Raw genomic sequence first — 72,089 nt, forward strand, 5'->3', positions numbered from 1 at the left:
TAAGCTTTTCTAGGATCTTAATAGCATCATTGTTTCTCATTAGGATCTCTTTTGGTTTCTTACACTTTTCATATGTCTTGAATTATCTATTCTTGTTGCATACATGAATAATAGTACTAGAATCCAAACACCACAGGAAAAATTTAATTTCAGTAATCATTGCAATGAGTTCCTCCATAACTTGTTCAACAAGATTGGTAGTATTTTTTCTTACAAAACCATAATTAATATTCTTTCCATAATTTTTGAATCTACAATCCCTAATCCTTTCTTTCTAAAATGAAACACGTTTTATTAGTCCTTTTTTTATTGGTTTAATTGAATTCTTTCTTCTGAATTCGATGTTTTTTTTTCTTTTTCATAACTCTTTTTATGGACAAAATCAATGCTTGAACCAAGAATAATTGCATCACGATTAGAGGTATTCATGAATCGGGTCGACCCAAACTTGGCCCAGCTCAAAATATGGTCTAAAATTTTTTTAAGCTCGCCTATATTTGTTAATGGTTAACCCAAACTTATTTTAGGTCTGCTCATATTATTTTTAATTTTTAAAAATATAAATTTATATTATTTTAATTAAATATTAAATTATTTTTATTTTTATTTTTAGTTTTGTTAAAATTTTTATATGGTCATATTAACATTTTTAATGTTTACATTTATGAATATTATAGATTTAGTATAGATTTATTTTTATGTGTTATAAACTACATAATATATATATATATATATATATATTATATTATAAAGCATTAAAAACATTAAAAACTTTTAAAACAAGTCAGGAGAGGCTCGAGCCTTAAATATTCAAACCTAAGCTCGACCCATATTTTAAACGAGTCTAATTTTTTTAACCAAACTCATTTTTGAGCCTAATATTTTTACACATATTCTCCCAAATTTTGTATGACCTAAACTAGTAACCTAACTCATAAATAAATCTAATCAGGAGTGCGATTTTCATCCTCAATTGGTAAATGAGTTAAAAAGTTCTTAATAATATATGATTTCAAAGAATGCAATTTAATAAGGGGACAATTTGAATAAAATTGAATCAAAAATTTTAATTCACTTTAATTTGAAACTAAAATTTGCAACTCATGCACCTGATCTAAAATTTCAAACTAGAATTTTATTCAATTCAATATTTTTATATGCAATATGTGATAAAAATATTTGTTATAATTATTTTTTAAAAATAAAATTGTAAAAACGCACCACCAAATTTAAACTCAAGTCTCCAAGTGCCCATCTTTGATTACGTGTGTGTTTGTATTGACTCAATAGGCAAGTCCATCAACATGGTAGATCTAACACTTGACTTAATTAACTAAGTTATAAAATAAAAGGGTAAATTATACAGATACTAACACAATTATGAAAAAAATTATTTTAAGTATCCAAAATAAAAAATTTAAAATTTAAGCACTCATGTTATATAGTTTGAAATTTAAAACAAATGGCAAGCTAACGTGATTTAATAAAAAATCGGTATAATAATAAATTTAGTCATTAATTTTTACATATTATATTGATTTAGTTAATTTTAAAAATTAATCATCAAAATTTACAAATATTCTCAATTTGATCCTAATTTTAAAATTCAAAACATATATATAATACATAAATATTTTTAAATATATATTTATAATTAGGATTAGAATCAAATTGTGAATATTTGTAAATTTTGAAGGTTAATTTTTAAAAAAATTATGAACTAAATTAATATAATATATAAAAGTTGAGAGCTAAATTTGTTATTATATCGATTCTTTAACTACCACATTAACTTGTTTTTATTTTAATGAGAGTGACCAAAATATCTGAACAATATAATGTAAGTACTTAAATTGTATATTTTTATTTTGAATGTCTAAAATAAAAAAATATTATAATTTAGTCACTATCTGTATATTTTACTCAAAACAAAATTATTCTTTAATTTCTCTGTACTATATATTTCTTAGCAGGATGAGGTTACGCAAACAGATTGATTTGCTCTTATTAGTTGTGCACATATACTATTCTAGTTTCAAATAGGCATAGAAAAATATTAATTATGTTAATATTATATTTAAGCTTCATAAAATCTAAGTTATGAATGCGTCTAATGTTACTCGATATGATAACTTTGATGATGTTTATATAATAATTGAGTTTATATAATTATAATTAGTGATAGGATTAAAAGTTCCGTCTAAAGAGTGGGAGGATTTGGATAAAAATATAGGTTCGAAAAATAAGTTTAGGCAAAAAAACATAATTAAGGTCTATTTAAAAAATGAGCTAAGCCTCGAGTTAGGCTTTTTTGGCTTGGCCCGAATTATTAAAAAGACAAAAAAAAACTGTTATTTTTTTGTTGTTGTTTTGCTGTTATTTTTTTATTATTTTATTATCATTTCACTATTATGTTATTACTATTTTGTTATTATTGTTTAGAAATTATATAATTCTTATTTTATTATTAATTTTGTTACTATTTTAGAGGCATTTGTTTGTTAAGTTACACTTATCTTAGTGTTCTTTATGTATAAATATTTTTTAATTTATTTTCAATTTATTGGGAAACATTTATTTTAATATTTTAGTATTTTTATATAATATATATTTTTAAAAATTATATAAAAATTAATTCAGACTGGCAGATCAAACTCGAATTTTAGCATTTTTATCTAGGTCGAACTTGAATAAAATTTTAAGTCTATTATTTAGGTCGAGTCAAACTCGAACCTAACAAACAGGCCTAAAATTTTGACAAGACCCAATCTGACCATAGACAAATATAATTATAATTAACCTACTGATATTTTATTAAATTTTCTTAATTTATCAATTATTAATTCAGTCACTTAACAAATTAAGCAACTATCCCCACTTGCTATATTGGCCTCTCCAATAACAAAGAAAGTATCTACCATTCTAATAAAGTGAGAGAAGATTCAACTCTAGATTTTTTTAACTAATTAATTAGAATTAGACATTATATATAGTTAAGATCTAATCTCACCACTAACTTGAAAAGAAAAAAAGTTTTTGCTAAAAGCTAATCCATGAGTTTCTTAGTGGTAATCCCATTTAGTACACCCTAATTTGCTTCTTAATTATCCACCATTTTAAGTTCTCCAAAAAGTGCAAGAAAGCTTTAACCATTTCCCAAATCTAATAATTAAAGCCATTAATCATTCAATAATTCAATGTGATTCTCCTTCTTCTTTCTTCTTCATTATTTGTAATAGTTTTTGTTTGTGTATTTTGTATTGTTATAGTAATGTTTAAGAATACAATTATTTCATGTTGTTTTATGTTTTATTTAATTATTTTTTGTCAGTGTAAATATGTCACATTCCATATTACTAGCTTTGGGTATGCATCAACATTCCTACCTTTTAATTCCATTTTTTTCCGTATAATTCACACACACCACTAATAAAAATAAATTATTATCAACACACAACATAGCAGACAATATTCTTGTGATTCAAACTCAAATAATTATTGAGAAAGGTAAACACTTAACCAATAACAATAATTTAATATTAGACTTATTCATAGGTCAGGTTATCTGATCTTACCTGAAGGCCCACTTAGAAAATGAGAGGATTTGAAAAAAATATAGGCTTAAAAAATAGTCTTGGACAAAAAAAAAAGGCCCATTTACAAAATCGAGTAAGGATTTTTTGGCCAGACCCAAATTTGCAAAAAAAAAAAAAAGTTAGTTTTCTCAATGTCTTGTTGTTATTTTCTCATTGTTTTGCTGTCATTTTACTATTATACTGCTACTATTTTGTTGTTATTATTTGGATATTGTATTATTTTATTATTAATTTTATTACTATTTTAGAGGCATTTGCTTGTTAAGTTATACTGTCTTAGTGTTATTTAGGTATAAAGGTTTTTTAATTTATTTTCAATTTGTTGAGAAACATTTATTTTAAAATTTTTAGTATTTTTGATATATTATATTTTTAAAAAAATTTATAAAAATTTTAATACAAGCGAAATAGGTTATACCTGAGTTTTAGCATTTTATTCGAGTTGAAGTTGAGTAAAATTTTAAATCCATTTTTCAGCCTAAGCTTGAGCCTATCAAATGAACCTAAAATTTCGTCAAGACTCAACCTGGCCCGACCTGACCTAACTTGACCAAAGTAGGTTTATTAAATCCTAATTATTAGTAGCAACATTTTTTCCTTTCCTTATATTAGAGGGGAAGAAAATTATTATTTAAATTTAAACCTATTGAAAATTAGTTCTAAAGATAATTAGATGAACTAAATGAGTTAAATTCGAGGTTAAGTCTCTATTTTTTATGCATATTTTATGTCAATGGTACTTTTAAGGAATATCTGTCTTGAGATTAACGTCTAGACAAGCACTAATTACACTTTTTCAGGTTAACTATTACATCATTGTATTTCAACGTTCTCTATAAATCCAAAATATTAAAAAGGGATTTCCAACGTTTCCACCGGAGCGTACTTCTGCTAATAACATCACCTACCTTTCTGCAAAGTGCACATCTTTTTCTCTCTTGCAACTTTCCTCTTCCCTTCCTCTTTCTCACTTAAGGAAAATAAGAAAAAAAAGAAAGAATTGTTTTCAAAGCTCGATCAAATTGGTCGATCAAATCGATTGAATTCAAAATCAGTTGAGGCACCGATTTGGAATAAGAAGTTGGATTGATGACCTATAAACCAATTGAATTGACTGATCAGATCGACTTGATTAGGAATTGGTCGCCTCGAGTACTAGTTCATAATAAAGAGTTGAGTTAATTGACTTGCGAACCAATTGAACCGACCAATTAAACTGATTGAACCGAATTAAAAAATTGATAAACTGATTAAATTAGACAAATTAATTGAATTAATTAGATCGAGAATTGAGAATCTAACTAATTTTCTTATTGATCTGATTTTGAAAACCATAGAAAAAAAGCTGTTTTGACAAATTCAAAATTGACCCAAGTTTATATATAATATTAGATAGAGAGAAAGTGCAAAAACGAGGGATCTATTCGATGTGGAATGCAAAATCTAAGTTTATATATAATATTAGATAGAGAGAAAGTGCAAAAACGAGGGAACTATTCGATGTGGAATGCAAAATCTAAGAGTAGCGGCAAAAGTAATTTTTGCTTTATGTGTGCACTTTGTGCGAGATTTTCACTTGGATAGATAATTCTCCTGCCTACCAGCTTGTCACCAAAATAGAATAGATGGTAAATATTGAAACTCGAATCTTAAATTTATTTAAAAAAAAATTAGAATAGTTATACGAAATCAACTGAATCAAATGATGAGTAGAAAGTGAAACAGTTAATACTTTTTCCCTTGGAAAAAGGCAGAGCACTAAAGAAGAAATTATCAAATTAAGTAATACTTAAAAAAAAAAAAAAGGAAATGAAAGCATAAGGTTGAAGAGTGGGCAGCTTGTTTGGACCACCTAAATTTGCTTAAATGAAAAAGGGAAATATTAAGAGTCCCCCACTAATAACAGCTATTTACTTCATTTTTTAACACTCTTTTGTTTTTAAAGAATTTTCGTGGTTTTCGGAAAGTTCTCATTCAGACAAACAGTCTTGAAGCGGTCAATCTCATTCATGAAGGACTTTGTGAAGGTTCCAATTCTACTTTAGTTACGAGAATTCTTTTGCGGTTGAAGCTTCTGAGTCATTAGAAACTTCACCATATCCCAAGAGAATGGAATGGAATGGCAGATAAGATAGTCAAGCTTAGGAGAGATAGGGTACCAGGGTTGCGATTAGTTAATAAGGATTATGTATTGAGTTTTCTTAATGTTTGATTTTTGAGTTGTAATTTTCTTTTTTTATAAAAAAAAAAAGAATTTTTACACTTTTAAATGAAGAAGAGAAGGGGGACCAAAAGTGTAATGGACATTAGTAGTTTATTGACTTTATATATATATATATATATATATATATATATATATATATATTTTCTTCGTTTTCTTGCTACCTAATCTATACATCTATACATTATATATAAAAGGAAGGCTTTAGGGCAATTCTAATTGCATGTTATTTTTATTTTTGTTGATACAATGATATAATAAGGAAAGTATACAAAGAAGGTAGTTTTGGTTGCTACAGAGGCAAGTTCACTCAGTCAGGACTGAAAGCTAGAAGTTGTGTAAAGGGAGGAGAGAGTGTTAAGGTTGAAAGCCGAAGAAGTGTTGATAGAGTGTAGGCTTAGTATTCTTGAAGATTCAATCCCCTCTTCATTGTTCCTAGAGGTATTTATAAGTAGGAGTCTCACGTATTAGACTTACTATCTAGCCATCATTATAGAGCACGTGGGGGATGTCTTCGATAGGATAAGGATGTCTGTGACAAGACAAATCATGTCATTCATTTTGAATTGATGAAATAAAGTAGTTGAGTTCACATGATTTTTTCTAACCAACAACTTCACGTTCTCGATGTTTATCCCGAAAGGGTAAGTTCGCAAGTGACCCCCAACTCGCCGATGGCAGGCTGTTTTTTCGGGCCTTTTTTTGGCTTCCCACATGTCTTGACGCAGATAAAGGTATAATAATATTCCTCTGATAAACCATAAAAGTAATACATTTTAATCCCATACTTAACATATTTTTGGATAATTTATTATATAATTTAATGAATTAGATGCTCCTAATCCTTTAATTTTATGTTTTATACTTAGGAGAACATAGGAGAACAAAAGGAGCAGAAAACGAGCCAAAAATTGACAAAATGGGCTGATTTAAAGATCCACACGGCCAAGGCTAATTCTACACGGGCTGAGCACAAGCCCGTGTGAGCCACACGGGCTGGCTACACGCCCATGTGGCAGCCCGTGTCGATATCACTCCAAGTTTCCCAAATACTTGAAAAAAGCCAATTTTTAGGGTTTCTAAGCATTCTAAAGTCTATATACACACATTAGAAGTAGATCTAAGGGGACACGCAGAGCAGAAAGCAGAAATTACTCGAAGGAAGCCGTTGGAATCATCTCAGAAGCAGATCCACTTCAAGATTGAAGATCTCCATTTAAATTTCTCTTGAAGTTTATTTGGGTTTTTATGTCTTGTTGTTTTTCTAAATTTGATATGTCTTCCTTTTATATTATGAACTAAATTCCCCAGATACCTAGGGAAGATGAAACCTAAGGCGGATATTATTATTTAATATTCTAAATTTAATGATAAATACTTGTTCTTATTCTTAATTATGTGTTCTTAATTCTTGTTTAATATTTTCAAGATATTAATCTAAGTTTGATATGCTTATTCAGTGGAGCAAAAGCCCCTGTTTAAGATTAGATCTAGCATAATTAAGCGGAGTTGATTGCAATCCTAGAAATAGGACGACATAAATCTGCCGGATTAGATTCAAATCTAATAAAGGAATCCATAAATCGAGTTAATGCGACAATAGGGGTTTTATTTAGAAAGAGATTTCAATTAATCAACCTAGAGTCAGTTGTTCTTAGTCTCGAAAGAGATATTAACATAATTTAGAGATTTCTAAGGATCAAAGCAAGTGAATAAATCATTCGATTTAGAGTCAATATAATAAGTGAAGTCCAGGTAGATTCTTCCTTAGGTATTATCTTTATCATTGGTTTATTTGATTATTTTCTTCACTCTTTGTCGCATTCATTAGTTAATTAGTTGGTTAAATTTAGATTAAAACAAATCACTTTTATTTTAGGCTAAATAATAGAAAGATAGTTAATACTAGTACTTTTAGTCCTTCTAGATACGATATTCTAGATTTACAATAGCTATACTACCTTTCGATAGGTGTGCTTTCCTTTGTCGTGATCGTAGTCTAGTTAGTGAATTATAAAACGATCATCATCCTCCCTTCACGTCGAAAGGAGGGTTATAAAATGGTCTTACTAATTCATTAACTTTTTCCTTTACAGATTACTTCGGATGGTGAATTTGTTTTATGGTGAAACAATATATTAAAACCTTTGAGATTCTACCATAAGTGTATTCTAAGGACTGCATTTCAGGGAGTCAAGATAATGATAAATAGTGGCTTTTTGGAACAGGTGGTGAGATGCCATTAGATGCTGCTTGTTTTTCGAAATGATGCATTTTATATTCCGGGTTTTCTTCTTCAAAGTTTTTTTTATTTTTGAAATTTCTGCAACTATCGTAGGTAATTTTCTAGTCTTTTTTAGTTTTCTGGGATGATTTTTTCATTTTTAGAGTTTTCTAGGATGACTTATTTGTTGTTATTAGAGTTATTTTTAACATTTTTGTTAAAAATGGCCAAGAGAGACGAACGATTTGGTAAAACTCAAGGCAGAGGTGGCTGTCGTACTGGTCATGTTTTGCCGAGAGAGGCGACGAGAAGCCAAAAAACAATGTCGAAAAAGTCTGGATGAACTATTGCAACAAAGTCTAAGAGATGAGTTGTGAGCTTACTGTCAACCTTAGTTACCAATGTTTTATGACCAATCGGGCGATGAAAAACCTACTATTATGTCACGGTTTACTAGCAAAACATCACAAGTATGAATTTATTATATCGAAAAGGTCACATCATGTTAGTGAAATGCTTAGCTTAGAATCTACTAGCAGGGGGCTAGGATTTTTCCTTTCATTATTTCTTCTGGAGGTGGGTTTTACTCTTCCCCTCCCAAATTTCATCTGTGATGTCTTATATGAATTTAACGTAGCATCAAGGCAACTGACAAGTCTTTCTTGATGGCTACTTGTTGGATTTGAATAGGGGTATATACCTTTCTGATCATAATAACCTCTAAAAACCCCATCATCACCTATTTGGTTAAAGGATGGTTTTCAGTTTTTAAAGGGTTTCACTTTTGTTTAGTTTTTGTTGAAGTCTCCACTTCTCACTATTATGATGGCGATGTTGCTTTGAGTCTTCGTTGGATTCCTTTATTGATAGGTTATGTTTGCCTCTATACTAGATCTCATGGTGGATGTCGTTATCAATTCCAACTGTGGCTTCCTCCTCCATATCGAGGTCTTAGTTGAAGATTTGACAAATTTGACGTCATTTTATCTGAGGTTTCAAGACAACATGGTTTCTATTGATAATGTTTTCTTATGCCGTGCAACTTCTACCTCCTCTTATCGGAGTCCTCACCCTCCATTCGCCATGCATGGCAGTAGCAACAAACAACTAGGTTTCTTGGATGTAAAGTGCGGTTCGGGATTACCCTTCGGCTTCATTTTTTATTTTATCTAGGCTTATTTCTGTTGCTTGTATTTGACTATACTGGTCAGTGAACTTGGGAAAACCTTGAGGTTGACATGATCATACACATTTTGTAATGACCCAAATTTTTAGGTCATCGGAAAAGTGAGTTTTTGGGTCTTCGATTTTGAAAATTAGATTTGTAAATATTTATTAGAAATATTTAAGAAGTTAAGTGAGAGGTTAATTAGATTTTAATTAAGTAAATTTAGCTTAAGCAAGGCTAATTTAGTGAAAGGACTAGATTGAATATAGTGTAAAAGTTTAATTATAAACTATAAAAATTCAATTGACTAAAGTAGCAAATAAGCCTTAGGAGTCAAGTTTGTGGTATGTATGAATACATTTGCATTATTTTAATTGGTACAAATGTATATATAAATATGTAATTACTTGTTAAATAAAAATAATATTTATGATATAAAAACATAATAATAATGATATAATATAATAAAGTAATTAAATAAAACAAATAAAAGAAATAGAAAGAGGATAGAAGGCATGAAATAGCAGGGAAAGAAAAGGAAAGAAAAAGAAAAAGGAGAAATTAGGGTTCTAAGGTTTAAAGCTTGATTGGTAAGTCAATTTGATCCATTTTCTTATAATTTTGGTGTCTATGGAATTCTAGGAAGAAACACTTTTTGGGTTATGTTGAAATTTAGAAAGTTATTGAATTTTTAGATGTTGATTAAGTTGAATAAATGGAAGCATTAAGTGTTAATTTAATGGAAATTCAAGTTAGAAGTGGGAGAAGGATTAAATTGTAAAAGAAAATATAGGTCTTGCAATAATAGGGATTGAATTGAGAAGATGTTATAATTAATGTTTTATGCTGTAAATTTAAGAGTTGGAATAGTTTAAAATGATAATTGAATGAAAATATAGGATTTATTTTGAAGAAAAAAAATGGTTATGGTGGAAGGACTAAATTAGAATTTAAGTAAAAGATACATGGAAATACAAGAGTGTGTTATTAAATAATATATATTGATAATTTTAAATGTTAAATTTTATGTAGCTAACGTAGCACCAGAAACATCATCGAAAAAGGGAAAGGAGAAAGTGAACGAGGATATCGAGTAAACTCGAGAATTTCGGTTTGTATTTCTATAAACTATGCTTAATAATTTAATAAAAGTAATTGCTATTTTTAATTGTTAGCATGTATGATAAATAAAATGATGAAAATTGTTACTGTTTCTGTATCAAAATGAAATGATTTGAATACCCTATTAACAGTGTCGGGCTAGATGGATATAGTTGGCATGCCATAGGATTGGAAGTGTTCAGGGATATTCCGACTATGTGTCAATGAGACACTTTATGTGTCGACTCTTGTGGATCGCTCCAGATTTGTTCGAAGAGGTACTTCGTGCTGACTATGATTCTTTATTCTTATCATATCATTACCCTACGGTGTATTCTGATTTCGGCCGATGAAACACTGTACATTATTCTAGGTGTGTGGGTTGGATCCGTGTATCCGTCCAGGTCCGAGTTATGTTAATAGGAGTAATTGAAAGTACTAAAGACAAAGACTGGCTGCTATTGATTATGTGACTGTGACTGTTATACAAGTATTGGAAGATATTGAATGATATGAAATGTATATAAAGAATTGTTTAATTACATTTAAGAGCTATAAGTTAAAGGTAAGTGATGTAGCTATAAAGATTATGAAAGTAAAAAGTTTAAGTTACAATGTATATACATAGCTTATTAATGTTTTAAATATTAGTTTATAGAAATACCACTGAGTGTATACTCAGCGTATGGCTTGTTTTCCATGCGCAGGATTAGGTACGAAAGAAAGTTAATGACTCAACATCCAACCCAATCCCGGACTCAAAGTGGTGAATACTTTTCTTTTGATAAAATGGCATGTACCTAGGTTGTTTAATGTTATTTTGGTTATAAGTTATGTTAATGGGGAATGATAATAGATAGTTAATAGTTGTAAGGAGAATACTATAATGTATAATCTTTTAAATTAAATACAATGGCACATGAGTGCAACTTTGAATGGTTAGCTTAAGGCATTATTGAACATATGTGTTAGATTATGAAATGATAGTCTAATAAATATTATGTGTGTTTAATTATACTTGGATTGGTTGTATGAAGAAATTTTTGTAGTACTTGTTGTCTACAAATTGCAGGGTTAGTAAATTTTAAAATACAAAGTTCATTTCGAGTCTACATGGTTTGTCACATGGGCGTGTGACCAAGCCGTGTGAAACACATGGCTTGCACATAGGCGTTTTGTTAGGCCGTGTGTCCCCTGAACCTAATAGTTACAACCAAGTTAGTCCACGGGCGTGTGCCTTGGTTGCCACGGTCGTGTCTTAAAGTCAGTGTTGCACACGAGCTGAGGACACGGGCGTGTCCCAAGCCACACGGGCATGTTAAGCTGGCCACACGGGTGTGTGGAACTGTTTAAAGGACGAAAAATTTGAAATTAAACAAGAAATTTTCTAAGCCTACAATCGAGCCCCAGTTTATTTTAACTATGTTTTATAGGTATTGTGGGCCCATTAAAGCTATGTTTGAATGTATTAAATTTCATTTATTCATGTCTTAGTGTAAATGTGCTGAAATGACTGATAATACTCTGTGATCCTGTTCCGGCAACGAGACGGGGTTAGGGGTGTTACACATTTACTTGCCGAAATCTAATAAATGGTTGAAACCTTAATGTATAGTGATGCTCCCTCTCCTAATTTCACTGGTAAAAGGACCAGTTGTGAATTTACTTTTGTTTATAGGGATGATATGTGTGCCACTATAATGGCTTGTTGTCTTTGTTCTCCCGATTTGGGTGTTTATGTACTTTATTCTTATGATGAAATGGAATCCTTCTATGACAAAATAAAAAAAGAAAAGAAAAGACATGATTTGTCATTTCTTTTAGGTGTGTGTTGCTTTTTTATTTGCATTATAATACGATGGTTAAATTTCAAATTTAGCCTCTATACTATGTTGAAACTTTAGAATTAAACCATGTACTTTAATTTTTTATATAGATTGGTCCCTTTACTTTTAGGGTAAACTACAAAAATAATCACTTTTATTTGCCTCAGATTACATTTTAGTCACTCACATTTGAAATATTACGATTTAGTCACTTACGTTATCGTTTTGTTACAAAATGGTCACTCTACCGTTAAGCTTAATTACCTCCCTAACAACGGACCTATATGGTAGTCCAAATGGGTTTTAAATGTCAACTTGGATGTCTAGTTGTTAGGATGAAATAGATTTTTAATTAAATAAATTTCATTTGTTGGGATGAAAATAGGTTTTTAATTAAATAAATTTAATTTAGATTACCACGTAGGATATCCAAGTTGGCATCCAAGTTGAAATTTAAAATCCATTTAGATTGCCACTTAGGACTGCCGTTAGGGAGGTAACAGAATTTAACGATAGAGTGACCACTTCGTAACAAAGCGATAACATAAGTGACTAAAATGTAACATTTCAAACACAAATGACTAAAATGTAATATAAGGCAAACAAAAGTGACTATTTTTGTAATTTACCCTTACTTTTATAATGTCATTAGTAAGTCTAAATAGTTAATACTCATAATTATTTCAGTCAAAATGCTTATGCCAATTTTTCTTAAGAACACTATTCCAATAGAAAAATTATATTTTATCATGATGGGTTTGAATGGGTGTTTTAAGAAAAACTTTTAATCAATATTTTTAACATTATTTTTATTATTACATGACTATCAAGTGATTTTTTTTAATTTCAAAATGTCACATTAAAGAATTTAGTATAAGAATTTTAATGGTAGTAACAAATAGATCTGAATTTTAAATCCAAAAAGTTGAGGAACTAAATTCTTGAAAATAAAAATTGGGGATCAAATTCCAAATGTACAAAGTATGTAGAAACTTAACACATATTTTAATTTTTAAATTTTTACTATAATTTAACATAAATAAATAACCAATCTAACGAGAAATGTGGTAGAAACAGTAGTAGTTCAATATAAAATGACGAATAGTTCAAGAAACTTAAATTTGAAGAAAAGGAAAATGGGTCATTTTCAATTTTAATTAAGTGAAGTTTGATAGTTCTTTTTTACAACTCACACACCATTAATAGGAGCACTATTAATATGTAATTTTGCAACTTGAGTCCACGACATAAATTACAAAGTGAGCATCCAATGGACCAACAATCGGATTCAATCAAATTCACTATTAAATAATAAGGTGTTAAGTATAATTTGATATTAATATTTTATGATTACATTTAAATAAAATAATATTAGTATAGTTATCGGCCCATTCTTCACCTTGGGTTAATTATTTTTAGTTAAATTATAGAGTTAAAATTTAAAACTTACAATATGCTCCAGATTTTTGTACTCTTTTTATTTTTGAATTTAGTACACATACTTTTATTTTTATGAATTTAATTTTCTACTTTTTAAATTTATAAATTTAAGTCTAATTGTTGGCACTATTAGAATTATTTTGTTAAATTTGCTCGTATGGCATTTGAAAAAAAAAAATCCTTGCTCGATAGCCACGTGACAAAAAGTGACATTATAATGATTTTAAATTTAACTAATAATTTTAACCGTGTTAACAATTCTTAAAATTCACAACAACGTTTTAATCAAAATAAAATATTTAGACTAGCTAATGATATTATAAACATTGAAATACCAAATTATATCAAGACTTAAAGTATAAAGATTAAATCTCAAAGTGGAGTGTAATATAGGGATCAAAATTGAAATTTAAATATTCTTATATAATCAAAAAAATAAAGAGACCAAAATTAAAATTTAACTAATTTAAAAATATAAAGACATCAAAATTAAAAATTTAACCATTTTATTAGTAATGTAAAAAATGGCTTTCTTGTTATATATAGTAGTATACATATTTTTATTAGTATTTAATAATTTGTGTTGGAAAATTTATGTTAAAATATGTCATAAGTCTATATACACTTTGTAAATTTAAAATTGAGTCTTAATATTTTTATTTTTAAGAATTTAATTTTTCTACTTTTCATATTTTAAAATTAAAATTAACGGTTAATATAATTAAAATTATTCAAATTCATTATAATGCTATTCTTTTAGTTACATTGATATCAGTGATTTTTTTAATTTAAAACAATTAAATTCTAATTCTAAAATATAAATAATAGAAAATTAAATTCTCAAAATTAAAAATAAAAAATTAAATTTCAAATTCATGAAAAATATATAATAGATATTTTAATCATAAAGTTAACGGGGTCTAGCTGCATACTTAATAATTTAAAATTTTGAGATATTTAAAACCGGATCAAAATTGCTATATAAGACTTCAACTTAATAGCAAATAAAAGCCTTATAAAATTTCCACTCATATTGTGAATCTCCTAGAGTGTAATTTAATTTAATAAATCAAATTTATCAGTGAGACTCCAATAAAATTTTATTAAAAGTTAAGATAAAAGCACAAAGAAAACACATAAACATTTTATATGATGTGTAGTTAGTTATTAGGGTGAGTTTTCGATCGAATTGAATAAAATATTTCGAGTTGACAAGTTCTATTTTATTATTCTAATTCGATTTGAAATTTTTTTCGAATTGAGTATAGTGAAATAAAATCCAAGTCAAGTCGAATCAAGTAAAAATGTTCGAGTTAAATTAAAAATTAAATATATCAAATTTAAATCTTGTTATAGTATAACTAATTTCATATTAGAGCACATAAATTTAAAACAGTATATATTTGAAAAATTTTCATAACAAAATAATAAAAAAATAAGATAGTTTAGTATGATAAACTTAAGCCATTAATTAACTTATTTAGGTCCCAAAATTATTATTTTATAAACATTTTAAATTTTTAACTTTATTTATATATTTTAGATTTTTTTGAATTTTTATAATTTTTAAAAAATATAAAATTTGGAATTTTATAAATATTTTGAATTTTAAAATTAATTTGAATTTTTGAAAATATTTTTTTTGTATTTTTGTTGAGAATGAGATCATGAATTTGCTCATTTCCAAAATTGGGAGAGACCAAAATAGTATTTACATTAATTTGTTATTTGAACTATTCGAGTTATTTAAATGATAAAGTTTAACTTGACTCGAACTCAAATAATTCAACTAGATTAACTCGAAATCACGCATGACATTTGAAGTTAATTCTTAAATAACAAGAATGTCATCTGTTGTAAAAATATGGATAAAAAATACTCTTTGTATGCACCATAGTTAGGGCTAACTTCGAAATTCTCTTTGTTTTTGGAAGAATTTTTTGGGTTAAATACACCTAAGGTTATTAATCTATTAGTAAGTTTAAATTTTGATCACTCAATTTAAAAAAGTTATAAAATTGTCACTGAACTATTTAATTTTTTTTTATTTAAGTCATTGGGTTGTTAAGTTTTAAAAAGAAGTCCAACTAGAAACTCTAAGAAACGATTTAATGATTGGTACAGGGAGTCAATACCTATTGATGAGAAGAAGAACATACATTAAATCTAAGTCAATTTAACGACCAGTATTGGAGATCAGAGAAAAAAGCTTTTTGGATTTTGATTCGTAAATTCGTGATGTTCAAAGTTGTTTCAAAAAAGAAAAATTGAACTGCAGAAGAGGAAGGAAATGAAAGCTTTTAATTGATGCATGTGGTGCAAACAAAGAAGGTCATGCAACAATGATTTTAACAACCTAGTGACTTAAATGAAAATTCAATGATTTTTTGTAACTTTTTGAAGTTGAGTAACAAAAACATAAACTTACTAATAGTTTAGTGACTTTGGGTATAGTTTACCCTATTTCATTTTACCAATAACTTTTTAAATAATTAAAAGATAAATAGCAACTATTGAAAAAAGACATGAACAAGATAGAGCTCATTTTAAAAGTATTGCTGAAATTACAAGAATCATATGATTATTATTATTTTGAAGAGACAAGATTCATATTATTGCTATTGCCTTAACATTGACTCTTGATTACATTTTTTGTTAAAATAAGGGAAAATGACTAAAAATGGGTGAAGTCCGTATAGAATTTATACTAAAGAAAATATTTAACATCTTAAAGCTTGTGGTCCTCTTTATTATTCCTTTGCCTTTTTAAAAAAAAAAATTAAAGGTAAATTAATTAAGAAGGAATCTTGATGCCATGGAATGGAAGCGTCTCTGCTAAGTGAAGCAAAGAAGCTAAAGCCACATACTAACCATATTTCTATTCTTACTATAATTTGTGGCATAGAGAGCAAAGCATAAAGTTCAGAAATTCTTTAAAGCATCCATTTAATAATAAATTTATTATTATTTTGCTTATAATTATTTGGGTTAATTACATTATAATCATTAAGTCGAGAATGAGAATGGTTAAATTTTAATTAATTTAATATTAATTAATTTTAACCCACACAAATTTTACTATTATAAAAAAAATTAGTCTCAGCTTAATACATTTTTTATTTTATTTGGGAGAGTGTTCAGTCTTTAATGTTGAGCTTTAAGTTGTCATAGATGATCTAATTCTTCTTGAAAGATGGGGTTTCAACAAGGTCTTGATTCATACTAATAATTTAGAGGTGGTTAATACTCTCCAAGATAGACCTTAGGCAAATTCTTCCTCAAGCCTTTTGAGGAGGATAAATCAAACACTAAGGAATATAGACCAATGGAGTATTAGACACATTCTAAGAGAAATAAATTAGGTGATCGGTTGCATAATCAAGACATAGGGACATACTTGAACAATTGGAAACAAGATTAGGTGTATTAATGGCTTTATAGTTCATTGTGGCTTAGCTTAATGTATATCTGTTTTCTTTTCAAAAAAAAAAAGACATTCTTTCTTACTGTTATTTCAATAAGTATGGAGCTTGAATTTGATTTATATATGAATGATTATTGATAAACAATTTCTATAAATTTTAAATTAGGATTTACTAATTAAATTTAAAATATGTATTTGTTTATTATCTAAATTTAAATTTAAATCAATTAACTTATTAAATAAATGTCAAAATTCGTTAAATATTCTAATTTAATAAATTCAAAAACTAAAATATAAAATATAGAAAGTAAAGTAAATAATGAATGTGAATATCTAAATCTATTATCCACAAAAATAAAGCAATTGTATTTTAAATTCAAATTGTATATTAATCAGAGTATTTGTTGAGATTTAAATATTACGGGTTCAAATTAAATCATCCTCATCCTCTCTTTCTTTAATATTATATTAATAAAAATAAAGAAAAAATTTAAAAAAGTTAATGCTAATTAGTGGACCAAGACATAACTTGTAGGGCATACTTTTTGATACTTTAATCTCCAAAAGTAATTTTCTGCCAACCTTGAAAGTTAAAATTAATGCTGTGACATATCTACCACTGCTTAGCATATCATTTATAATATTCAATTAATTAAGAGATATTATTTCACCATTATAGAAAGAGCTTATAGATAGATTAAAGTAATTTTATTTGTGAACTTCATGTGATAGTTTAATAGTTAATGGTATTTATTGTTTCAGATATGACCTAAGTTTGAATCACGTTTAATTGTATTGATTGATCGGAATTTACCCTATTATTGTAATTAACTAAAAAAATAGTAACAAACTCTTAAATTTAAAGAAAAAAATGTTACTGTTAATCTAATAAAGCTAGGACATTAGCAACCAAAAGATTAGATTTTTTTTCATTCCAAAAGATTAGATTTTTTCTCATTCTCTTGATGATAAACTTGAACCCCAAATATTTAAATTTATCATAAAATACCGGAATTTGTTAGATTTAAAAGATGACATCAAATATATAAAATTATGACCAGAAAGGAAAAGAAAAAAACAAGTTACAAGAGACAGACATAGTATAATTTATGTGCTATAAAGAATGCGAGAATAGGTTTGGTATTATTTATTTAATGTGAGTGTAGTATTGATATTCTATTGTATAATAGTACAAAAGAGTTGCATGAAAACTGAAGGTGATTGGTAAGCAGCGTGTAGTTTCCATTACACTTGTATGCTTTCATCAGCCCTCCACCCCCATCACCCCTCTCTCTCATTCTTTGAACAGTAGCTATCTCTAATTTCTTTTGCTTGAAATTGTGCCGACATGGCTCCTAACAAATGGGGTTTCTCAGCCTCTCTCTTCAACTAACAAACTACTCCTCAACCTGCTTTGTGAGTCTTCTTCTTCTTCTTCTTCTTCTTCTTCTTCTTCTTGTCTGGTTCAGGGTCAGATGATCTTTTATTTTTTTGCTATGGGGTTTTGGCCCCCTTTTGTCTTATCCAATTCTGGGTGCTTTTTGGTTTGAGCACTTGATCTCTTTCGAAGTTGCTATGGTGGTGCCTTTATATATGTATGGATCAAAAGTTGAGCAAAAGTTTGTGATTTATGTTAATTGCATGCTTTGTATTGCAGGAATTAATTGATACTTTTCTGGGATCATTTTGAGAGTTTAGAATGGCGATGCAAACTCTGTATGCGAAAGAACATGATGGGATTGTACATAATCCCATGGGGCAGTTAGCACCAGTACCGTCACAGCCTTGGTGGAGTGCGCTTGGATCTCAGTCATCCATTTATGGAGAATCTTGTGGCCAATTGAAGAATTTGTTGATGGAACATCCCTCTAATGGAGATCAACTCACTTGTACTAAACAAGCTGGGAGAGTCAATGAACAAGGACTGAATAAAGGGAATCCTGCTCACTTCACTATATTCCCTGGTAATCTCTTGTAATTTTTTAGGTTTCTATCTTAAAATCAAGTGGTTTTCTTTCCCTATATTGAATTTGCTATAGATTAATACTTCTATGCCTATGATTGAGAAATTCTTCATTTCTTGGAAGTTGTTTTTGAGCCTTGATTTAAAAAAGGAAAGGGTGAAGAAGGTACTAGTAGACTTCATAAATTTGAAATTATCTAGAAAGTTTGGGTTAAATTTTACTATTAATTCTTATACTATGCTTAAGTTATGCTTAAGTGTGAATTTAGTTTTATACTTTTTCTTTTTTAATTTTGAAATTTTAGTCTTAATCAAATGAGAATTCCTCTTTCTATTTTCAATAACTTATATGTCAAACATATTACCATATGTATAAAGTTATATTAACTTGTTTGACATATTATACAAAATGCTAGTTAATAGATTTAACAATTACACTTTAAGTTAAGACTAAAATTTTAAAATTATAAAAATTATAGGGACTAAGAATTATCAAATTAGAGAACATTAAATAAATTACAACTTTATACATAATACAAGACTAATAATAAAATGTAACCAAATAAATTTAATTATTTCTGTTTAGATTAAAATTGAATTTTAAAATTCAAAAACATGAGACTAATAAAATAAAAATAAAAATTAAATCCACATCTTCTTTACATATTAATAGGAAGATTTAACCTGCATTATGAATATAAAATATATCCATCTCTTTATCACAGTTTGGTTAGAGATAAGGCTGTGGTAGGCAAAATATAATTTATGGCTTCTGAACTCTTTATTATTATTATTATTATTATTATTATTATTATTATTATTATTATTATTTTCAATTCTATTTTGTAATGATATAAAATTATTATATTTAATTTCAACTTTTCGAGCTTTCTCATGGGCACAACAATGGGAAAAATATATTTTGGGATAATGATTTATAAGGTGTTCTAATTTTACAAAAAAAATGATTTTAGTATTTTATTTAATTTTTGATCTTTTTAGCTTTTAAATTTGTGTTTTTTATTAAATCACCTTAAAATAGATGAAAAATTAATATTTTTAACATTCTTGATGTGACATGCATATGGATTGTCATGTGGATGACATATCACGATTTAATTAATTTTTATAAATTAAGAAAATATAAAAATTTTAGTACTTTGTAAATTTTAAAATTTAAATAAATGCTAACATGTCATCTGCGTAGCAACTTGCGTGATTGTCCACGCCAACAAATTGTAATAACATTTGATTTTTTCATCCATTTGAAATTGACAAAAAATTCAAATTTAAAGATTAAAAGATGCAAATATTAAATAAAGGACTAAAATAATTTTTTATAAAATTAGAGGGATAAAAAATTATGCCACTCCTTCAATTTTCCATCATCCACTAATCTTAAAAAACATAAAGGGAACATATGTGGAAATAGATTTACAGTTCTTTCACTTTTGGTGTGTGAATGCCCACTTTTGTCGTTTTAGATAAAGTAGTTAGAACTTAGAAGTAGCACTGATTTCTTGGGATATGAAAACTTAAAGGATAAGGCAACTTAAAGCATCTTTGAAATGCTTTTTATTTTTTATTTTACATAATTTTGTTTTGTCTAATAATCAATCTTCATGATCATGTAGTAATAAGTGGTTCTTTTCTAGCCTGCTACCCAAGATTAATGTTGGCTTTAGTATATATTTGGACAGAAATATGAAAATGTGATCTGCAACCCCTCTCTAAATATAAGAAGTGATTGTATGAAATTATGATTTCATGTTATTCTTCTTAATTCTTAGTATTTTAATTAAATTTAAATTTTTCAAGAAAAAATTGAGTATTAAGAAAAAATTTAATTTATTATTTAACTATTAAAAGTGATAAGAATGGCATAATATACCATTTTTTTCTCCAAATACATACAAATACGATTTTAAGGACTTTTATTAATGTACCCGACTAGTAATAGTACTAACCAGCCAAATGATTTACCATTCAGGTGATGGCAATTGTTCAGGGGATGGACAAAAATCTCCGGCCGTCAAATCTCTGCAATCAGCTCCATCAGAACAGCATTCTCGCTTTGAACTAGGATTTCGTCAGCCGCCCATGGTAATATGAATATTTGTTTCGAATTTTCTTCCTTAAAAGTATTATGAATGTCTTGTATTAAGAATTAGATTGTATGTATTTTTTTCTACTCAAAAAATAGGTAAATTAATTATTATATACTAAATCAAAGGACAAACTGGTATTCTGTTAAAATTTCATCTATTTTTGCTGTTAAAAATTAATTTTTGTATATTAGCATGAGGTAGACATAGTATATCACATTGCTAGCTAGTTAATGGATGGAATTTTTAATAGAAAAACTAAGTTACTTTTTGACCGGGATAACATAAAATCTGACTCCAAGTATAATAACTTCCATGGCATTTTTATCAACTTTCTTCATAAGGTGATTCATTTCTTTTTGCTAACATTTTTTATCCTTGCTAACTTCAATCATAGGTCTGTGCAAAATATCCTTACATGGATCAATGCTATGGAGTTTTCTCAACTTATGGACCTCCAGTTTCGGTTCGTCTTCTCTTATCTCTAACCTAACATAGTCTCTAGATTTATGTATACAGTTGATTCATATGGTCACCCATTATGACTATGTCTTAGGGTCGTGTTATGCTGCCATTAAACATAGCATCAGAGGATGGACCGATATATGTAAATGCCAAGCAGTACAATGGAATCCTTAGGCGTCGGCAATCTCGTGCAAAGGCTGTTCTTGAGAATAAACTCACTAAAGCTCGAAAGGTATAAAGATCATGGATGTGGTTGGTATATTTGAATGTGTTCCTATGCCAGAAATATTAAGTTTTTTCTTCTGCTTTTGTTCCTCAGCCATATATGCATTACTCTCGCCATCTGCACGCTATGCGTCGGCCGAGGGGATGTGGTGGCCGTTTCTTGAATACGAAAACTGGAAAAGATGAAAAGGAGACGAAGAAAGATGAAGGAAAAGTTCTTCACACTACAGGTTCACAAAACTCTGAAGTCCTGCAATCCGACAGTGGAACCTTGAACTCATCCAAGGAAGCCATTGGAGGTGGCTTAACACTTTCAGGTTCAGAAGTGACTAGCATGTACTCCAGGGAAGAACTTGAGCATAATTTCCCAATCAGTCATCTTGGACTGTCGTTTCATTCATTCCCAGTGATGATGGAAAATGGGCGTGGCTCAGTCATGCCCAACAGGTGGGTTGCACCAGCAGATCACTGTTTGCAACCCATACCAAGGGATTAGAGGGTTTGGGTTGAACCAAACCCACTTTTCTCTGCAGCAACCGAATCGATCTGCAACAGGTTTTGGTTGCTAGGCAAATCATTCTTGGCTCATCTTAGTTAAAGCTCTTCTTTACCTTGGAGTGGTGTGGAAGATGCTGAAAACCTTAATATAAGTAAATGTTGGATCAGACTGATCCAATACAAACTTTGAAACTTATATGCTTGTAATCCTAAATATGTAGCTTGTTGTGTTCTTGAAATTGTGCTATCTCCAGTTTTCCATATATGTTATCCTTGTGAAATAATGAACTAATGTATTATAAAATTGTTTGTCTGTCCGCAGATACTTACTTTTACTATTAATATATATTAAATAAATAAAATTAACCGCGCATCGCATGAGTAACAAATTTGTTTTACGCAATCAATAAGTGGAGTTGTAAATCGCTGAGAAACACACGTTTAGAAGTTGTTTTTGTCAAAGTCAAGTCAATATACCATATAACTAGTCATACAAGTTGGAATAAATCAAAACAACGTAGTAGTTACGACTAATTGACTTTTGGTTCTTCTGAGTTCATAACCTTTAGTAATTGAATTTCCTTCTTATTTCCCATAAAATAATAAGAATCTGGGTTTTTATGTTTCAGTTGATTGTTTACTGTTTAAAGAACTCATTCCTACAAGACTAAATTTTCAGACAGGAATAAGAAAAACAAAAATCATGTTACAAGGCAAAGCTAACACATGGTGTTCCACAGTTGTTCTTATGTTCTTAATCCTAATCACAGGTTTTAAATATACTCCTTTCTCTGTTTATTTTACTTTTAATCATTTTGGATATGGATTGGTTATGTTGAACTGTTTTTTTTTTTTTTTTGGATTTGCAGCTTTCATTACTGTGTCAGGAAATTCTCTAAACACAGACAAAGAAATCCTGTTGAACCTGAAATCATTTCTGGAAAATCAAAACCGAGTGAATCGAGGAAGGTACTCAGGATGGAATCGATGGACTTCAAATCCATGTGAGTGGCATGGAATCATGTGCTCCCCTGATATGGAGAGGGTTACTGGTATAAACCTCTCTGACAGCAAAATTTCTGGGGAAATGTTCAACAATTTCTCAGCTTTGACTCAACTTCATCACCTTGATTTCTCTAGAAACACACTCAAGGGATTGATTCCAGATGATTTAAACAGATGCCATAACCTTGTCTACCTCAACTTATCACATAATATTCTTGGAGGTGAGCTCAAGTTGACTGGATTGACCAGGTTAGAGAAGCTTGATTTGTCAACTAACCGGTTTCATGGGGAAGTTAAGTTTAGTTTCCCTGCAATTTGCAACAGGTTAGTTGTTGCAAACCTTTCAATGAACAATTTCATTGGTAGAATTGACACGTTCTTTGATGGGTGCTTGAATCTGATGTATCTGGACTTAAGCTCCAACAAATTTGCTGGTAATATTTGGACTGGTTTTTCAAGGTTAGTGGTGTTTTCAGTTTCTGAAAACCGTGTCAGTGGACTAATTTCTGCATCAAGTTTTTCAGACAATTGTCATCTGAAAGGCTTGGATTTATCAGTAAACATGTTCCATGGCGAAGTTCCGAGAGAGATTTCGTATTGTAAGAAATTGGTTATGTTGAATCTGTGGGGAAACAAATTTTCAGGGCCAATTCCATCAGAGCTTGGATCAATTTCCACCCTTGAAGGCTTACTATTGGGAAACAACGAGTTTTCTAGAGTGATTCCAGAATCTCTATTGTATCTGAACAACTTGGCTGTTCTGGATTTGAGCTACAACAATTTTGGTGGACGATTACAAGAGATTTTTGGTAGATTCAGACAATTGAAATCTCTTGTTCTTCAAGGGAATTCATATATTGATGGATTAAGTTTTTCCGGGATTCACAAGCTCACAAATATTTCAAGACTAGACTTAAGCTACAACAATTTTTCTGGACATTTACCAGCTGAATTCTCTGAAATGGTAGGTTTGAAGTTCTTAATCTTAGCCTACAATCAATTTACTGGTCCTATACCACCACAGTATGGCGACTTGTCACAACTTCAAGCTCTTGATCTCTCTTTCAATCGGCTCATCGGGTCGATCCCGCCTTCTTTCGGAAACTTAAGGTCTCTCTTGTGGTTAATGCTTGCAAACAATTCACTCACTGGTGAAATCCCTGGTGAACTTGGAAATTGCAGTAGCTTATTGTGGCTAAACCTTGCTAACAATCAACTTTCCAAAAGATTCCCACCTGAGTTAGCAAACATTGGAAGAAATCCCACTCTAACATTCGAATCGAACCGACGAAGTAACGCGATGATTGCTGGTCCTAGCGACTGCTTGGTAACCAAGAGGCTGCTAACAATGGATTACTCACCTTTTGGTTTTATATACACAATTCTTACCAGGAAGATTTGCAAAAACGTATGGGATCAGTTGCTTCAAGGATATGGTTTTTTCCAAGTTTGTGTTAAAGGTTCACCGGTTCGAAAATATCGAGTTTCGGGTTATCTTCAACTAAGTGGCAATAAACTCACAGGGGAAGTCCCTTCAGATATTGGTAAAATGCAGCATTTCAGTGTGCTACATTTGAGTTACAATCAATTCAATGGGGAACTTCCTGTAGAGATTGGAAATTTGCCACTTGTGGTACTGAATATCTCCTGGAACAAATTTTCAGGTCAAATTCCAAGGGAAATTGGGAACCTGAATTGTTTACAGAATCTTGATCTATCACACAATAATTTCTCAGGCATATTTCCAACCAACTTGAATTGTTTGAATGAGCTTAGCAAGTTCAACATTTCATTCAATCCTCAGATTGCTGGTCAAATTCCTAATATTGGGCAATTAGCAACATTTGAGGAAGAATCTTACTTGGGGAATCCATTCTTGCACAGTCGACTCTTCAAATTGCAGGATCCATCTGTTCCACCATTAAACTCTGGGAAAGAAGCATTGCCTGGTGAAGAAGAAAGTGAAGATGGATTTTGGTGGAAAGCTTTGTTAATGGAGTACGGATGTGGGATGGCATTCGGGATGGTGATGTTATTTATTTGTGTTGTGAAAGTTCAGCCGAAATGGGTTGTCAACAAGGTTGAAGGCTTGCATCAATTAAAGGCAGTTCGGCCATGGAAGAAGAATGGTAGCAGAGGTGGTGGAAGGATTATATAGTTAATGTGAATGTTAAAAGAAATAGAAAACAATATCAATACTTAATTTTATACTTGCATGTATTCGTTTACGTCGTGGATCTCAAATTTCCACAGTCGTAGACACTTTTTTCTTATTGATTTTGATACATCTAATTAGGGTAAAACTACTATAATCGGAATTGTAGTTTCGTCCTTAGGTAATGTGATCTTTGTGGCTTAGATGATGGTAAAATAGTCTGTTTATTAAAATTATGCCCTAAAATGTTTTAATATAAGAAAAATTAATATACTATTTGGTTTGTAAGTTTGACTTTAAATTTTAATTTTAATTCTAAAGTTATTTTTATCTTAATTTAATACTTGAGTTTAATTTCAAAATTCATTTTAGTATTTAAATATTTTTAATTTAATACTTAAATTTTTTATCCTAATTTAATATTTAAATTTAACTTCATCGAAAAATAAACAAATCAATTTCAAGGACTATCTTTTATTGACCAAATTTAAATAATTTAGTATTAAATTTATTTTATTGTACCCAGTTCATCTTATTTAAAGTTGGGCTTCTCATATTATATTTTAACTTAGATTGGGCTTATGGTTATAGTTGGGTCAAAATTAAATAGAAAACCCAAATATTCCTTTTAAACTAATAATGGAACATCTTTAATATATAAATTATTTTTTCATAAAAATATTTAGTACAATAACAACTTTTAAATTTCACATGTAGAATAATGGATAAATTTTTTTTATGCATAAGCAATGAGTTTTACAAGATTAGAAAATAAAAAAAATAAAGGAGGTGGAATTTATTAACCTTTTATATAAATGAAGAAAACAAATAAGTTAAAATAAATTCTCGTTGTAGCAATTTAACTTAATTTATTAATTCGATTGCTCAAGGAATTGCAGTTCTAACTGGCACATAGGTTCAAAGTTGGATAGGGTCAATGAGCAATGAAGTGATCCCACCTTTAGCAGCTTTGCCAACATGTGTATAACCATCACCTTCTCTGTAAAGCACATCCATTACTCTTGCAAGGTTGAGACTTCTATTTAGAACAGGTACTGGCATTTCTGTTGGTTTTAGGAACTCTTCGTTAACGTCCTTCCAGGAGCTCTCTATATGCTTGTTGAATTCATCATAAGCCTCTTGTGCCGTTACGCCATATTGTTCCATGTAGCACTCGATGGCTGAGCAATCATCTTCTCTCCGATGCTTGAACTTGTGTTCAGCGATGTCATCCATGAACCTGCAAATTATTGTGGAAGCTTTGATGATCTTAGGGTCATTGGTTGCCCATTCAAATGTCTCTGGAGTTATAACATCTCCCATGCCCACAAAAGCTGTAATAGCAAGCATGCCATAGCCCGAGGTTGGCAATGCATTATCCCTAAACTCCTCAAATGTTGGTTTGTAATTTTGATGAGTCCATTTGGCTTCTAAAAGGTAAGCTTGAGCAAGTCGTATCATCTGCACCAGCATCAAAATATAACAATTAATACTAACTAACATTTCAACTATATAACTTTATCGAAATAAAATTGGATGTTAACTTATGGATGATTATAAAGTATTTTATATATCCAAGTTAACTGTCAATTTACTTACCGCCTTCTTTGCATATTCGACACGGTATTGTCTCCCTTGCTTTGCTGTTAGTTGCTCCATTTCTTCATAAACATCTAATAGTGCCTTATAGCTTATTTTCATGAATTCTGGGAGCTCATCCATACATTTAATATCCCACCTGAAACCCATTTCCGAGGCTAAATGTTTAATATCCAATCATTGATCATGTATATATTTCAAAATAAATGTACATTCACAATTTCAACAAAACTAACCTCTCGATTGCATTTGTATAGGGAATGAGCTCATCATATGTTGCATATGAGTCATACGTATCATCTACGATGGATGCCATGGCAATTACTTTTGTCATCATCTTTCTACCAAGAGAGTATTGTGGCTCAAAGTATACTCCCATTATCCAAAAGTAACCTTCAACCACTCTATCTCTCGCAAATGGTAACTTTTTTGTAAAGTCTAAATCCTTCCACCACCTATATATATATAAAAGGAAAAAAAACAAACATCAGATTTCAAACCCATTACCACAACCTAATCTTCATTTCACTTAGTAGAGTGTTAGGATTTTGAAATCTAACATTCAAACTCTTACCTACAAATTTCACTTAGCTCTTTTCTATGCAAAAGCTGTAACAAGTTGAAATCTATCTTTGCAAATTCCAACAATGCCTTACTATGGGATTCAGTATCCTGGTATAAAGAAATGTATCGCCTAGCCTCGACCCTTGGCAAGCCTCTTCGGATGGACTGTTTTAAGGCATGTGCAACTTGTTCCGACAATGGATACTCTAAATTCGGTGCTGCAAGAGTTAGGTGAGTGGTGGTGAAAGAAATTGCCTCATCCAATATATCTTCCCCATGCACCCGCATATACGAAGCTTCATAAAGCTCCAACAGTCCTCGCACATCAGTGGTTATGGATGACATGAAATTTCCTTCCTCATCTTTGAACTTATCGAATACCTCTGCTAAAACAATACCCAAAAGTCAATATCAAAAACATTGGTAGGCTCAATCATCTTAAATATATTAAAAGTATTAAGGAATGCGTAAAGTAAAAACTAAATTACCACATGAAACATTGAAGCCATGCTCTCTAAGTAATCGAAATCGAAGAGAGATGGTATAGAGATCATTGTCGACATCATTGTTGTCATGGTATATAGCTTCTAATGCATCTTCAATCTCTTCCTCAAAATGGTAATACACACCCAACCTTTGGACTGCATCAATTAGGGACAGTTTTTGGTTTGAACTATCACCCATGGGAGCCACAAGCATCCGCCTAACTTCTTCTTTTAGTTCTTCATATCGGAGTTGAGTTGCAGTATCAATATCCTGCTCAAAAATGAAAATTTCTTCTTATTAAATACAATTTATTTAAACAGTATTAAGATCAATAAAAAAACAATACAAAATATGTACCTTATTAGGGCAATTGAGGAAGATATCTCCCCAAATGCCAGGGTGAAAATCAGCCTTGGGGCGATTTTCCATGTTGCAGGGAATGGAAGTATGGGGTGAAGCAAGGATTTGAGAAACTTGTGAAGCCATGTATTTCTCTTGTTGGAACCAAATAGATTGTTCAAAGTACTAATAAATTTGTGTTCTTAAATTAGCACAGATATTTGTGTGAGGCTAAGTATACAATTGCAGCAGGTATTTATAGATACCAGATTACTCACTCAAGTCAAAGAAAGACAATTTTGAAAATTAAGGAAAATTATAAAAAATTAAAAAGAAAGACAGAAAAAAAAAACATGAGCATATGGTATGTAGGAAAGAAAATAAAATGGAAAGGCCACTTTCTTACTTTTGTTGGTTTCTATCTATTTGTTCCAAGTTGATGACTGCAAATATCTACTAAATATTTAATTAAGAAATGTGGTAGGCAATATATTATATTTCCATTTTGTTTACTTTGACAGAATTGAAGTCATCTATGTATTAGCAGACTCTTCGTGACCAACCATTCTGTTTTATTTATTGTTGAAATTTCGTAACAAACTACAGTAGCTTGTTGGTCAAGACTTTGAGGCATCCTTCCATGCAAATCAGTTGATTGTATAAGGGATAATATAATTTTTTTCCATAAACTTTGCAATTAGGTCCGTTTTAATACTTGAATTGATATTTGGATCCATTGTGGTCTCTAAATTTGAATTCCGTTAAGATTTAATGACGTGACTACTATTCTTGGAACATGACTGAATTGATTTTTTGGACTAATTGGACCGAGAACGAATATGTATACTAGTCCAAACAAAGATTTGAACTGATTGAATCAAAAATTACTCCAAACCGGTAAAAATTGAAAGCTAGGGTAAAAACCAGTAGTTGCACAAGTGAACCGGTTTAATAATTTTTTTTAAAAGTATTTATGAATATTTATTTATTGTTGGTTTAGTGACTGAACCAATCAAACCAATTGAATCAGGAACCAATAGTTTTAATTTTTAAGTGTTTATGAATATTTGTATAATTTTTAATTTTTAAGTGATGATGTAATACGATCTCAAAATATCACATATTAAATTTTTATCTTTTAAAGTCTATGGATAACAATAGATTTAATTGTCAAATTTAAAGATAAAAAAAATTATATTATCGCATTATATAAAAAGGTGAGCAAATATTATATATTTACTAGATATATTGATATCCACTAATTGAATAATTTTTAAAGATAATTATGGATTATTAAAATTTTGGATTTAATGAGAAAAAAATTTTAAAATATTGTGAAAAGAGAAAAATATATTTGTGAAAAGTGGGTAGTATGTTTTGGACTTGAGGATTTTTCTATTATTAAGATAAGGTGAGTTTTATTTTATTTAAAAAACTATAGTTAAAATTTATTAAATTATATATATATAGATATTTCATTTAATTATACTATTTTTATTTGAATTATATCTAATTAACATATAACACCAACTTCATAAATAATTTTTAATTAATAGAGAATTAAAATACTAACATATTATTATAAACAAAAATAATAGATAAAAGATGGATATGAGAATATGAGAATTTCTATTGCATTCTCTATTTTTCATCATCTTTACAAATAGCATACTCCTCTCTCTGTAGACACTCAATTTTGCCCGGGCCCAGAAATAAGTCCAAAAACGAAGATTTCAGTCCAGAATTACAAATATAATTTGGCCCGATCGGAATGGCTCATTACTTGAAAATATTTAAGGTCCATCTACAAGTTTGACTCATATGGAAATATAATCTTCAATGATATGCAATCTTAGATATGATTGCAATCTTAGATATGATATAATCTTAGATATGATATACAATCTTAGAAGATATGATTTTGTAATCTTAGAGATTTAATTTGTAGATATCCTTTAATCTTAACCGTTGATGTAATTGATCTGTACCGTTGGATTTGGGGAGGCTCAACTATAAATAGAGGCCTCTCCCCTCATTGTAAAACAACTTGACTTCACTTGAGTTTTGGGAAGCAATAAGAATTATTGAGAGCATTCACTCAAATTTCTCTCCCTCTTGCGTTCTTATTTTCTACGGTTTGTTCTTATTTATTCTTTGTTCATATTCGTTTTTAACCTTTTTTTATTTAATCCCTATCTCCTTGATTTTTTAATTCTCTTTTATATTTTATTTTTTTAATAATTTTAGTATTATATCAAATTATTTTTTATTAAATTCTATATTATTCATTGTTTTAAAAATATATTTCATTTAATTGAAAAAGTTTTTTTCTTAAATAAGGCAATGTTTGGTGTTTAGAAATTCAGAAAATAGTGCCCTAACATGCTGGGTTGCGATTTTTTCGTTTGACTAAATAACCAAATATCCTTTTAATAAATTTTCAAAATCATGAGATAATTTTAGTTACGAGGATTTAAAACATCGTGTCCTAACATGCTGGATGTGATGTTTGTATACTTTCGGAACAAAGGAATCTCAAGTTTCAACTTTAAATTGTTCAAGTTTTAAAATCTTTTCAAATTTTCGACATTAGGACAATAAATAATCAATTCGGTACCAATTTTGGGCGTTACGAGGGTGCTAATCCTTCCTTGTGCGTAACCGACTCCTGAACCTGTTTTCTTGCATTTCGTAGACCAAAATGTTTTATAAAGGTGATCCAATCACACCTAAAAAGGTTGGTGGCGACTCCCATTTCATTTTTTCAAAAAGTCGAACCCCGTTTTTCAAACACCCCTTTTAAAAATGGTTTCGACAGCTTGGCGACTCCACTGGGGACCTATAAGAGAGTCAAGCCGAAAATTGATTATTTTCTGTCTTAATGTCAGAAATTTGGAAAATTTTTAAATTATGTCATTTTTACATGTGTTAGTTGCATATGTTTGTTATTGTTTACGCACACATTGCATTTGCATGACCGTTGTGGTCACACCCTTAAGTGGGAGTGAGAAGCTATGCTTTCGTGAGGTTTTCACCTCCGCATGGGCTAGTGGATTGCTTTCAGGATACATCCGTACCTATGTCTTCGTGAGATTTTCATCTCCGCATGGCCATAGGGAAATGTGTCCCCCTGAACCGAACTTGGTCCATATGAGCCTATAATTGGTGAAGATCGAGGAGTCTGCTGGTTCAGGTACCCTTGCTTTAGAACTGAACTACATATAGTAAACTTTAAGTGCTTGCCCCAGGTAGTATGATGATGACCTTTAGTGCCTACCTTTATAAGTTCTTATTTATTATATTTTTTATATATGTGACACTGACTTGTTTTTCTTATTTTGCTATCATTTCATGTCATTTATCATTAAAAGGTGTCGATTCAAGGTTCGATTTCTGAGTTAGAAAGTTTTGTAATGGGGAACGAATATCTTAATAAAGTGGAGGACAACTCTTTCGTTTGTGCTTGGTCAGAGAAAACCCAGATAGAAAAAGGAAATAGTGTCATCGAAGGATACACATCAGAATTATGGGATTACACTCTCATTAGTGTGATACAAAATAACCTCCAAAAGTTAAAGGAAATATTGGATTAATGGGGTAGCGAAGCCAAGCAGTTGTTCTACAACAGTTATGGGGAATTGCAGTATTTGCTTGACATGAAGATAGATGAACAATTCAAGGTGAGCGTGGGGAGTACTGAGGGACACTTCTACCATTACAGATGAAGATAGTCACCTCGTGGATGGTAGAGGTATAAGATATACAAAATTGAATTGGATGGAAAGAGTTTTGCTTATGATGGTAGAAAGGCTCACTTACTATAAGACCGCTACCAAACAACAAGCTGGAATTTACTGAGGTACTTTAGGATGTTGTACCTATCAGAAATAATGGAAATGCAATACCTAATGACCGGGACAACCCAAATGAGCATGAAAGAAAGAGATTAAAGAAGATCGTATCATTTAAAGACCTTTAAAGTGGAGATTAGCTATGCTGCTAAGATACCCATGCAAGCAATTCGAAATGTTCTGTGGAGGTAGAAATTTAAAGACTCTCAAGAAGCACTGAGGATGTTTGATATCATTTTAAGGCAGTATGCTGCAAAGTTGGAATGCCTACTTGTTCGCTAATCTTTCTTTCAAGGTAATCAGAGCAACTTCACAGACATTGGAGGAGGTGTCTTTGGCTGTAGAGCTTCCTTCATAGGTGAAGCCGTAATTCAAATTCAAGAGATAGCTGATCATTTACAAATACTGGTAGAAAGGGAAAGCACGTTGAGCACCAATATGAGCTACAGTTCAGATAGAGGTCGAGAGTTAGCTTTGTTATCAGATAGGGTTAAGACTCTGGGCCTACGAGCGAAAGTGTATTTGTAATCCGTTTTATGAAAAGATTTTTGTTCCTTAAATAACGTTTTCTAAAATAAAACTGAATCGAGATCGATACCTTTTTGCATTCATGCATTTACATTACATTACATCAAAGAAAAGAAGGTGTTGATTCAAAATTCTATTCCTAAATAGAATAGTTTGTCATAAGGAAACAAATTTCTTGATAAAGTAGATTATAGTGCGGTCGTCTAAATATAGTCCAAGTAAACACGACGAGAGAAAGCTGGTAGTCCACGGAGGAATACATGATGTAATTGCCAGAGATTCAAGCCAACAAAGGTTATCCAAGAGCATGATGAGAGAAAGCCGGGAGTCCACGAAGGAATACATGACTTGATTTAATTGCCAACAAAGATTATCCAAGAGCCGGCACTTTTTGATAAGTATCATGAAGATAAGCGAGCAAGAGATCGAGGCTCAGATTAAGCAGCAAGGAGATAGCAAAGGCATCTTTTGGAGAATTTACAGGATTCGACCATGAAGAAAAGATCAGCGTTTACTTGGACTATGAAGGGCAAGATCGCATATGTAATCTATTTTCATGTAAAGAAATTTGTTTTCTAGAAAAGTTATTCTAATGGAATTGAATTCAAGATCAAGATCTCCTTTTCTTTTGCATTCATGCATTTGCATTGCATCACATCAAATGCATTTAAATCCATAAAAAAACCCTAATTAGTTAAAGTTATTAAAAAGAGAAAGAAAAAGAGAGAGAGAGAAGAGGGTCACGGCTGAGTGAAAAAGAAGTTGAATGAAAATTAACGACGTTCCCTTACATATCCTCGACTTTTGTGTCAGGAAGGATAGCTTACCTGGAGAAGGAGATGTTTGGAAATGAAAATCATCCCATCAATATCATACATGAGGAAGGGATTGAACAAAGAAACCTTGAGGGCATTCGCCCTTACGAATCGGGAATTTCTTTAAACAATTGGACTGCAGAAGAACTTCCTGTAATCTTTAGGAATTTTACGGAGTAATATTCAGAACACTCTTATTGCTCTAAAGCCTAGGAGTAATGAGATTTCTTTTGAGAAGTGGGCTCATGTTCAGACATTTTTATTTTCAATAAAACATACTTTTATTTATCCGAGTAAATATTATTTCATTCTGATTCTTTTGACCTTTGACATTCTTTATAAATTTTTATTTCATGTAAATAGTCATTTTTGAATTCATTTATTCATTGTATATTCTTTTGTGTACCTATCATAGATCCCTAGATATCAATGACACGAGCAACGATATTGCTGATTCAGAGTTCCTTTTGAGTGTGATATGTGTTTAGAGGAATCTTAGTACTTTGAAGGTGACATAAATTGTGACTTGTTTCTGAATTTGTTGAAAATGGTTTTTACCCCATGAAGTGGTGGTAGGAAATGTAGCCTTAGAGGAAGGAAAGATTGTGAAATTGGAATTAGCTGAGGAGACAAGACAAGACCTTGTTGAGACTATTATGGGAATTCAAAAATGTGGTCCAAAAACGCATGCAGGAGGATTTGCAATTGCCAGAATAAACATGAGGTTTTGGGGCACTGTTGGTCCACCATGAAAAGGGATCGCATCAGTTGTACAATGAATACCAAATTTAAGGGAGTCAAGACTTATGGGGCATGTATGTTATGGGCCAGAGCTCGTCAAAAGTTTCAAGCTAACAATAACTCACCTTTGTGGACGTCAACTACTCCATTAGGAGGGGAGATAGCTTTTATATGCCAATATTACAAAGTCAAAAGTCATCCATTTCAAAAAAAAAAAAAAGATTATATATAACTGCACAATGCCAAAAGTTTGCAGTCTTTTCAAAGATAATGCTCCATACCACTGTACAACAAAGGTTGCCAAAAGAAAAGAAAAAAAAAATTACAGAAGATGATCGAGACTGGTAAAAATTGGCATAAGAAACTACCGCCTACTCTCTATGCTTACGCTGGGGCAAACACCTTTAATTCTAGTTGTTTCAAAGGTTCCAACCATCATCCTTGGAATGGGTGCATTGTTTGGCTTTCCTAAGCAGTCTGATGTGTCGTCAATAGCTGCGATGGTTAGCTCCAAGCGGTGGCCATTGATCTCCAGCTATGGGGCATTAGGTCTTACATAGCCTCTGAAGCTTAAAATGATAGATTCTTTCTTCAAACCAGTTTCTGACAAAGTGGATGACGGTATCATGAAGGAAGCTCTCTTAGACTTCTATACAAGTTCAGTGTAATACCCTGAAAATCTTTACAGTAATATATTATCCTTGATATAATAAAATAAGGAAATAAAGTGATAAAAAGGGAAGTTTTGAGTTATGGCAACATTGGGAAGTAAATTATGATATCTTGATTCAGGAAAGGACTAAATTGTAAAAGTTAGAAAAGTTTTATTGCCTAAAAGTAAATACTCAAGACTTAAAGGGTTAAAGTGTAAATATGAAAAAGTTGAAGGACTAATAGTGTAAATATTTTAAGGGTAGAATGATCTAGAAACTAAGGAAAATGGATGAATTAGGACCAAATTGAATAAGTGAAGAACTATGAGGGACTAAATTGCAATTTTACCAAATTAAATGATGACTCAAGGATGGAATTCTAAAAGATCATGAAGGGCAAAATGGTCAATTAGTAAGAGAGAGAATTCTAGAATGTAATGATTATGTTAATGATATTTTAAATTAATTAATTAGATAAATATTATTTTATTAATATTTTATGAGATATTTAATATTATTTTATTATTATTTATTTAGTATATAAGGAAAGAAAGATGAAGAATTTTCATCATCTTTCCTTTCCATGCAAACTAACGTGAGAGAAAGAGAGGAATAAAGAAAGTTTTACTTTCTTTACAATTTGGTCCTTTACCAAAAATTCACCATTTTCACCCAAAAATCAAATGAATTTCCATAGCTACCAAGAGAGAAAATGTTAAGGAGAACATGGGGAGTTAGAATATCAAGTTGGATTCAAGAAATAGAAGCTGGAGGAGAGAAAATCAAGTTAAAGATTGGTAAGAGAATAAGGTAAGTACATCAAGATTTCAATATGTTTTTAAGTTTGTTATTGTTGATAAATCATGGAAATAATGTTATAGTAGAGTTTTATTACATAAGGTCCTATGTTCTTGATATGTTAGTGAAGAGAAAATAAGAGAAAGTGATGAGAAATGGTGTAGAAAAAGAAAATAAGGGTGTTATAACATGGTAATTAATATCTTGCACTAAAACAGTTATGGACAGCAGCAGTAGTCTAACTTTGAAAAATCACCATAAATTTTATAAATTGAATTAGAAGATGAAAAAATATGGAATTAAATCTTAATGAGTCTAGTTTCTCATAGAAGAAACAGTGTAAGCAATGAATTTGTAAATTTTATATATAATGAATTTTGTGAGACAAGGTCAGAATGAATTCAGGTTCCCTGTTCAGACTTTGAAAAATAATAAAAAATGAAGAAAAATAATTAGAGGCTTAAATTTATATTTATAGAATTCTGAATGAGTCTAGTTTTATTAGAAACAAACTATAACATCATTTGAATTCTGTAAAAGGAGATAACTAATTTTTAGTGAAGAAGGGTCAGAACTATCAGACAGCAGAACAGGGGTGACTTTAATGAATAAACTGTACTAATTGGATAAACCAAAAATTCTGAAAATTTTATGATAAGAATACATGTGAGTCTAGTTTCAGGAAAAATTAACGGATCTTAATTTCGAGTTCTGTAGCTTAATATATAAATAATTTAGTGACTATGACGCAAATGGACAGTTTTGAATGTACATATAAGTAAATAGTGAAATTATTGATAATGTTACTTGTTGTATGTTATATAAATTAAGGATGTGGAATGGAGAGGAGGAGGAGGAAAATATGTATGAATATTCATCTAGCGTGGCTAATTTGCATGTTTTAGGCTCAGGGACTAAATTGAATAAAAGTAAAATTTTATGGGCAATTTTGTAAAAATGTCAGAAATGACTAAATTGCATGAAATAGATTATTTTATTATTTAAATTTATAAAATTTAACGAAATTATCAATTTAGTTCAAGATCGGGAAAACATGTTTTAGGGATTAAATTGAAAAGTGTTGAAATTATGGAAAATTTTGATATTTTATAGAATTCATGGACTGTTATCAATATATATGAGAATAATAGTTGGAAATAAGGATTAAATTGCAAGAATTTTACTTTCCGTCCCTAAGGATGAAATCGTCATTAATTAAAGTTTAGGGGCAAAATGGTAATTTTGCCTAGAGCATTAATTAAATGTATTAGAATATGAAATGAATGAAAATGATGATCAAATTTATTTATAAAGATCCGGACGACACAAATACGAGACTTGATCATGGAAAAGAAAATATATCAGAATAATGAAATAATAAACACGAGCAATCAATGAGGTAAGTTCGTGTAACTTGAATTATATTCTTAAATGCTTGAGATTGTATGTTATTGATGTGAATATGATTTGAATGTTCATTGTATGAAAATTTATAAAACATTGATATATTTGATAAAATGGGAAGAAATCCGGTTGAATGAAAGGAAAATTCGATGGATCTCGAAAAGGAATTGACGGTAAAAGGATCTAGCCGGACGGGTGATCCTATCTGATATAGCCCTCCCGAAGAATATGTGTAAAATGGATTTAGCCGGACGGGTAATCCAATTAGGTCTGAATTTAGCTTTGGACTGGTAATTGGATCCAAGCTCATTAGAGTAATTGTCGTTGCGGGAGATTTAGCTTTGACCGGTAATCCCGACAATACTCTATGAGTTTATATTGCGAGGATTTAGCTCGACCGGTAATCCCGCCGCAAGGATGAGGTTCATGGAGTGTGCTCTCGATATGAAATGTGTAAGACCATGGTTGAAAGATACCATGGCAACTGAGTGTAAGACCATGGTTGAAAGATACCATGGCAACTCGATATGAAATGTGTAAGACCATGGTTGAAAGATACCATGGCAACGTGATATGAATGAACAAGACCATGGTTGAAAGATACCATGGCAACATGACAGAAAATGAGTAAGACCATAGTTGAAAGACACTATGGCATCATGTCAAAGATAAATAAGACCGTGGATGGGAGACGCTCTAGCATCTGTTGAACAATTGATATTCGTGTAATATGTATCGGATGACGAATGGTTATATGAAATAATTATGAAGATAGATAAACGAAATAAGTATAAGTACATGAAATATAATTTATGTTAAGTTTGATATAAGCTATTACGGAATAAATATACATAAAATATATGGAAATGATGGAGCATGAAATATTGATATAATGAAATGAATGATATATGCTTATGAAGAAAGCGGTAAGAGCATGATATGTTTCATGACATGTACATATATGATTATCTTTGATATGTTGATACAAGGAAATTATGTAATTGAGACTATTATTAAACTCAAGTGCGATATGTCGAGAAAATAGATATATCAGTGTTGAATTTATATGAGATATGTGCAAGTATACTAACAATGTTGCTGTTTGATGCTTATACAACTGTCAAACTGTTGATTGAATGGTAATATATTTATTTATATGATGCATTGAATCGGTAAGTATTTAAATTTTTTTTAGTGATCTGTAAATGGTAGTAATGCTCCGAAACCCTGTTCTGGCAGCGGATACGGGTTAGGGGTGTTACATTCAGGGAAAAGGAAACCTGATCAAATCATTATTTCCAGGGATAGGGTTAGCGAGTCTCAATTAAATCAAGTTTTGATCAAGTTATTGAGTCTTGCAAGTTCCTTGACGAGAAGTAGAACCCTAAAGATTGTGATTATTGTTGTACGAAAAACCATCATACCAAGTTTTTTCAGCAGGGATCTCCTGACAATGTGCTACATGGTACTGTCATTGACAACAAAGTATGCCATCCAAAGAACAATGATTTTTTCCTTGGTACCCATGCTGGAATGATTGGAATCACGAGGCAGACCCACTATCATGTTCTCTTAGACCTAGCTGGGTTTTCGGCTGATGATCTGCAAGAGTTTGTTCATTCTCTATCCTATATGTATCAAAGAAGCACCACAGCCATTTTTTTGTGGCTCCTATTTGCTACGCTCATTTGGCAGCTTCACAGTTGGGGGCAATTTATGAAGATTAGGGATGCTTTAGAAACATCATCGAGTCATGGTGGGATGTATACTTCGGGAGTAATCTCTGTACCTCAGCTTTCCAGGTTGAAAGATAAAGTCAGAACTTCATTCTTGTCTGCTGAGAATCATTGAACCATGTTTTTGTAGGGTTTGACAAACAACAGCCAGGACTGTTGCTGGGGCAATCCCTTTCATGGGTTTATGAATCAAGATTTTTCCTCTAAGCTTTGATGGAGTCAAGAATTGAATACCTCTAGTAAACTTAACTTGAAAGTATTCATCTTAAGCAAACGTACCAAGAATGGATGGCATAGACTTATGACAAAGAAGGTTCGTCCAAAAAGATTTCATAAAGGAAACCTTGTGCTGAAAAAGATCATTCACATGCAAAAGGATGCCAAATTGGGAAGGGCCATATGCTGCGAAGAGGGCTTTCTCTAGAGGTGCACTGATTTTGACAAGAAATGGATAGGAAGAATTTATCTAATCCAGTGAATTCGGACTGGGTCAAGGAGTATTTTGTCTGAAGGAGAATGGAAGCCAAGGTGAAAACCCGCAAAGGGCACTTTGGGACTTCTATTTCAAAAAAAAAAAGAGAAAAAAAGAAAAAAAGAAAAATGGAGAGGCTAAAGTGAAAACCCGCAAAGGGCGCCTTGAGACCAAAGGGGTTTTGAGTTGAAAACCCGAAAGGGCAGCTCAAATTTGGAAAGTCATGCAGTAACTTTGCTATTCCGGATTCGACGAGAAGTGAAGTATGTTACATATCGAGGCATCAACGAATTACTATAGATCTTTTAAACACATGTTGAACTCAAGAAAGTCTTCATGGAGCTGGTGTATAGACGCTCAAGCGGCGATATCTGGGGCATCTGATTTCTATCCTATTTACTATCTTTGGATTCTTTTTCTTCGCAAAGATATGTTCTCAGGATAATCTTTTTGCATTCCTTCCAATAATTTGTCCAAATCTAATTATCCTCAGGATCCATATATTTGTCTCCCATTATTCATAAAGCATGTTGCATTGAAATAATGATAGATGAACTAAAATATCTTCACAAATAAAGTTTTGCATATTACTCTGGAAATTTCTAGATAATACAAGAAACTGAAACAAAATAATTGTTTAAGGAATTCTCATATGTATGGGTTGGAGATACTCGAGAGATTTTCTTCTTCAGTCCAAAAGGTGGTTGGACGTTTTAAGCAATATTGATCTTAAGAAAGGATCATTTCATAAACATTTTTAGTGGGTCGTAACATTTGGGGAATGGTACGGTAGACCAAATTGATGGAAAAGATTCGAGGCATACGAGCAGAGTATGATTGATATGTCGAGAAGAACAAGGTGGAAAGCTCGATAAATGAATAAGTGATGACTTCTGAAATAGGAGTTATTTTCATAAACATTTTGCATCATAATATGTCTAATTAGGAGCATGACATCTTAATTATTTGGCATAAGCATAAATTCCAGGAAATCAATTCTACAAGTGGATTTCCCAGTGGACAATGTAGCAAGATTGATTAAAAATTACAAAATTCATTGCCTTAATCCCCTAAGCAGTAGGGTAACAGGTTAAATTTGCAGATCTTATCTCCCTAAGCAGTAGTGGAGCAGATCGAAGACTCGCCTTAATCCCCTAAGTAGTAGGGTAACAGGTTCACAGATCTTATCTCCCTAAGCAGTAGTGGAGCAGATCAAAGACTCGCCTTAACCCCCTAAGCAGTAGGGTAACAGGCTAAAATTACAGATCTTATCTTCCTAAGCAGTAGCAGAATAGATCAAAGACGACTCTCCTTAATCCCCTAAGCAGTAGGGTAACAGGTCAAAATTGCGTATTTTATCTCCCTAAGCAATAGTGGGGCAGATCGAAGATGCACCTTAACCCCCTAAGCAGTAGGGTAACAGGTTAAAGTATAGCAGATCTGCCCTTTAGGTGTTCACGCTAAAGCAGATCCAAGATGATTTGGCGTCTCTGTATTGTCAGAGAACAAATCGAAGAAACAGATTTGGCATTTTCATATTCGACAGAGAGCAGATCGAAAACATAGCTGATTTGGCTTTCACATGCTTACGATGAAGCAAATCTAAGATGATTTGGCATCTCTGTATTGTCAGAGAACAAATCGAAGTTTGACGTCTCCATATTCGACGGAGGGCAGACATATAGCAGATCTGGCCTTCAGATGTTTATACTGAAGCAAGATCCAAGATGGTTTGGCATCCTTGTGCTTACAAGGAACAAATCAAAGACATAGCTGATTTGGCTTTCACGTGTTTACATTGAAGTAAGTTTAAGATGATTTGGCATCTCTGTATTGTCAGAGAACAAATAGAAGTTTGGCGTCTCCATATTCGACGGAGGGCAGACACATAGCAAATCTGGCCTTCAGATGTTTATACTGAAGCAAAATCCAAGATGGTTTGGCATCCTTGTGTTTACAAGGAACAAATCGAAGACATAGCTGATTTGGCTTTCACGTGTTTACGTTGAAGCAAGTCTAAGATGATTTGGCATCTCTGTATTGTCAGAGAAGAAATCGAAGTTTGGCGTCTCCATATTCGACGGAGGGTAGACACATAGCAGATCTGGCCTTCAGATGTTTATACTGAAGTAAGATCCAAGATGGTTTGGCATCCTTGTGCTTACAAGGAACAAATCGAAGACATAGCTGATTTGGCTTTCACGTGTTTACGTTGAAGAAAGTCTAAGATAATTTGGCATCTCTGTATTGTCAGAGAACAAGTCGAAGTTTGGAGTCTCCATATTCGACGGAGGACAGACATATAGCAGATCTAACCTTCAGATGATTAGACTGAAGCAGATCCAAGATGGTTTGGTATCCTTGTGCTTACAAGGAGCAAATCAAAGACATAGCTGATTTGGCTTTCGCGTGTTTACGCTGAAGCAAATCTAAGATGATTTGGCATCTCTGTATTGTCAATGAACAAATTGAAGAAGCAGATTTGGTGTCTCTGTGTTCGATAGAGAGCAGATCGAAGATATCAACATGACAGTCATGAGTTTGCAAGAAGCAGATTGAAGCCGTCAAGAGGCCAATTAAAGAAGATCAAGAACTCAAGACTCGGCAAGACCGGGAAAAATTGTTCTTTTTATAGTCTTTGCTCTATTCTTGTTACACAACAATGAGCAAAGAGGGGCAGCTGTAGACACTCAATTTTGCCCGGGCCCAGAAATAAGTCCAAAAACGAAGATTTCAGTCTAGAATTACAAATATAATTTGGCTCGATCGGAATGGCCCATTACTTGAAAAGATTTAAGGTCCATCTACAAGTTTGACTCATATGGAAATATAATCTTCAATGATATGCAATCTTAGATGTGATATGCAATCTTAGATATGATACAATCTTAGATATGATTGCAATCTTAGATATGATACAATCTTAGATATGATTGCAATCTTAGAATATGATATACAATCTTAGAAGATATGATTTTGTAATCTTGGAGATTTAATTTGTAGATATCCTTTAATCTTAACCGTTGATATAATTGATCTCTACCGTTGGATTTGGGGAGGCTCAACTATAAATAGAGGCCTCTCCCTTCATTGTAAAACAACTTGACTTCACTTGAGTTTTGGGAAGCAATAAGAATTCCTGAGAGCATTTACTCAAATTTCTCTCCCTCTTACGTTCTTATTTTCTACGGTTTGTTCTTATTTATTCTTTGTTCATCTTCGTTTTCTACCTTTTTTTATTTAATCCCTATCTCCTTGATTTTTTTAATTCTCTTTTATATTTTATTTTATTTTAATAATTTTAGTATTATATCAAATTATTTTTTATTAAATTCTATATTATTCATTGTTTTAAAAATATATTTCATTTAATTGAAAAAGTTTTTTCTTAAATAAGGCAATGTTTGGTGTTTAGAAATTAGGAAAATAGTGCCCTAACATGTCTGGGTTGCGATTTTTCGTTTGACTAAATAACCAAATATCCTTTTAATAAATTTTCAAAATCATGAGATAATTTTAGTTACGAGGATTTAAAACATCGTGTCCTAACATGCTGGATGTGATGTTTGTATACTTTCGGAACAAAAGAATCTCAAGTTTCAACTTTAAATTGTTCAAGTTTTAAAATCTTTTCAAATTTTCGACATTAGGACAATAAATAATCAATTCGGTACCAATTTGGGCGTTACGAGGGTGCTAATCCTTCATTGTGCGTAACCGACTCCCGAACCTGTTTTCTTGCATTTTGTAGACCAAAATGTTTTATAAAGGAGATCCAATCACACCTAAAAAGGTTGGTGGCGACTCCCATTTTCATTTTTTCAAAAAGTCGAGCCCCGTTTTTCAAACTTCCCTTTAAAAAATGGTTTCGACACTTTTTATATATGGAGATTAAACTCTTCATATTCTAATACGTAAATAGAAAAAGGGTTACAAGAATGTGAAAAGTTTAAGGAAGATTAAAAGTTAAATGTTAAAGAAGATGAAAAGTGGAAGATTAAGGAAGATGAAAGGTGAAAGGTTGAACATCCACTTTATATCATTTATAACACTTCCCCTTGGATGTCCATTGTATAAAGGATATGCCTCATTAAAAATCTTACTACAAAAAACCCTTTGGGACAAAAACCTAGTGAAGGAAAAACAATACATAATCCTTTGATACATAGTATATCACAACCAAAAAAATGTACTATGAATTTACTCCCTCTATGTAAGCATCATTTCAGATCTTTGACAACACAATTCAATTTTGAAAATTAACTTTTAAAATGTAGTAATAGGGAGTGTCTTAGTAAAAAGATTTGCCAAGTTCTCACTTGAACAAGTCTGTTGAACATTTATATCTCCATTCTTTTGTAGATTATTTGTGAAGAAATTTTTTTTTAATATATGTTTTGTTCTATCACCTTTAATATTTCCTTCATTAAGTTGTGCAATGCAAGCTGTATTATCTTCATATAAGATTGTTGGAGCTTATTTTTCAGAGCATAAACCACAATCTTTTCGTATGTGATGAATTATAGACCTTAGCCACACACATTCACGACTAGCCTCATGGATTGCAAAAATCTCAACATGAGAAGAAGTAGTAGCAATTGTTTGTTTCATAAATCGCCAAGAAATTGCAGTACCACAATATGTGAAAACACAACCAGTTTGTGATCGATCATGTAAGGATCATATAAGTACCTTGCATCTGCAACAAATTCTGTTTTGGGTAGGTTAGGGAAAAATAAACGTATATCTATTGTACCTTGAAGATAACAAAAAACATGTTTAATCTCATTCCAATGTCTTCAGGTTGGACAAGAGCTAAGTCTTGCTAATAAGTTGACAGCAAATGATATATCAGGTCATATATGACTAGAAAAATACATCAATGCACTAATATCACTAAAATATGGTACTTCAGGACCAAGAAAATCTTTATCTTTTTCCCAAGGATGGAAAGTGTCTTTATTTATATCAAGTGACCTAACAACCATTGAAGTGCTCAATGAATGTGCATTATGCATATAAAATCTTTTTAGAATTTTTTCTATATATATTATTTGATGCACCAGAATTTTATTCTTTTGGTGCTCAATTTGTAACCCTAGCCAAAATCTTGTCTTTCCAAGGACTTTTATTTCAAATTCTTTCTTTAAGCACTCCATTGTCACTAAAATCTTTTCAAGAGTCCCAATGATATTTAAATCATTAACATACAAAATAATTATAACAAATCCTGATTTGAACCTCTTTATAAAAATACATGAGGTAATGGGATCATTCTTATAACATTCCCTCAATAAATACTCACTAAGGCGATTATACCACATGCGCCCAAATTGTTTCAATCCATAAAGGGATCTGTTTAATTTGATTGAGTTATGTTCTCAAGAATATGAATTAGCTACTTTTGGCAGTTTAAAACCTTATGGGAGTTTAGTGTAAATGTTATTATCAAGTGGGTCATATAAATAGGTTGTAACTACATCCATTAGGTGTAAATCAAACCCTTCTCTTATTTCTAGACTAACCAATAATCTAAAAGTAGCTGCATCCACCACAGGAGAGTATGTCTCTTCATAATCAATACCAGGTCTTTGTGAAAATCTTTGTGCAACCAAACGCGTTTTATAACTCACAATTTCTCCCTTTTCATTTCTCTTTCTCACAAAAACCCATTTATCTTCACAAGAGATTTTAACTCCGCCTCAATTGATTTTTTCGATTGTGGCCAATCATCTCTTTGTCTACATTCTTCAATTGACATTGGTTCATGATCCACATTGTCATTCAAAATATGTAATGCTACATTACATGCAAATATGTCATCAACGTCAATTTGATTTCGGTTCCACTTAATTCTTTACATGACATAATATGTTGAGATCTCTCCATTATCAAGCACCTGAGATTTTTTTGAACTTTAGTCATGTCTAAAATCTCTTCTGGTGATCCTTTTAAAGTCATTGCTTCCTCGATCTGACCATCATATGTTTTTTCTCATTTTCTTTTTCGAGGATTCTTATCTTTAAAACCGATTGGTCTACCACGCTTCAAATGTGCTTTAGACTCATTAGCAACTAGAGTTTGTCCTTCACGGACATAAATTTTGATTGGAGCATTTACAGCTGGTATGTGTGATTTTGTCACTTTTTTTGGATCAGTAAATGTTCCTGACAATTGATTTGCTAAACTTTGTAAATGAATTATCCTCTGAACCTCTAGTTCACATTGTTGTGTATGAGGATCAAGATGAGACAATGATAATTCATGCCAATCTATTTATTTTTCCAACTATTTATTTTCTCCCCCTAACGTTGGAAAAATTGACTCATTAAAATGACAATCAACAAATCGAGCTGTAAATAAATTCTCTGTTGATGGCTCAAGATATTTAATTATTGATGGGGATTCATATCCAACATATATTCCTAACCTCATTTAGGGACTTATCTTAGAGCATTGTAGTGGAGCAATCAAAACATATACAATACATCCAAAAATTCTCAGATGGTAAATATTTGGTTATTGACCAAAAAAATCTGTAACGGGGAGAACTTATGGTAACTTGTTGGCCTGACTCAAATTAGTGATGTTGTATGTAGTATGGCATGGCCCAAGTAGAAATTGGAAGTTTTAACTTCATAAGTAATGGTATTGCAATCAATTGGAGACGTTTGATTAATGATTCAGCAAAATTTTTCATTTTGATTAATGATTCAGCAAAATTTGTCATTATCACAAACAAAATTTGTCTCTATTTTCTTCCCTATAGAATAATCTAAAAGAAAGATATGGCCACCAGAAAATTGTAATTCTTCCTAAAGCTCGTTATGATTGACTGTATTTGAGATTACAAGATTTTAAATCTGTGAGTGAATATAACTCAGCTATATTGAAAATCACTTCCTAATTGAAATTTTGTGGAGAGAACATAGCTGATGAGAATACGTTAGAAAAAACATACTCCACATTTCATGCAAATAATATTGTCCTACAAACACAATATCGTGAAAAAGGTTTTAAGAAATATTCTGAGTTAATATCTTGTCTTCTTGTGGTTGAGCAAAATAAAGAACTGCTAATGAAAAATAATGAGTCACGTCTAACTGGCTCTACTCCATTCCCTGAAGTGAATGTGACATCATATAACGGAAAAGATAAAGGCTCAAGGTATATAATACATTTTATCATGATGTCCATTATGATAAAATTACTTGTGTTTATAATTTGTTTCATTTTTTCAAAGTTCTACTAATCTCTTAATTTGTTAAAAACTTCTAACATGGTCAAATTCATTTAATTTAATTTATGACTAAATTGTTGTAATTATTTGAGTATTTGTTTTCCTATTATGTTATGCTTGAAAGTTTTGTTAAGGGATTAGTTATGTTTATTTGAAAGTTTGTTAAGGAACTACTTATATTTATATTAAATTTATATTGTAATCATAGCTAGCTTTAGGAAGTATTACGGTTTTCCGGTGATCATATCTTTTTTTAGACTATTCCAAAAGACAAGTAGATCTTTAACGGTCAAATATTCAGTCTTTAGTCCCTCATGGAGGTGATGGCGAAGAAATATCATAGCTTTGGCCTTATCTTGACTAGATATTTCATTTCCTTCATTAATAGTTTCACTAAGGCCTTTTGCATCTAAGTGTATTTCAGAATCTAACATCCATGATAAATAGTTCTTTCCAGTGATATCAAGAGCCACAAATTCAAGTTTTGCAAGGTTCAACATTGATGATATAGATTGATTTAAACTAACAAAAAATGCAACTCTTGGATTAATTTAAGTGCTCGTGTTGATAATGTATTATAAACAAAAATAATAGATTAAAGATGGATATTAGAATATGAGGATTTTTATTGCATTCTATATTTTTCATCATTTTTTCAAGTAGCATACTCCTCTCTATATATAGGAGATTAGACTCTTCATACTTTAATACATAAATAGGAAATGTGTTATAAGAAGATGAAAAGTTTAAGGAAGATTAAAAGTTAAAGGTTAAAGAAGATGAAAAGTGAAAGGTTAAAGGAGATGAAATGTGAAATGTTGAATATCCACTTAATAACATTCATAACACATAGTACTTTATATAAACTTTAGACATTTAAACATTTTGGTTAAGTTAATACCATTAACTAGGACAATTCTAAAATGGTAAGTTTATAGTTTAACTATTTTAAGTTTATAAAATTAATATAATGATAAAATTACATTTTAAATTTAAAAAAACTTATAATTCAATTATATTTCAAAAAGACTTGGACCTTAAATAAAAATATTATGTATAATTTTAAATAATGAAAATAAAATTACTTTTATTCAAATTTAATACTACTTCTTGCTTTAAAGTTTAAATGTTTTCTAATGTTGTGAATGAGTATAGGAAGGAATTTTCTCCTGAGTTGATTTGTTTATTTCAAATCCGGGTTAGTGGTGCTAGGGCCAATGGTATTATTAAAAAAATCAAATATTCTAATTCTTTTTGGGTCAAGGCTAATAAGTCTGCTGGTGGAATTTGGTTATGCTGGAATAAGGATATTCTAGTGAATATTTTGGAAATTCATTGTCATGTGATGCCTTTGAGGATTTGCAATAAGTAAGGTTCTAATAGTTTTATTTGTTCAATTGTTTATGCTAGTCCACAATCAACAGTAAGAAGGAAGATATGGAAGTTGTTGGATTCTTTGGTAAATTAATTAGTTGGTCCTTGGATTCTGGCTGGAGATTTTAACTTGATTATTGATAGCTTAGAAAGGGCGAATGGTGCTTCTATTTCAAGAATTGGGTGCAGATGGTTTAGCAAGTTTTTATTTAGAAATGGATTGCAAGATTTGGGAGCTAGTGGAGCTCAATTTACCTGGTGTCAAGGGGACTTGTCTCAGAGATTGGACAGGGTTGTTTGTAATTCAGATTAGGATTCTGTGTGTCTAATTCTTATGTTAAGAATCTTCATAGATTGAAATCGAATTATAGGTCGATTTTAATCACGCTCTGTCCGAAGGTGAGCAAAAGTGATAGGCCATTCCGTTGTCTTACTAGTTGGATGTTTCATGTAGCTTTTTAATACCTAGTTAGTGATAATTGAAACAATGAGATGACGGTTGATGAGATTTTGGAGCATTTCCAAGAAGCAGTTCATGATTCGAATAAGCTTGTTTATGGTAACATTTTTGTGCATAAAAGGAGGTTGATTTTAGAGTTGGAAAGGGTGCAAAGAGTGTTGAAGTGGCAAAATTCTTTAGGACTTTGCTATCGTGAACTTGAACTTCAACAGAAAATAATAAAAGTGCTAAAGCATAAGAAGTTGTTGTGGTTTCAAAATTTAGATCAGTTTGGCTCAAGAATGGTGATAGGAATACAAATTACTCTTATAGCGTACATTGGCTAGGCAGAAAAGGAACAAGATAGAGGGTCTTACCATTAAGAGTGGTGATTGGTACTTTGGTGACACAGAGTTGAAGCAGCATGTTGTAAATTTTTTTAGAGAACTTTACATAGTGGATTATTTAGTTAGTGGTGTGTTTCCATGCTATGGTAAATTTCCTTCAATGTAGTCTAATGAAAGGAGGAGTCTACTCTTAATGGTTTTTGAAGATGAGGTTTAGGGCGGATGGTTTTCAGGGGAAGCTTTTTCAATCATAATGGGATATTGTTGGGCCTCAGATATATTCCCTAGGCAGGCATACTTTGGGGGGTCAGTTGTTAGATCCTAATTTGAACAAAACTTTGTTGGTACTATTGCCTAATGTCCAAAGCCCGAAGGGAATTTATCAGTTTAGACCGATAAGTTTGTGTACAGTTATTATGATTATTACAAAAACTATAGTTAATAGACTGAGACCACTGATGGTTCAGCTAACTTGTTAGAACCAAGTAAGTTTTATCTCAGCCAGGATTATCATTGATAATATAGTTATGGCACAAGAAGCTGTGCATTCTTCGAAGGATTTTTAAGGTAGTAGATATTGGATAGTTCTAAAGATCGATTTAGAGAAGTCTTATGATAGAATCAAATAGGATTTTTTAAAGGACACACTGTCTAAAGTTAGGTTTCCTCTGAATTTAGTTGATTTGATTTTAAACTGTCTCATTGTCGACTCTTCAGGTTTTTTGGAATAGTGTTGTTACAAAGCCTTCAAGCCTATGAGGGGAATAAGGCAGGGAGATCCACTATTTCCTTATCTTTTTGTATTTTACATTGAGAGACTAAGGCATCTAATTGGGGAGGCGGTTGAACGAGACTCTTGGAAGCCTTTATTTCTTTCACGTAGAGGCCCGGTCGTATATTACTTGTTCTTTGTTGACGATTTAATGCTATTTGGTGAAGCTAATAGGGGTCAAACAGATATTGTAAATGGTATTTTGGACACATTCTGTCATTTTTCTGGTCAAAAAGTGGATAGAGGTAAATCACAGATTTTTTCTCCTAATACACTAGACAACCTTGCGGATACTATTTGTGTTGACATAGGTTTTAACCGAGTAGAGGATCTTGTTATCTACCTTGGATTACCATTGTTATATAATAGAGTTACGATGAACAAAGTAAAGAAAAATTTAACTGGGTGAGAAGCGAGGAAATTGTGTTTGGTTGGATGTATAACTCTAGCAAGTTCAATTCTCTTAGCTATTCCAAATCATTTTGTGTACGATGTGTATCCTTATTTTTGTATGTAAGAGGATTGAGAATATTGCTCATAACTTCATTTGGAAAGCTAGTTTGAGGTTAAGAAAACCCGCATTGTTATCTTAGGGTGAGTGTTTTCGTCTGCTAGACTCTGAGGCATGGTTCTGAGAAACTTCCAAGATTAGAGCAAATTTTTCTTATTGAAGCTTGGTTTTTAGTGCTTTCAAATACATATTCCTTGTGGGTTAGAGTGATAAAGAGTAAATACAACGTACAGGGTTTGCTTCCAAGCTCTATTTCCAAAAGTAACTATTGTTTCATTTGGAGGTCTTTAATGAAGTTCTGGCCAGAAATCATTGCTAATGTCTACTGGTTCGTTGGAGATGGTCGTCTAACGAACTTTTGGAATGATTTGTGGCTTAAGCAAGTGGGTTCTCTCCGTGATTCCTACATAGGTCCTGGACAGCCGGATGGCACTTTGTGAGTTTACAACATGGTATTTAAGAATGGAAGCTAAGACTAGAGTCATCTTAGTGATGTTGTATCAGGTCATATTATCTTGCAAATTTCAGCCATAATGTCACCGTCACTTGAAGCGGGTTAGGATTGCCTAGCTTTGAAATAGATGAAAAGAGATGTGTTTTCTTTTGCCAAAACTTATAGGAAGTTGGTCTATGTTGAAAACACTGTTTCTCCTATTGTTTAGAGTTTGATATGGAAAGCGAGGGCACCTCAGAGGGTAAGAGTGCTCTTGTGGATTTTTTGGAAGAATAGGTTGCTGACAAATTGTAAAAGAGTGCGAAGACATATAACTAGCGATGGTGATTGTCCTTGATGTAGTAGTGTTTTGGAAACGGAGGTCTATGCTATTTGGGATTGCGCTTTTTCTAGAGTTGTATGGCTTGCTGTGGTTCCAATGTGAGTTTATAATGTTTTTTTATCTCTATCATTTAATGAATGGTTCTTATGGAATTTACATAATAAAGGGAGTTGTAGTAATACTGATATTGATTGGCAAACTCTGTTCTCAAATTCATGTTGGTTTCTTTGGAAAAACAAAAATTCATTTGTTTTTTTCTAACAGTAATAGTTGTGTTCCAGCCCTTGTGGATATATGTTATACGTGGGCAAGGAGTTATGCAGAGATGAATTTGAAATTGGATCATCCTAGATCTATGTGCTCTTTATTGAATTGGTCTCGTCCAACGAGGGATTGGATAAAGCTTAATAAGAATGGGGCAGTGTCACATAATGGACTTCATGCGTCCATTGGAAGTGTACTTTAAGACTCAAATGTAGAATGGTTGTGTGGTTACTCGATGTCATTGGGTAAGGACTCCGTTTTCAAAGTTGAAGCCAGAGCGAAGGTGGAAGGTCTTTTTATAGCTTGGGGAAAGGGGTTCAAGAGGATTGAGGTGGAATGTGATAATGCTTTGTTAATAGAATTGTTGTTAGCAGCTTGTGGGGCTAATAGTAGCTTGGTGGAGTTAAGGCTGTTGCATCAGCTTTTGTGTAGGAAGTAGGATGCAAGAGCATGCCACATCTCAAGGGAACATAATGGGATTGCAGATCATATGACTAAATGTGCTGCAATTGGTAATCAATCTTACAGTTGTTTGAAGAACCTTCAGTTTTGGTACAAGATTTATTTATTGTTGATCACACTGTATCATTACCTACATAATGTTAACACGTTGATGTAACCACTTTATGCTATTTCTTTTTACCAAAGAAAAATGTTTAAATGTTTTCAAGAATCATTTTAATTCAAAAGAATACAAACAAAAATAGAAACATGGAATATTGAACATGCACCAAATTATGTAACCTCTTAAAAGAAAAGAATATATTATAAATTTTGCCTAAATATTTTAAATTGCCAATGATAATCGTATGCAAATTTTAATGGCGTATTAAGACATTTAATATATGTTGTAAAGTATAAATAAAAGAAATAGTAGAATAATGCATAAATTTTTTTATATACAATAAGGAAACGTGATGAACTATGTCTCACTTAAATTGCAATATTTAATTGTTTTTGTTTTTGTTAGTTTTTAAACCGTACGTATAGAAAGTCATTATCCAAACATAATCAATATGAAATAAAAGTTCATTCGATGGTTTTTTTTAATTACAAATTAATGATAATTCATGTATCACTTTTCTTTTTAAAAATAAAATATAACAATTGCAAATCCGAATTTTTACAAATGAAATTTTCTTTTGCTAGCAAAAATAAAACACCAATTATATTAAATTAATTTAGTAATACCATATCTAATAATTTACTCTACACGAATTAAAGTGCCTTGTATTATTATTTGATATTTTATGAAAATCAAACTGATTTATGATTTTTATGACCAATCTAAATGTATTGTTAAATAGAATGTATAATTGGTTAAGATATCAATTCAAGCTATAAAATGATATAAACATCTTGACTTATAATATGTGCTAGATTAAAAACAGAAAAAGAAATACAAAGAGGTCGAATTTATCAACCTTTTACATAAAAGAAGAAAACAAATAAATTAAAATCAATTCGCAATTTAACTTAATTTATTAATTCAATTGCTCAATGAATTACATCTTCAACCGGCACATAGGTTCAAAGTGGAATTGGATCGATGAGCAATGAAGTGATCCCACCTTTAGCAGCTTTGCCAACATGTGTATAACCATCTCCTTCTCTGTAAAGCACATCCATCACTCTTGCAAGGTTGAGACTTCTATTTAGAACAGGTACTGGCATTTCTGTTGGTTTCAGGAACCCTTCGTTAATGTCCTTCCAGGAGCTTTCTATATGCTTGTTGAATTCGTCATATGCCTCTTGTGCCGTTACGCCATATTGTTCCATGTAGCACTCGATGGCTGAGCAATCATCTTCTCTCCGATGCTTGAACTTGTGTTCAGCTATGTCATCCATGAACCTGCAAATTATTGTGGAAGCTGTGATGATCTTAGGGTCATTGGTTGCCCATTCAAATGTCTCTGGAGTTATAACATCTCCCATGCCCACAAAAGCTGTAATAGCAAGCATGCCATAGCCCGAGGTTGGCAATGCATTATCTCTAAACTCCTCAAATGTTGGTTTGTAGTTTTGATGGGTCCATTTGGCTTCCAAAAGGTAAGCTTGAGCAAGTCGTATCATCTGCACGAACATCAAAATCCAATAATTAATACTAACATACATTTCAACTATATAGCTTCATCAAAACAAAATTGGATGTTAATTTTTGGATGATTATAAATAATTTTATATCCAAGTTAACTGTCAATCTACTTACCGCCTTTCTTGCATATTCGACACGATATTGTCTCCCTTGCTTTGCCATTAGTTGCTCCATTTCCTCATAAACATCTAATAGTGCCTTATAGCTTATTTTCATGAATTCTGGGAGCTCATCCATACATTTAATATCCCACCTGAAATCCATTTTCAAGGCTAAATGTTTAATATTCCATAATTGATCACATACTTCAAAGTAAATGTATATTCACAATTTCAATAAATCTAACCTCTCGATTGCATCTGTATAGGGAATAAGTTCATCATATGTTGCATATGAGTCATATGTATCATCTACTATGGATGCCATGGCTATTACTTTTGTCATCATCTTTCTACCAAGAGAGTATTGTGGCTCAAAGTATACTCCCATTATCCAAAAGTAACCTTCAACCACTCTATCTCTCGCAAATGGTAACTTTTTTGTAAAGTCTAAATCCTTCCACCACCTATATATATATAAAAGGAAAAAAAACAAACATCAGATTTCAAACCCATTACCACAACCTAATCTTCATTTCACTTAGTAGAGTGTTAGGATTTTGAAGTCTAACATTCAAACTCTTACCTACAAATTTCACTTAGCTCTTTTCTATGCAAAAGCTGTAACAAGTTGAAATCTATCTTTGCAAATTCCAACAATGCCTTATTATGGGATTCAATATCCTGGTATATCGAAATGTATCGCCTAGCCTCGACCCTTGGCAAGCCTCTTCGGATGGACTGTTTTAAGGCATGTGCAACTTGTTCCGACAATGGATACTCTAAAGTCGGTGCTGCAAGAGTTAGGTGAATGGTGGTGAAAGAAATTGCCTCATTCAATATATCTTCCCCATGCACCCGCATATACGAAGCTTCATAAAGCTCCAACAGTCCTTGCACATCAGTGGTTATGGATGACATGAAATTTCCTTCCTCATCTTTGAACTTATCGAATACCTCTGCTCAAACAGTACCCAAAAGTCATTATCAAACACATTGGTAGGCTCAATTAAAAAAAAAATAATTAGGATAGCTAAAAGAAAAAACTAAATTACCACATGAGACATTAAAGCCATGCTCTCTAAGTAATCGAAATCGAAGAGAGGTGGTATAGAGATCATTGTCGACATCATTGTTGTCATGGTATATAGCTTCTAATGAATCTTCAATCTCTTCCTCAAAATGGTAATAGACACCCAACCTTTGGACTGCATCAATAAGGGGCAGCTTTTGGGTTGAATTATCACCCATGGGAGCCACAAGCATCCGCCTAACTTCTTCTTTTAATTCTTCAAATCGGAGTTGAGTTGCAGTATCAATATCCTGCTCAAAAATGAAAATTTCTTCGTATTAAATACAATTTATTTAAAAAATATTAAGATCAATAAAACGACAATACAAAATATGTACCTCATTAAGGCAATTGAGGAAGATATCTCCCCAAATGCCAGGGTGAAAATCAGCCTTGGGACGATTTTCCATGTTGCATGGAATGGAAGTATAGGGTGAAGCAAGGATTTGAGAAACTTGTGAAGCCATGTATTTCTCTTGTTGGAACCAAATAGATTGTTCAAAATGCTAATAAATTTGTGTTCTTAAATTAGCACAGATGTTTGTGTGAGGCTAAGTATGCAATTGCAGCCGGTATTTATAGATACCAGATTACTCACTCAAGTCAAAGAAAGACGATTTCGAAAACTAAGGAAAATTATAAAAAATTAAAAAGAAAGAAAGAAAAACATGAGCATATGGTAAGTAGGAATGTAAATAAAATGAAAAGTCCCCTTTCTTACTTTTGTTGGTTTCTATCTATTTGTTCCAAGTTGATGACTGCAAAAACATTTACTAAATATTTAATTAAGAAATGTGGTAGGCTGTATATATATATATATATATATATCCATTTTGTTTACTTTGACAGAATTGAAGTCATCTATCTATTAGCAGACTCTTCGTCACCAACCATTCTGATTTATATATTGTTGAAATTTCTTTAATAAACTGAAGTGGCCTGTTGGTCAAGACTTTGAGTATTAACCATGCTTCCGAGCGGAGCAGTAGATTATATAAAAAAGTGAACAAAGATTATATATTACTAGTTATATTAACACCTAATTCTCAGGAATTTGAAATTTTATTTTTAATTATTTAAAAAATACGTCATTGTTTTCTATTTAAGATAAATCAATATTTTTTTAAATAACCAAGGAACATTAAATTATGATGCATATTAGTAATGTGAGAGAAAAATTTGTATGACTCTTGCAACTTTGAAGTACTAATAAATTATTATGCTTGTGATGTTTGATTTTTTTCTTTTTTTTAGAATATGAGGTATTTTTTCGTCTATATTATTTCGATTATTAATTTGATAGGATATTATTTTGGTTATTAGTTTGATAATGCATTATTAATTCTTATTATACATATTATATGTGGTTGTACTACTTGAAGAATTGTTTTTGGTATTTCTCATCTTTTAACTTATTTTTATCTTTCATACCCCAACCATCTTAGCTAGAAAAAGAATAAATTATACTATTTTCCACTAAATTATAAATATTTTTTGGGCACTTAATTAAAAAATTTTACGATTTAATTACTAAAGCTTTTAAATATTTTTATAACCCGACTATTCAATTGCTCCTTTTATTTGTATAATAATAATTTTAGTCCTTGTTTTTTATAATTTCTATCAATTTAACTATGATTATATATAAAATGATAAAAATGAAATTCTTTTAAAATTTTAAAATAAAAGCATACAAAAACTTCAAAAATAGATCAAGTGTGAGAAAATGAGGAAAATTATTTTAAACCGTCCAAAATTATGAATTCTCTGTTTTTTACCTTTTCTGCTTTCTTAACATAGCTTCTTCAATATAATAAAAAAAACCTAGTTTTTAATAATTTTGAATTTTTTTTATCATTTTATATATAATCAAGGTCAAATTCACAGAAAATATGAAAATTGAGGACTAAAATTTTTCCAATAATGGGGATTGCCCTTTTCTTTTGCATTACCAACAGTATTTAGGGGCTTTTCCATGCAATTTAACTAATGCAATTAAAATGTTTATGTTGGGGATCGACTCGTATAAACAACGAGAAAGTAAAAGTGAAAAGGAACGAGCACAAATATTCTATCAAGATGTAGTCGCATATGAGTTTTGGTGAGAATTTCGTAGTAACTATAGAGAAAATTTTGTTCTCGAGTTAGGACTTTGTTTTCAGGGTTTGAGATTGTACGTTTAATACTTTTAGGTTTATTTTCTCCATATCGTACTCCTGTTTGTTTACTCATTTAGTCAAAAGCCAATACTTCCTTTGCCCATGATTTGTCCCTCTTTGAGGGTTTTCCACGTAAAATATTTGTATTTGTTCCTCTTCACTTTTACTATCTCATTGTTTATACGAGTTGATCCCCAATAATTAGTATTAAAGCTACGGTTCAGCTTTAGCAGATCGACTCATTTGGTAACACAACAACGTTTTTGGATATCAAGAAGTTCGATAGATCATACATTTCAATTTTTGGTAGTTTCGAATAATTATGGAGGTAGCTGATGTGGTTGACGATAAGGGTGATAATTCGTTGCGCTTCACATAATCTAGTTGAAGGTGGAGTCGTGTCAGATGTCAAGCATGTGCCTGATTTAGAGAAGAATCTAATCCCCTTTTGGTCTTTAGGACTCAAATGGTTCGCAGAGGGTTACAATCAAGTGGAGATAGTTAACGCTTTATCTCATTTTTGGGTATTACAGGCTCTTATTTTATTATACAACTTTGATTTAAAGACGTTGTATTTCAGTTCCCAAGTACGAGCACGATTTAGACTTGGTTGACATTATGCAAAATTTGAGTTTGGCCCGTGATGGGCAATGGAAAAGGAGGCATGGTAAATACAAGTCAAGGTGGAGATTTGTGGGGTGTGTCTCGCATTTATCGGACATGTTACAAGCACCTTAGACGAGAATCGATGAGCAACTGAAGAAGGGTTGAAATAGACCCAATGCTAGGACGAAAAGGTCTTTAACATCGAAACGATGCAATAAAATCCCAACTTAAGTCAGTAGTGACGTCATGACAAGCACATATGGGACGTCACGGCGACGAGACGTATTCTTCATGTAAGCAGTTGTGTTTTAGACTTCAAGAAGGACTGCTTTTCCCAGTTGGACTTTGATTATTACAAGGATATTTTAATATGATTAGAACTCTAATCTAAGCCTATTTAAAGGGACAATCGTATCCCTGTTTTGTTACGCCAACCAACAAGGGCTTTTCTTAAAGGCAACAAGATGTAGTCGCATATGAGTTTTGGTGAGAGTTGTTGAAGAAGGAAATGTGAAAGAGACAATTACAATATGCATCAAAGTTGTTCTATTATTGATGAACACTGAATTGATTAAAAATAAAGCATAAATGCCTATATTTATAGGCTTACAAAGAAACTACCTTAACACAAAAATAGCTAACAACTTATTCAATTAAACTGAAAATAAAATCTGGAACTAACAAAGATTATACCAAGATTCTTGGTCAACTAAACAACCCACTACTTTGAATTAATTCTCAACAAGAGTTTCGTGGTAACTATGAAGAGAATTTTATTCCTGAGTTAGGACTTTGTTTTCTAGGTTTGGGATTGTTCATTTAGTACTTTTAAATTTATTTTCTCCATATTTTACTCTCGCTTATTTACTCATTTAGTGAAAAGTAAATACCTCATTTTCCAGTGGTTTTTCCCTCTTTGAGGGTTGTCTACATCAATATTTGTGTGTTTGATCTTCTATTCTTATACTTTTATTTTATCATTGAATGCTATTCCACTTATTTGTTAATGATTTAACAACAAAAATTAAAATTTTGGGATGTGACACCATGAGTTTAGGGCTCTTTACCTTGGTTAAGAACTAACATGTCCTACCGATGGCAGCACCCATACCGCTAGGCTGGTTAGCATCTATCATGCCTTACTAGAAACCCAGCACTCATGCCAATTTGGTTAGTAACTAGCATGCCCTACTAGTGGCCCATCATATATTGATACCGAGCTTATACCCTAAGGAATTCACATCTATTTCCTACCACATACATGCACACATAGATGGTTACATGCAATAGATTACCAAAGTTCCATGAAGACGGTTTCACCTGAATTCTAAACTATAACAACTAGAATTTAACAATATACTCAAAAATAGAAGGAAACTCAGAAAAGATTAATACAGACTGGATACTCACAGAAGATTTCAACGAAGTTGGTTATACAATCTTTTTCACTACACTCACAACCTTAATCTTAATATTCAAACCCTTATCGGTTCCTCTCTAACGAAGAACTCTTCCTTAAACAGGTTACCAGAGTAAAAAAAATAAAAGGAAAAGGAAATAAGAAGCCCTCAATACACAAGTCTCACCGATATTTATAGCTCATAGTTCTTGCAATAACTTACACATGGCTAATATGCAAAACTAACTCACCACCTTAATGGCACTTTAGTTAATTTATAACTATATCAAAATAAGAATTCAACTAAAACTGAATAATATATACACGTGATGAAACATAAAACTATCAAGTCCACAACTCAACAATCTGCATTAGCGGATACTAATAGAAGGGTCAGTCACACAAAACTTACTAAAGGAAACCATTAAATGGTAGGTTCCCTTAACGACCATGCCAATATAAGAACCAGTAACCTATACTTCGCCAAAAGTCGAATACTTTAACCAAAACATTACAACATTACCTGATTAACCAAACAGTCCTCCAGTCAAGGTGCTACAAACATCACTAAGACAATACTGGCGAATAAGGCGCAATTCAGCCTACCTCGACTTAAACTCAGCTAACCATCCGCCCATACAAATTATCGACTAGGATAACACCATGTAGGGTGTTATAGAATATGTAGGAATCGCTTGCAAAACGAATTTTATAAACACCTCCATACCTCCTCATAGAGGTGCTCATAGGCTGGTTTGGGTCGGGCCTAAGCATGATGTTAACATACTTTATGCTTGACCAAGCCCTACCCGACCCGAAATATGAGCTTAAAATTTTGCCTAAACCCGCTCATATTTGCAAAAGACTAACCCAAGCACATTTTATGCCTGCCCATATTATTTTAATTTTTTTTAAATATTATATTATTTTAATATTTAATAATTTTATACTTTTTTATTTATTATTTACATTAGAGTAGTATTATATATTTAGTGTAGGTTTATTTTTTTAATGTGTTATAATTACATATTGTAAGCTTAAAAATGGGTCGGGTCGAGCCGGGCTCGAGCCTTGAATGTTCAAGCTCGAGCCCAACCTATATTTTAAATTGGCCTAATTTTTTTGCCCAAACCCATTTTTCGAGCCCAATATTTTTACCCAAACTCTCCCAAATTTCGGGCGGGCCTTCAGGCTTGGTCAAATAGCCCGACCTATGAACAGGTCTACCTCTTTGTGAAAGATGTTGATTGGAAAGTTTTTCGTTTACCTCTATCTACCATATTCGACAACCTCAAATATTTCTTTAAATCCACTGACACCCTAACATTAAAAACCTGTGAAACAAATTGTTTATCTTGATTTGATACATCATTACTAAATAAAACAATAGATTTATCAAAATTTATACACTATTCCGAACTTTTTTCATATTCCTTAAGGATGCCATTTATAATATTAGCTCATCTACTAGTTGCCTCCCCAAAAAAAATACAATCATCCACAAACATCAAATAGTTATTTGCAGTCATCTCTTACACACTTTCGCACCTTTCAACAATCCATCTTGCTGGGCAAGTCTCATCAAGGTCGAAAGACCTTCACTACAAAATAGGAATATATATGGGCTCAACGGATCCCGCTGTCTCAAACCTTTGTTTGGCTTAAAATTTTCGCTTGATTCACAATTAATGATAATTGAGTACAATACTAAATTAACACAATGCATTATAAACTCCACCCATGGCCTAGCAAATACCATTTTCTACATCATTTTTTCATTGAAATGTCATTCCACTCGATCTTAAGCCTTGCTCATATCCAATTTCAAAGCCAAGCACCCCTTTCTCCTCGTCCTCTTTTTTTTAAAAGCATGTAAAACTTCATTAAGCAGGAGCACATTATCTATTATTAGTCTGCCAGACACAAAAGCACTTTGTACTTCATAAATGCAAAACTTTAGCATCTTTTCTAATCTATTTGTAATAGTCTTTGCAATAACTTTGTATAGCACCATACATAAACTTATAGGTTTGAGAATTTTCAAATTCATGGGAATATCCATTTTTGGGATTAACACTATGTTTGTTCTATTCAAAGGCTCCAAAGACTTACCCCCATTTAATATGTCAAGACAAAAAATACAAACGTCCCTACCAACTATGTGCCAACACTTTTGAAAGAACAAAGCAGGAAATTTGTCCTCTCTCAAAGCTTTCGTTAGGCTCATCACCTTCAAAGCTTCAAAAACTCCCTTGCCTTTGTATTTAACCATCAACTCCCGATTCATACCATCAATAACACATGACTTTACTCTAAACAAAAAATTATCTAAATTTTCAATGCCTCTGGTTGAGAAAAGATCAAGAAAATAGTTTTTGGCCACTATTTCCGTCTCAGAATATTCCTTTACTAGTATTCATTCCTCATTTTGTAACCCACTAATTCAGATTTGACAGTGCCTCTAGCTAGAAAAATTATGGAAAAAAGATGTATTTTGATCTCCTATTTTTAAAAAATTTGCCCTCGCCCTCTATTCTCAATACATTTCCTCTTTCTCCGTCCCCAAATTAAATGCAACTTACATCAATCAACTCTGCTAATGATTCATCCGTCTTCTCCTGACTATCCAGCTTGTCAAGTCTCCTATTAAACCTCATAGTCATCTCCCTTCTTTATGATTTCACCCTTTCAGCCTAAACCACCAGTCCTGAACTTGATTTCCTAAGTCTATCAATTAAATCTCCCGAGCTAGACTCCCATAGTTGCTTAATTTCTAACTCACGCATATGCTTTATACTCCACCACACATCAAATCTAAAATTCTTTTTTTTATCTTCCTATGCTCTCCCTGATCAGTTTGGATAAATAATGGACAATGATCAAAGAATGAACATGGCAAATACCGTAGAGAGAAATTTGGAATAAGTTGCACCCAATCTGTCGTTGCCACACCTCAGTCAAGTCACTCTTTAATGTTCATTTTCGACATATTAGCTCGTTCCCATGTAAACCAAGAACCCAAAAATATGATATCATCTAAGAAACACTCCTCCAAAACTTTTATGAACCATCTCATTCATCCTTCTTCCCTCAGGACACGCCTACTCTTTTCATAAGAAAATAATATTTCGTTAAATCCCCACTCACCAACCATTGTAAATTTTAATACATTCCAAGGTTTATTAATAAATTCGATGTCCACACTTTATCCCTGTTACCTAGGACTCCATAAAATTGGTTCATCTCTAAACTGAACTCTCTGGAGTTTCCTGTATTAAAACATCTATATGGTATTTTTGAGAAACTTCGAAGAATAACCTAACAACCTTCTCTCCATCCCAAGCTTAAACCCTCCTCATGTCTTCAGCCGACCTGTCAATTCCACAATGAAAGCTGTCGAGACCATTTTCAAATCGAGTTTTGGAAAATGGGAATCGATTTTAAAAAAACAAAAACGGGAGTCGCCACCAATCTTTTTAGGTGTGATAGGATCACCTTTAAAACATTTTGTTGTAAAATCATTAGTTTTGGTCCACGAAATAAAAGAACAGGTTCGGGAGTCGGTTACGTACGAGGAAGGATTAGCACCCTCGTAACGCCCAAAAATTGGTACCTAATTGATTATCAACTGTCTTTAATGTCGGAAATTTAAAAAATTTTAAGATGTAATCCTCTTTAAAATACTTTGATTTTGAAAATTTGGGTTCACTCGTATCAAAACATTGACACTAAGTTAACCTTTTGGAAATCCCCATCTCGAAACGACAAATCGTCACATCCAATGAGTAGGACACAACGCTTTGAAATTCCAAGACAGTTGCTTACATTTTGAAAACCTTTAAAAACTTAGAAGGATACTTGACTATTCGAACTTAACGAGAAAAGTTACAACCCAATAAGTTAGGGCACTACTTTTTCGAAATTTCCAAACACCAAGCATTGCCTTTATATTCTTTTGAAAATTTTAGAGCCTTGTCTTTTTTGAATCTGATGCATGAGGGATTATTTTGTATCATAAATCAGAAATAATACATGCATTTAAACAAAATGATGGCGATGATATAAAAATCATGCATCAGATTCATACATATACATATAAAGCAAATATTAACGATATGCATACAAAGATATATATAGCATGAATGAAGAATGAATAAGCAAAATATACAAACATATAAAATAATAATTAAATGATGCATGATATAAAAACAATAATCAAATAATGTATGGTATACAAATAGAAGAAATATAATATCAATCCGCATGTCTACAAAATATAACATATAATAATAATAAAAATAACATTTAACACATACATGTTACATGCAATATAAAAATCTACAAAAGAATTAATAAAATTGATTGATTGCTTGACAACAAATGCATATAATTAACAATAATATATTTCATAATAATTTTAAAATAATATTTAATATATAATATATAATATATAATAACAAGAATATTTACAAAAGAATAATAATTATATGGTAATATATTGACTTGAAAGTATGTAAGAGAATTAAGTAATATAAATTTAAAATGAAATGATATATATAATAAATAAATAATTAATTAATAATGAAATGTGTATATAATATGAGTTAAAAATATGATTTAATAATAACAATTTACAAATTTAAAATAATATATATAATTTAAACATAAATAATATAATTGGTAATATGTAACATACATAATATATATATATATATATATATATAAAAAATAATAAGCAACATACAAGTAAAACATAATAAATATTATATAATAAAATATATGGGAAATAATATAATAAATATAGCATGTAATAATGAAAATTTATATGTAAAAATAATATGTATATATAATATATGTAAAAATATAATAATATATATATAAAATAATAATTATGAGAGAATTAATATATAACAAACAATCATAATACATATAAAAATAACACTTATAAAATAATTTTATGGAAGTAAAATTAAAATAAAACAAATAATAAAATATATATAGAATAATAAAATAAGTATAGGACTAAATTTAGAGTTTAGCAAAATTAATGGGCGAATTTTGAAAGGAATAAAACTGAAATAAGGTCCTATTTAAAACGTACGCAAAATTAGAGGGACTCACTGGAGAAACTGCTCTATTCCCAAAACGGTGACGTTTTCCAGAATATAATTTAATAGCCATAAGGACTAAATTAAAACTAAAATAAAATAATGGGCCAAATTATAAAATAAAATAAAGTTTGATTGTAAGTACAAAAGGGATAGAAGGATCGATTGGGTAATTAACCTAATTCTCAAAAATGCGCGGATCCTCCCCGGGTAATCGGGTCAACGCGCGGATCCTTGGGTCACAAAACGGTGCCGTTTTGTCAAGGCTATATAAGCCAGATTATTAGCTTTAAAATCATTTGAAACCGGTTTAAAAAAAATTTTAAGAATTCTCTCTGAAAGGGAGAGAGGAGGGAGCTCCGGGCTCTGGCCTCCGTTGGCCACACATCGGTCACGCGCCCACGCGCCACCCTAAGGACCACCGTACATGGTGGCTAGGGTTTAAAAACCCTTAATTTCACTCGTCGTTCGCTAGGTAACTTCCTTCCTTTTGTTTTTGTAATCTATATTTTTGCTAAAACAGTTTATATACATGTATATGTTACAGAAATAGTAAAAAAAACACACGGTTAAATCACCTTTTCTGAAACTGTTTGTATCTTTCTGAATAAGTATCTGTAAGTATGTATTTCTATGCTCTTTAAAAAAATCGGTCCCTTTTACAATGGTTTGATTTGGGCTTTTATAGCCACTGTTTATTACAAAAATTTAGGAAAAAAATCTTTTTATATCTTTCCATATTTGCTTTGCTTGCTGCTGTGGTTCTTTCCCTCTTTTGTAGATGCTTGCGGAAAATCCGGCGATGGAAGGGTTGCTGGCGTTGATAGAGGCCTACAGTCTGGTGGTGGTGTCGGTGGGGTGCTGATTACGGAGGCAGAACCCTGAATGGTGGCCTTGATTGGGGAGCTGGACAGACGCTCCCCAAACCTTCCGAAGCGATTCTTGTGCTGAGAGAGCTAGGGTTAGAAACCCTAGCTGATGATTTTAGGTTTTGGGCCTCTGAGAGTTTGGGTCAATTGGGCCCCTTTTTAATTGAGTCTGCTGGGTAGTATTGGGCCTCGGGTGTAATGGGTTTGTTTGGGTTGCAACTGTTAGGGCTATTTGGATGTATATTTGGACTCTTGTAAGCTGGACTTTATGGACTGTTAAATAATAATTATTCATTTGGTTTATTTAAGCCCGATCATATTTGGGCTCTTACAGCTGCCCCTCTTTGCTTATTGTTGTGTAACAGGAATCAAGCAAAGACTCATAGAAAGACCAAATTTGACCAGCCCTATCATGGTATTCAATTTTCTTTATGACAGAGATGTCGAATCTGCTTCTTCGATTTGTAGAGATGCCAAATCATCTTGGATCTAGCTTCAGTGAAATTATCTGAAGGTATGACCTGCCATGTATCTGCTCCCCGTTGAGGTGGAGATGCCTGGCTTCGATTTGTTCTCTGACAGATACGACAAATCATCTTAGATTTGCTTTATCATAAACACGTGAAAGCCAAATCAGCTGTGTCTTCGATTTGTTCCTTGTAAGCACAAGGATGCCAAACTATCTTGAGTCTGTTTGAGAACATCTGAGAGTCAAATCTGCTATGTCCTCGATTTCTTTCTTGTAAACACAAGAATGTCAAATCATCTTGGATCTGGCTTCAGTATAAACATCTGAAGGTTAGATTTGCCATGTGTCTGAGAACATCTGAGAGTCAAATCTGTTATGTCCTCGATTTGTTCCTTGTAAACACAAGAATGTCAAATCATCTTGGATTTGGCTTCAGTATAAACATCTGAAGGTTAGATCTGCCATGTGTCTGAGAACATCTGAGAGTCAAATCTGCTATATCTTCGATTTGTTCCTTGTAAACACAAGAATACCAAATCATCTTGGATCTGCTTCAGTATAAACATCTGAAGTTTAGATCTGCTATATTTGAGAACGTCTGAGAGTCAAATCTGCTATGTCCTTGATTTGTTTCTTGTAAACACAAGAATACCAAATCATCTTGGATCTGTTTCAGTATAATCATCTAAAGTTTAGATCTGCTATATCTGATAACGTCTGAGAGTCAAATCTGCTATGTCCTCGATTTGTTTCTTGTAAACACAAGAATACCAAATCATCTTGGATCTGCTTCAGTATAAACATCTGAAAGCTAGATCTGCTATACTGCGGCCTATTACCCTATTGTTTAGAGGACTAAAGCACGCCATCTTTGATAACCTGTAGAATGATTATGCTTGATAATTAGGATGCTATGCTCGAAGTGAGTCAAATGTTCTTAATTAAATGTGTTATGATGCAAAATGCTGTGAATGTGACCCCTATCCTAAGCGTCACCATTCAAAATTTCATTCTTGCTCAACCCGTAGATCTTCCTCCAATACTACAATATACTGAGGATGGCTTTGTCTATTTTCCTTTTGGACTGGAAGAAAGGAATTCCTCAAGTTCTTTCATCCCTTACTTACGTGAATCTCTCGAACAATTGTCCTGTTTTAGTTTCTGGTGTTATTTAGAACTTTCAGAGTAATGCACAAAACTTCGTTTGTGAACATATTTAGTTCATCTATCATTATTTCAATGCAACATACTTAAAGAATAGTGAAAGACGAATAAATTTGAATGAATTATCAAAAGGATACAAAAGGGAATTGATCTGCTAGCCTATCCTCTAGAAGAAATAAAATCTAAAGATAGCAAGCAAGACAAAAGTTAGATTCTCTAGATATCGCCGCTTGAGTGCTTATACACCAGCTCCATGAAGTCTTTCTTGAACTTAACATGTGTTAAAAAGATCCCAAGTACTCTGTTGATGCCCCAGTGTGCAATGTTCTTCACTCTTTATTGTGTCAAATAATAGCAAGATTACCGTATGCCCTTCAAAATTCGAGCTGCCCTTTCAGGTTTTCAACTCAAAATCCCTTTGGTCACAAGATGCCCTTTGCGGGTTTTCACCTTGGCCTCTCCATTTTTTCTTTTTCTTTTTTTTTTAAATCTCAAGGCACCCTTTGCGGGTTTTCACCTTAGATTCTCTTCTTCTTTAGAAAAAGTATTTTTTAACTAAGTCCGAGTTCACTGGATTGGGTAGGCTCTTCCCATCCATTTCTGTTAAGATCAATGCACCACCGGAAAAAGCTTTCTTCACGACATACGACCCTTCCCAATTCGGCATCCATTTTCCTCTAAAATACTTTTGAATAGGAAGGATCTTTTTCAGTACAAGGTCTCCCTTATGGAATTCTCTTGGTCGAACTTTCTTGTCATAAGCTCGCATCATTCGCTTCTGATACATCTGACCATGTCGAATGGCTTTTAGCCTCTTTTCTTCAATTAAGTTCAATTGATCATATCGGGACTGAACCCACTCAGCTTCATCTAACTTTTCCTCCATCAAAATTCGAAGAGAAGGTATTTCCACTTTAATAGGTAACACTGCTTCCATCCCATAAACTAGCGAGAACGGAGTTGCCCCAGTAGAAGTTCTGACAAATGTTCGATAGGCGAAGAGTGCAAACGGTAATTTCTCATGCCAGTCTCTATAAGTCTCAATCATTTTTCCCACTATTTTCTTAATGTTCTTATTAGCGGCCTCCACTGCCCCATTCATTTTTGGATGGTAGGGAGAAAAATTGTGATGCTTGATCTTGAATTGGTCGCAAACCTCCGCTATCGTTTTGTTGTTCAAGTTCAATGCATTGTCAGATATGATCTTCTCAGGCATTCCATATCGACAAATGATTTCCTTCTTTAAAAATCGACTCACAGCTAATTTGGTCACATTCGCATAAGAGGCGGCCTCTACCCACTTTGTAAAGTAGTCAATTACCACAAAGATAAACCGATGTCCATTCGAAGCTTTCGGTGATATAGGTCCGATAACATACATGCCCCACATGGAGAAAGGCCATGGAGAAGTCATGACATGTAAAGGTGAAAGTGGTACATGAATTTTGTCTCCATAAATCTGACACTTATGGCATTTTTTGGCATAGTTGATGCAGTCTCCTTCCATAGTGGCCCAGTAATAGCCAAACCTCATGATTTGCCTTGCCATCGTGAACCCATTTGCATAGGTACCACATACACCTTCATGAACCTCCTCTAGAATTAGCTTGGCTTCCACAGCATCGACACATCTCAAAAGTACTTGGTCTTTCCTTTTCTTATACAGGACATCCCCGTCCAAGACATAGTCACAAGCTAACCTTCTCAAAGTTCATTTATCGTTTTCAGTTGCCTGTTCTGGATATTTACGATCCCTTACATATCGCAATATATCCTGATACCAAAGATTATCATCCTTTTCTTCCTCTTCAAGGTTACAACAGCTAGCTAGAGCTTCATAAACACTCATTTGAATTGGTCTCATCTCTTCCTCTTTATTTGCCTTAATCATTGAGGCCAAGGTTGCTAGAGCATCTGCCATCTGATTTTCATCTCGTGGGAGATAATTAAAGGTGATATCATCAAACTCCTCAAGTAACCCCAAAACTATCTTTCGATAATTGATCAATTTAGGGTCCCTCGTCTCCCATTCACCTCTAAGCTGATAAATTACCAATGCCGAATCTCTATATACTTCCAGGGTTTTTATACCTCGCCCTATGGCTGCTTGAAGTCCCATGATGCATGCTTCATACTCAGCCATATTATTTGTGCAATTAAAGTCTAACTTGCACGTGAACGGGTAATGATCATCATTCGGGGATACCAAGACTACCCCAATTCCATTACCAATTGCATTAGAAGCCCCATCAAAATTGAGCCTCCACGGAGAATTTTCAATCATTACTATACACATTAATTCCTCATTTAGAAAATCAAAGTTCAATGGCTCATAATCCTCTAGAGCTCGACTAGCCAAGAAATCAGCTACCGCACTTCCTTTTATAGCCTTCTGACTTACGTAGACTATATCAAACTCTGAAAGTAAAACTTTCCATCTCGCCATTCTTCCATTTAAAGCCGTTGACTCCATCATGTATTTTAATGGATCCAATTTTGAGATGAGCCAAGTGGTATGGTATAACATGTACTGTCTTAATCTTTGGGTGGTCCAGATTAGCGCACAACACAACTTTTCAATTGGTGAATATCTCATTTCACAGTCAGTGATTTTTTTACTGAAATAATAGATTGCCTTCTCCCTTTTCCCCGACTCGTCATATTGGCCAAGCACGCATCCCATAGAATTACTGAACACTGATAAATACAGTATTAATGGTTTATCCGGGCTAAGTGGAGATAACACTGGAGCTTTCAACAAATACTGCTTGACTTTCTCAAAATCACTTTGGCATTCTTCATCTCAAGTACCTTGATTGTGCTTTTTGAGGAGGCAAAAAATAGGATCACATTTCTCAGTCAATTGTGAAATGAACCGAGCGATGTAATTCAACCTTCCTAGGAATCCTCGAACTTCCTTCTGAGTACGTGGTGGAGGCAACTCTCGTATGGCTCTGACCTTGTCTGAGTCAACTTCAATTCCCTTTTCACTGACTACGAAGCCTAATAACTTTTCAGATCTGGCCCCAAAGGTGCATTTTGCTGGATTGAGCTTCAACTGAAATTTTCTCAATCTTAAGAACAATCTTCTTAAGACCTTAATGTGTTCTTTTTCTGTTCGCGACTTGGCGATCATATCATCAACGTATACCTCGATATCCTTATGCATCATGTCATGAAATAAGTTTACCATAGCTCGTTGGTATGTTGCCCCTACATTCTTCAATCCAAATTGCATTACTTTGTAGCAAAATGTGCCCCATAAGGTTATGAAGGTAGTCTTATCCATGTCTTCTGGATGCATCTTTATTTGATTGTATCCTGAGAAACCATCCATGAAAGAGAACAATGAATATCCTACTGTGTTGTCTACTAAAGTGTCAATGTATGGCAAAGGAAAATTATCCTTCGGGCTTGCTTTGTTCAAATCTCTGTAATCAACACACATTCGTACCTTCACATCCTTCTTAAGAACAGGCACAATGTTAGCTACCCATTCGGAGTACTTCACTTCTTGCAAGAATCCTGCGTCAAACTGCTTCTTGACTTTATCCTTTATTTTCAAAACAATATCTGGACACATTCTCCGCAACTTCTGTTGGACTGGTTTGTAATCTTGTCTTATCGGAAGACGATGTACTATAATGTCAGTACTCAATCCAAGCATATCCTGATATGACCAGGCGAAGATATCCTTGAACTCTCTAAGCAACTCAACCAGACCATGCCTTGTGTCCTCGCCAATTAGGGTTCCGATTTCCAACTCCTTCCCTTCTTCTAGGGCTATATTCTCTATTGCCTCTTTCTCATGTGGCATGATTTGTTTCTCCTCCTGCTTAACCATTCTTAACAGATCGAGAGATACATCACAATCTTGAGTATCTTCAAAATCCTGAGGTTCCTCTAAACACATGTCTTGCTCGCTAGAGAAATTAGGAGCTGTAGTATCAGCACTCATATCATTGATATCTAGGGACCTGTGGGGGTATGAAAGAATATACAAAGAATGAATGAATCGAAGAATGATTGTTTATATGTTATGAATAAAAGAATAAGAATTGCTAGAATTTGAAGGAATATTGGTTGATAAAAATGAAACCATACTCGTTTAAATTGATAAAAGTTATGATTTATTTAAATAATTATAGATGAACATAAGCCTATTTCACAAATATAATCTTACTACACCTAGGCCCTAGAGTAACAGACATGTTTTGAGAATTACTCTAAAAAATTCCTAAAGACTACAGGAAGGTCTTCCACAGTCCAATTATTTAGAGAGCTCCCCGATTCGTAAAGGCGAATGCCCTCGAGGCTTCCTTGCTTCTATCCCTCATTGTGTACAACATTGACCTGACGACTTTCTTCTATCAGCAATCCTCCTAACTTAAAGGATTTGGATATAGGTGGGAATGTCATCGGTTCCCACTCTATTTCTCTTCCATTCAAACACGCCTTTCTTCTCGCTTGGCGCTTCTCAATTTCCTGCCTCTTGTGCTTGTGGTTTGGCTTGAAGCCTAAGCCAAAGCGACCCTTCTTTTCAATCAGATTTGGGATCTGAATCCCGCCTTGCAACTGTCTTCCTAATCCTTTTCCTGGCAATGCTCCTTTCCCCATCATCATTTGCAAGGCCATCCTTGTTGCTCTAGACATTCTAGGTACCAACACCTCACTTCCCTCCGAAATGAAGGTAGCATTAACAATTTCCAAGGAGCGAAAAGAACATTCGATAGCCTTCTCATTTGCCTCCACATAAGGAGCTTTATTGGTGACTGCTGCTATGATGTCCTCCTCTGCATTGATGGATATTAAGTGTCCATCTGTCACTAACTTTAATTTTTAGTGTAATGAAGAAGGCACCGCTCCTGCCGAGTGTATCCATGGTCTCTCCAACAAACAATTATAGGAGGGCTTGATATCCATTACCAGGAAGTCGACTTCATACGTATTGGGTCCAATCTCCAGAGGGATGTCAATTCGTCCCATTACTTTCCTTTCAGTTCCATCGAAGGCTTTTACCACATTATGACATGCCTTCATATGCGAACTGTCAATGGGTAATCGATTCAAGGTGGATAAGGGAAGGACATTCAAAGCAGACCCATTATCGACGAGTACGCTTGGTAATGTGTATCCTTTACACCGAGTAGTAATATGCAGGGCTTTTGTTGACCCTATGCCCCCAGGTGGAATTTCATCATCATTGAAGTAGATAAAATTATCAGCACTGATGTTGTTTACCAATCGGTCTAGCTTGTTAACTGATATGTCATGGGTGACATATGTTTCATTAAGCACATTTAGTAATGCATCCCTATACACTTCAGAACTCAGGAGTAGGGCTAACACTGATATACGTGCTGATTGCTTACGCAGCTGCTCGACCACGCTATATTCGCTATGTTTCAAGAACTTTAGAAACTCCATAGCCTCTTCCTCTTTAACTGACTCATTAATGGGTATTTCGGTTGCTTTTCCCTTCTCAATCTCAACATCTTTCGTCTTTGTGGGCTCCATTCTGATACCCCTCTCATCATAACGTTTCCCACTTCTTGTATAGGAACCTTCATTTTGCGTGCCCCTGGACGCGCTGGCTATACTCTCTCCCTTTGGTACCATTATACTGCAGTCATAGATCCAAAGCACCCTCTTGTCATCCTTGTAAGGAAAAGGATTGGGCTTATGGATGATGACCTTGGGCACTGTTGGTGCCTCTACTTCCTTATTTCCTGGTAGGGAGATAATGATCCTTGGCCGACTGATTCCTTGTTGTTCTCCTTCTAACGCATTTATTTCTCGTTTATAAGAGCTATCTTCAAAAATCTGTAGCTCTTTATTGTCAATGAAACCTTGCACCAAGGCTTTAAATTCTTCACAATTTTGGGTCTCATGACCCTCCTTCCCATGGAACTGGCAGTAGTTCCT

The 72,089-nt window shown here is 32.4% G+C and overlaps 5 protein-coding genes across 7 annotated transcripts in view; 2 read left to right on the forward strand and 3 right to left on the reverse strand.

The window, feature by feature from the left end:
- The first annotated feature begins 18,049 nt into the window (after positions 1–18,049).
- LOC108463132 (nuclear transcription factor Y subunit A-10) lies at positions 18,050–22,560 on the forward strand. 2 transcript variants are annotated; one of them, XM_017763081.2, is made up of 6 exons: positions 18,050–18,224; positions 18,658–18,964; positions 20,954–21,066; positions 21,466–21,534; positions 21,625–21,765; positions 21,853–22,560. In XM_017763081.2, exons 2-6 carry the CDS (start codon positions 18,700–18,702, stop codon positions 22,252–22,254), a joined length of 990 nt encoding a protein of 329 aa, XP_017618570.1. In that variant the 5' UTR covers positions 18,050–18,224; positions 18,658–18,699; the 3' UTR covers positions 22,255–22,560. The 2 variants fall into 2 exon arrangements, with proteins under 2 accessions (XP_017618570.1, XP_017618569.1); XM_017763080.2 differs by having other exon boundaries at positions 18,056–18,416.
- Positions 22,561–22,749: 189 nt separating this feature from the next.
- Positions 22,750–25,704, forward strand: LOC108462758 (probable LRR receptor-like serine/threonine-protein kinase At1g74360). Its single transcript, XM_017762669.2, has 2 exons — positions 22,750–23,026; positions 23,126–25,704. Exons 1-2 carry the CDS (start codon positions 22,960–22,962, stop codon positions 25,417–25,419), a joined length of 2,361 nt encoding a protein of 786 aa, XP_017618158.1. The 5' UTR covers positions 22,750–22,959; the 3' UTR covers positions 25,420–25,704.
- Positions 25,705–26,211: 507 nt separating this feature from the next.
- Positions 26,212–28,635, reverse strand: LOC108461505 ((+)-delta-cadinene synthase isozyme A-like). Of its 2 annotated transcripts, none has more exons than XM_053021603.1 (6): positions 28,423–28,635; positions 28,068–28,335; positions 27,590–27,962; positions 27,252–27,470; positions 27,016–27,154; positions 26,212–26,877 (listed from the first exon to the last, which is right to left on the reverse strand). In XM_053021603.1, exons 1-6 carry the CDS (start codon positions 28,549–28,551, stop codon positions 26,335–26,337), a joined length of 1,671 nt encoding a protein of 556 aa, XP_052877563.1. In that variant the 5' UTR covers positions 28,552–28,635; the 3' UTR covers positions 26,212–26,334. The 2 variants fall into 2 exon arrangements, with proteins under 2 accessions (XP_052877563.1, XP_052877561.1); XM_053021601.1 differs by having other exon boundaries at positions 27,590–27,965.
- Positions 28,636–52,457: 23,822 nt separating this feature from the next.
- Positions 52,458–54,937, reverse strand: LOC108461507 ((+)-delta-cadinene synthase isozyme A-like). Its single transcript, XM_017761363.2, has 6 exons — positions 54,729–54,937; positions 54,374–54,641; positions 53,905–54,277; positions 53,567–53,785; positions 53,335–53,473; positions 52,458–53,198 (listed from the first exon to the last, which is right to left on the reverse strand). The coding sequence occupies exons 1-6, from the start codon at positions 54,855–54,857 to the stop codon at positions 52,656–52,658; spliced, it is 1,671 nt and encodes a 556-aa protein (XP_017616852.1). The 5' UTR covers positions 54,858–54,937; the 3' UTR covers positions 52,458–52,655.
- A 15,553-nt stretch (positions 54,938–70,490) lies between these two features.
- LOC108462759 (uncharacterized) overlaps positions 70,491–72,089 on the reverse strand; it is a 2,169-nt gene continuing 570 nt past the window's right edge. The window contains exons 1-3 of the mRNA XM_017762670.1: positions 71,091–72,089; positions 70,827–70,994; positions 70,491–70,721 (exon numbers count right to left, since the gene is read on the reverse strand). The exon at positions 71,091–72,089 is cut by the window's right edge and continues 570 nt beyond it. Of these exons, the coding sequence (XP_017618159.1) occupies positions 70,491–70,721; positions 70,827–70,994; positions 71,091–72,089 (1,398 nt within the window). The remainder of the gene's footprint in view (positions 70,722–70,826; positions 70,995–71,090) is intronic.

The sequence above is a fragment of the Gossypium arboreum genome, chromosome 2 (assembly GCF_025698485.1).
Source record: "Gossypium arboreum isolate Shixiya-1 chromosome 2, ASM2569848v2, whole genome shotgun sequence".
In the NCBI taxonomy this organism is placed as follows: Eukaryota; Viridiplantae; Streptophyta; class Magnoliopsida; order Malvales; family Malvaceae; genus Gossypium; species Gossypium arboreum.

What these genes read in the sequence shown, in the direction of transcription:
- LOC108462758 (XM_017762669.2), top strand. Translation starts at nt 22,960, where the DNA reads ATGTTACAAGGCAAAGCTAACACATGGTGTTCCACAGTTGTTCTTATG. An exon ending in GTTCTTAATCCTAATCACAG is followed by an intron (nt 23,027 to 23,125) that starts GTTTTAAATATA and finishes TTGGATTTGCAG; the next exon opens with CTTTCATTACTGTGTCAGGA.
- LOC108461507 (XM_017761363.2), bottom strand. Translation starts at nt 54,857, where the DNA reads ATGGCTTCACAAGTTTCTCAAATCCTTGCTTCACCCTATACTTCCATT. An exon ending in TATACAGATGCAATCGAGAG is followed by an intron (nt 53,474 to 53,566) that starts GTTAGATTTATT and finishes AATGGATTTCAG; the next exon opens with GTGGGATATTAAATGTATGG. An exon ending in TCGAATATGCAAGAAAGGCG is followed by an intron (nt 53,199 to 53,334) that starts GTAAGTAGATTG and finishes ATGTTCGTGCAG; the next exon opens with ATGATACGACTTGCTCAAGC.
- LOC108461505 (XM_053021601.1), bottom strand. Translation starts at nt 28,551, where the DNA reads ATGGCTTCACAAGTTTCTCAAATCCTTGCTTCACCCCATACTTCCATT. An exon ending in GAGCTAAGTGAAATTTGTAG is followed by an intron (nt 27,471 to 27,589) that starts GTAAGAGTTTGA and finishes ATATATATATAG; the next exon opens with GTGGTGGAAGGATTTAGACT. An exon ending in TCGAATATGCAAAGAAGGCG is followed by an intron (nt 26,878 to 27,015) that starts GTAAGTAAATTG and finishes ATGCTGGTGCAG; the next exon opens with ATGATACGACTTGCTCAAGC.
- LOC108463132 (XM_017763081.2), top strand. Translation starts at nt 18,700, where the DNA reads ATGGCGATGCAAACTCTGTATGCGAAAGAACATGATGGGATTGTACAT. An exon ending in CTTATGGACCTCCAGTTTCG is followed by an intron (nt 21,535 to 21,624) that starts GTTCGTCTTCTC and finishes ACTATGTCTTAG; the next exon opens with GGTCGTGTTATGCTGCCATT. An exon ending in AACTCACTAAAGCTCGAAAG is followed by an intron (nt 21,766 to 21,852) that starts GTATAAAGATCA and finishes TTTGTTCCTCAG; the next exon opens with CCATATATGCATTACTCTCG.